Source organism: Muscardinus avellanarius, assembly GCF_963383645.1.
Source record: "Muscardinus avellanarius genome assembly, chromosome: 2".
NCBI classification, from domain to species: Eukaryota; Metazoa; Chordata; class Mammalia; order Rodentia; family Gliridae; genus Muscardinus; species Muscardinus avellanarius.
In genome coordinates, this window is record NC_137787.1 from 179,170,710 (window position 1) to 179,242,798 (window position 72,089).

Below are 72,089 nucleotides of genomic sequence, written 5' to 3' on the forward strand. Positions count from 1 at the left end.
TTGGTTATAGTGAATGAAATTGTTTTCTTTATTTCTTTCATTGTGGAGTCATTGTTGGCATAAAAAAAAGTGACTTATTTCTTTACATTGATTTTGTATCCTGCTACTTTGCTGAATTGATTAATCAGCTCCAGAAATCTTTTAGAAGTCTTTTATTTGTTTATTTATTTTCACCACCCTTATTTAATATAGTACTGGGAGTCTTAGCAATAGGAAAGAGAAAGAAATAAGGGAATCCAAACAGTAAAAGAACTTATCCATGTTTGTAGTTGACACAATTTTATGCATAGGAACCCCCAAATTCCACATTGAAAAACTTCAGAACTGATAAAGAAATCCAGTAAAGTTTCAGGATAATACAAATAAGTAACATTTTTTTTTTTTTTTGTGTGTGTGTGTGTGTGTGGTACTGGGGGTAGAACCCAGAGGCCTTTCTACCTCCGGGCTATACTCCCATACCTATTTGTTTTTTCTTGGTAGTACTGGGGTTCCTGGAAGCCCTTCTACCTCCGGGCTACACTCCTAGACCTATTTTTACATTTTTATTTGGAAACAGGGTCTCCTAAGCCAGCATGCACGGCTGGCTTCGAACCTGCACGATCCTCCTGTCTCTACCTCCCAAGCGTGGGGATTACAAGCGTGCGCCACCATGCCTGGCTTCCCCAGCCCTTTTTACTTCTTATTTTATTTTATTTTATTTTATTTTATTTGTACTTTTTTTTTTATTGGTGCACTGTATTCATACATCATAGTAGGATACATACTTTTGTAGACATACTTGGACACTTTTCCCAGTCAGCCCCCACCCAATCCCCACCCCATTCTCTCCCTATCCCTCCCTTCCATCCATGCTTGACTTAGCAGTTGACATCTAGTATTATGGCAATTTATCTAAAATTAAAAATGGTAATCTCACATAACAGTTTCATTTGTCTGATACCAAGCTTTTGATGACTTAAAGATGACATTTCAATATTTCTTTTTGCTTTCTTTCTTACCAGAGAATATGCTTTTTCTATTTTTTAGGTGAAACTATCATATATTTATATATTTATTTTTCAGAAAAAAATCTATCCTAATATGGAATATGGACTCTAGGTACCCAAAACGATCTTGAAAAAGAACAAAGCTAGAAGATATATATTTTCTGATTTCAAACCATATAAAGCTACAATAATTGAAACAGTGTAGTACTATTCTAAAGGCAGATATATAAACCATTGGAGTTAAATAAAAGCCTAGAGCTAAATTCTTCCCTATATTGTCAAGTTATTTTTGACAAGGTTTCCACAAACATTTGGTGGTGGAAATATTAATCTATTAACTAAATATTGTTAAAAAATAATAATTACATGGAAAAGAATAAAATTGGACTCTTACCTAATCCCATATACAAATATTAACTCAAAATAGATAATAGACCTAAATATAAATCTTAAGACTATAAACTTTTAGGAGAAAATCTGGGTCATTAAACCTCACAACATTGAAATTGGCAGTGATTTCTTGGTTATGATTTCAATGGCACAGGCAACAGAAGAGTATACAAACTCCCTAAATAAAATATTGTATATCCAAAGACAATGTAAACAGAGTTAACAGTTACTAATAGAATGGGATAAAATATTTCCAAATGCTATATCTGAAGGTATATTAACATTCCAACTAGAAATCTCAAAAATTAACAATAAAGGCAAACAATACCCTTTAGAGATAGGTAAAAGACTAACATAAATAATGAATCTCCACAGATAACCAATCTTAGTTGTCTGTTGGATGGAAAATCTTGTTTCTTTGGTTCTGGTGTGTGTTACCTATTTCTTCTTTGTAGTTAATCTCTTTGAGTATTTTCTCTAGCGCTGGTTTTGAAGACACAAATTCCTTCAGTTTCTGTTTGTCATGGAAGCTTCTTATTTCTCCATCTAATTTGATAGAAAGTTTTTCTGGGTAGGAAATTTTTGGCTGGAAGTTGTTTTCTTTCAGAATTGGGAATATGTTACTCCAACCCCTTCTGGCTCTCATAACTTGGTTTGGGAAGTCTGGAATGATTCTAATTGGTTTGCCTCTGAATGTCACTTGGCCCTTTGCTTTTGTTGCCTTTAAGATTCTCTGCTTGGCTTCCACATTGGTCATTTTGACAATTATGTGGCGTGGGGATCCTCTTCTCCGATCCTGTCTAAAGGGAGTTCTATAAGTTTCCTGGAACTGTGTATCAACCTCTTGCTCCATGTCTGGAAAATTTTCTGCTATTACTTCCTTGAAGAGATTGTTGATCCCTTTGGTTTCACTTTCTTTTCCCTCCTCTATTCCAATTATTCTTAGGTTAGCTCTCTTAAAATGGGCCCATATTTCTTCAATATCAGATTCCTGCTGTTGGATATTTTTTTCTAAATTAGAAACTATGCGTTCATTTTTGGAATGATCATCTTCTAAGAGTGAGATTCTGTTCTCCATGTGTTCTAATCGGTTGTTTGTGCTTTGAATTGAGGCCTTTACTTCATTAATTGCATCCTTTATCTCTTTTTGGCTCTCTCTGAGTTCTTTTCGAAGCACCTCTATTATTTCTACAGTTATTTTCCTGATTTGATCTTCTAGAAATCTCTGATTTTCTGTCTTATTGGGTTCTGATGTTGTGGGGTTGTGTGCATTCATTGCTCCAGTATTATTCCTCTTTCCCATGGTTTCGGATGTTTGTGCCTTCTCTGGGTTCTTCCTTTGGGTCACTATGACTTCACTTAAGGTGTTCTGGATCTCGAGTCAGTAGTATCTCAGACCCCACTACTCCTTTACTGGGTTGTATCACAGAGTCTCCGACCCAGAGAGTCGATAGAGGCTACTTTAGACTGTGGGGGGTGCCAGGTTGCACGTTCTCCTATGGTGTGATATCTCTGCCCCCGCCCCTCCCCCACTGGGTCAAGTCCCAGGGAGTACAGTACTGGAATTTCTCCTCTGTGGCCTGCAATTTGACTCACTGTTCTTGATTGCGCAGATGTAGCTGTACTGGCCTCGCTGAATTCGCTGCTGCTGCCGCCGGTGGCAATATGGCGCCGCTGCTACACCCTCGGCTATGGAGCTGGTGTTTTCTTCTTGGTTTTGATTTCGACTCTGAATCCCTGCAGCGTGTGCTGAGCTCAGCTACTGGGAGCTTTAGACGCTCTCTGCGTGGAGAAATCCCGCCTGGCTGTTCCACAGTGGCTCACCTCGGCTTGCTGTAGCCATCCCGTGAATTCGCCGGTGCCGCGGGCAGTATGGCGCTGTTGTCGCGTCTGCCGTGTCCTCGGGCGCGAGGCCGGCGTTTCTCCTCTGTGGCTCTGTTCTCAGTCCGCTTTCTCTCTGGAGCCTGGTGATTTTTTGTTTCACTGGTGATGGTGTTTTCTGGCTATGAAAGGCGCTGATTTTGTGGTAATGGAGATTTGTTGTTAGCGGGGCTCTTAAGTCCCGCTTTTCTCGGTCGCCATGTTCCCGGAAGTCTACCTTTTAGAAGTCTTTTGATTGAGTTTTTTGGGTCTTCTAGATAAAAGATTATGTCATCTGCAAATATAGTTTTTTTGGTCTTCCTGTTGATTTCTACTTTCATTCCATTATGGTCTGAAAAGATGGCAGGAATTATATTACATTTTTTGAATTTTCTGGTGCTTGCTTTGTAGCCCGGGATGTGATCTATTTTTGAAAATTTTACATGGGCTGCTGAGAAGAATGTATATTCTTTTGTTCCTCGTTGATATATTCTGTATATGTCTATTAGGTCCATTTGGTTTATAGTTTTCTTTAGTTCTGAAGAGTCTTTACTCATCTTTTGCCTTGAAGATTGATTTAGTGGTGTGAACAGTGTGTTGAAGTCTCCCAATATTATTGTAGTTGGATCTATTTGAGATTTGATGTCCTGGAAGGTTTGTTTTACAAATGTGGCTGCACCTACATTTGGGACTAGGATTCATATATTTATTTGGTAGTATGGAATGTTTACAATGAGATTATTTTTTTGCATTTTGATACAAATATTTAGGACAAAATAGAATAATTTCTTCATTGAAGCTTTTGATTTCTTACAAATTGTTTCAAGGTGGAATGAGTGTTCATCTTTCTTACCTTGTTCTTATTTGACTGTGAACTAGTAAAAATTAAATTTATTAAATTTGTCATTGAAAAGTGATGGGGTGTGTCCATACAGTGCCTAAGGAGATGCAGCCTTCCTTTGCCTGAGCAGCCTACAGCCTAAGGCAAAACTTTAAGTAAAGTGATTCAGCAGAAAAGGGTCAAAGATGGGGCCTGGAGGAAGCTATGAAGGCGTGGTTTCCCCATTCACTATGGGTGGGGAGACTGAGCGGTTTTTCCCTTTCTACCTTTAAAGGAGCTTTCCGCACACATGAATGGCTCATGTACTGGCCTGGGATTGGCTGTAAACTACGTGCTAGTGATCTTTATCCCGGATAGGCTTGGCTATTTCTCATGGAAATTCCCCTCGTGGCTTGGTGCTATATATAGGACTGCTTGGAGAGAAATAAATGAGATCTCGCTTGACTTGACTCCCGGCTCGTGGGTTTGTGTTTGAGTCGTCGGTACTCATCATCTCTCCAAGCCCCGCCAGCTGTCTGGCCGGATTCCCGACAGAAAAGTTAATTTATCTATCTTTCAATGTGAAACATAAAGAGTGGGATTAAGTTTAAAAAACATATTAGACAGTATGTAAATGTGTGTTCCTCAGAAATGATGTTCTTTCCTTATATTTTTAGGTATCCAAAACTGTCCAACTTTTTTGTCATGTTTCATAATACACCAAAGGCAAAGAAAAAAATTGTCTTTGGCATTTGGGGAGATTGTTAGGTAACACTGATGAAAGAAAAATGTGGGATATAAGTAAAGTAAATATGCCTGTTTTATGAAAGCAAATATTTCAGATGTATTCGCTAGTACCCCCTGGGGTGCCATAAGCAAAGCTGCATTTTGTTTCCTGGAGGTTTTTCTCCTTGTTGTTTGCAGTGAATCAGAAACATTTGATGTTTCCTGCTGATTATTAGATTTCATTAGAGATTCCCTTCTGCTGTTGTAGGGAATTACATGAGTGAATTCTTCAACTTTTTGGACAATTGTTAGAACTATAATTCATGTCATGTGTATTAAACCATGTGCCTTAACTAAACTAATGAGTCTGCAAATATGGAGTTGGGTTTTGTGATCATTTCCATTCAGGAGCATTATTCTAGAGAAAGAATGTTTACTTTGACCCAAAGTCACTCATGGATGTACAAGATTTATGTTATTGTTGTCTTGACAACTGACATTATTTCTAAAATTAAATACATTTCTATTTTCAAAGTTCATATTCTAACACAAAATTTTCATAGAATGCATGGTTGGAAAAAAGTAAAAAGAAAAGAAAAGATAACCTATTTCAAGAAAAAAATTGTGTTTACAATATTTTAACAAATTTACTAGCAATAAATGTAAAAAATAAGTATCATTATATATGTTATATATGTATATTATTAATATAATATATACACATATATAGTTATATAGTTATATATGTGTGTGTGTGTGTGTGTGTGTGTGTGTGTGTTTATATATTTAAATTTATACATACTTTGTGAAGTCTATTTTTTTTTTTTGAGGTACTGAGGATGGAACCCAGGACCATTCTACCTCTGAGCTACATCCCCAGACCTATTTTTTTATTCCTTATTTTGAAACAGGGCCTCATTAAGTTGCAGAGGGCCACAATATGTAGTTGAACTTGTCTGTGAGTTCAGGATCCTCTCATCTTAGCCTCCCAATTACTGGGATTACAAGTGGGCAGATCATGGCCATCTGATGTCTATCCTTAAAACAAGCAAACACACAAAACAAAATCAAGATAAAATATACCTGTCTTTTACTAAGTTGAGATATCCATTTTGTTTATAAAATTTTCAGTATCTTAATATTTGCATATACATATAGAGTATATATTTTATGCCCATCAAAGACATACTATAAATCTTGAAATAGGAGCGAAAGCTAGGCACCAAGCTAAACACACATAAAGACATAAACGCCAGTGTTTCTATTTTCTTAGGAAACTGAAAATCAATCTAAATCATACTGTGAGGTTATCACTTATAAAATTCTCAGTCATCATATAATTTGTTGCCATTCTTTCATCATTTATTTGGCATATATACTGGTTCCCATTTGCAACATAATATAACCACAGAGACTGTTAGGTTGGGTTGAAGCCTTCCATGATTATTGACTTTCATTATCAGACATTCTTTGAAATTTATTTTAGTTATTTGCTGAACAATTTTGAACAATGTACAATAATCCATAATTTATAATACTATAAATTGTATACTGGTACAGATTTACCTTTCAAAATTTTTTATTTGACTCTTAGAATTTTACAAATTCTTATGCACTTTGATATGATACCTTATGTTTTATGTCATTAGCTAAAATGTAGTTCAAAATATTTCTGAATATACTTCTGAATAACTTCTCACTAAATACACACCTGCCAACTTCCTTTTGAAATTCAATACCAAAAAGAAAATTGCTTTACCGGTGAAAAGTGTTCTACTCATTGATATATAATGGGATATTTGAGAAAATATCAGCCCCAAATGCATATTTAAAATTCTAACATCCAAGATGATAGTATGAGAAAATGAGGCTTTTTAGGGTTATTAGGTCATAAGAATGTAGACCACACATAATTTGTGATCTTATGAAAAATATTCTAGAGATTGTCTTTCTTTTCTACCATACAAAAATACAAAAAAAAAGTTTCTATAAATGAACCAAAAAAATGTCCTCACTAGACATCCAATCTGCTAGTGCTTTTATGTTGAATTTTATTTTATCATCTTCTCTAGTTTGACTCTTTCAAGAAATAGTAACTACATATAATCTGCTCAACTGGAGCACCCATTGAGTAAGAAACATGACATTAAAAAAAAAAAAATTGTGCCGGGCGTGGGGGTGCATGCTTGTAATCCCTGCACTTGGGAGGCAGAGACAGGAGGATAACACTGGTTTGAAGCCAGCCTTGCTTGCTTAAGACACCCTGTTTCCAAATAAAAAAGTATAAAAATAGGTCTGGGAGTGTAGCCCAAAGGTAAAAGAGTTTCCAGGAACCCCAGTATCACAAAAAAAATTAATTAATTAATTAATTAAAAAATAAATAAAAATAAATTGTTTCAACTGTGGCCAGCCACTTTAAATTTACTTTTCATTTTAGCAGATTTAAATTGTTGTATCTCTCTTGGTTCCCTTGGATTGAATCATCACATAAGCATTAATGCATCAATTTGTTTTATAATTTTTATGAGAAGAAATTTAATATCAGTGATGCCCACATGAAAAGAGAAGTATCAAAATAAAATTGTAAAGTTAATATTTTTTCTTGCTTGGAAGAATGGAAGCATTGGGGTTTTATTGTTAATGGTCTACAGCAAGCACTGGAACAGCATATGACTATGATGTGCTGTGACTACATAAAAGCATCACTACCAATCTCACTAACACTTCCAGGGAGGAGGTATAGGAGGGTATGTTTCTAGAGGGAAACATTCCAAAGACTATGTGCATGCATGTCTACATCACGTTAAACCTCATTATGATATATAATTACAAGGCACCAATAAAAGTTTTAAAAAGTGCTCAGGCAACTAAGAGATAATTTATACTGTAAAAGCCAGAAGATTTCTATGACTTCATTAAAAGATACTAAATTGAAATTCTATACTAAAATTTAAGGTTAAAAGTGTGAAATTTTTTGATGGGAACAAAAAAAAAAGCAAACAATACAAATTATACAATCTCATTGGGTATCCTGATTCAATCTGAGTTCAAACAGAATACAAATTAGGCACATAAAAATTGGAGCAAATGATAATAATTTTCAATTATTTAATATCTATGATATATTTCTAGTGTATTTGGAAACAAGTATACTTGTCATCTGTATCTTGAAGATTATAAGATAATATGTAAAAGCCATATAAGCCTAAAAAATAAGTATCTATTAATCTGGGGATTTTCACCGGTGACTTAAAAGTCAGTGTTTTGGTAAGAACATTTATAGCTAGCATTTTAAGATAGCTAGCCTGAAAGACAGCTACTTAAAGAGCGAAAAAAAAAAAATGTGCGTCATAGTATAGTAAAAGTTATTTGCCATGGATTTAGTAAAGGAATAAAAATTTTAAGAAGATCAGAATGTTGGAAAGAATCTACCTGAGAAACCGCAGAATATTTTTAGTTACCTGGGTGGGCTCAAAGGGCCTACTGGTCATTTACCTACATGTTAAACCTTTATGAATGTGGCACCAATACTTTTTCAAATTTTGATGAAGACTGAATTAGCAGGAGAATTCTGCATGGTACTCAGCCCCCACATTGACACGACTAAAGTTTATGAAACTATAGAATGGCAATGCATATTTGAAGCATCCAATTCAGAAGTAAGCTGAGGTTAATTAATGTGGTATGCAGCAATTCTGGAACTGTCAGACTGTCAAAACCACAGTGATGGTTTGTAAAATCTCAGATCCCTGCCAGTCTATTTCCTTGTCGTAAAAGTCCCTGTGGCTGTGCAGGGTGGTTTTTCTGCTGGGAAAGCTTGTTAAGCACCACTCCAGATCCCTGCCAGAAAATATTCAAAATCACTAGAAATTCTGATGCTTCATATAAGTCAAAATTTAGTACAATTTCTTTATGTTCAAAGTATTCTCAGCTTATTGCAGCGAGATCATTCATTATTTATTCATATTTTTTCTTTTATCATACAACAAACCCTTGATTAGTTATATTAGTTGAGAATAAAAATAAAAACTATCTTATTTTATACATTTACAAGATAACTCAATATCATATTAAATAATTTTTAATAATCAACTGAAAATATTGAGATTTTAATAATGATAGTTTTATATAATATTGTTTTAAACCCCATAGGTGAGTAAAATGTAGTGGTAAAATTTTCAGTCCAAAGCCCTGGGTTTTGATCTGTATTTTCTCCAATGCAACTGACCCTAAGCAAGTAAAGCTTTCACCCAGGTAGTTATATTTTTAATTTAAAGCTTTAAAAATCTTGTAAAATGCTATACAATGAATCATGATGATGCAATAATAATTTTATACCTGCATTAACTAGAATTTATCATTTCATTATCAAGATAGCATTTTATCAATAAATATGTATTCATAAATTCTGAACACAAGTGTCATGTTTAGTTTACTTAATTCTACGAGACTATTGTTGTGAGAAAAATTGATGCCAATAAAATTCCAATGCAACATGTTCATGAAGGACAGAAAAAGTCGTTTATAAAGCAGATGGTCGCAAGAAATCCATCAAAAATGTGTTGAACTGAAATTTGAATCAATATGATAAAGTTGTCAATATCAATGACACTCAGACTTATGTACCTGTTCAGCAGAGTGTGAAGGGGCATCTCAGAGTAAAATACTCTTAGGTGGCAAAAAGGCAGAATTATCAGTAATAAATTGTCCAAGTGGCAACCAGTCATTAAGCCTAAAATGAGCTACGCAGATAATCAATGATGTGGATATTCCAGTTTATTTATTAGGCCATTTGATTCAGTGGACCATGTTTTTTCATTAATAATAGTTTGGCACTGTTGAAATATGTATCATTTACTCACTATTTTAAAAAAATAAAGTAATTGGATGTTTCCAATTCCTTGAAAGCAGTAAGAGAATATTTTATTTTATTGTTTTAAATTAAATTCAACATATATAAAAAACTTTAAAGTTATTGAATGTTTTAATAAAATGAAATAAACATTTCTGAAATTACTCATTTCTTCAACAATATTTCCTAAGAAATCAAGAACTTCCATATTATGGAAAATTAATGAACAAGAAAGATATGAAGCATCCTATTATTCTACTAAAGATAGCAAAAAAGTACAGATATTATTACTATGATGTATATAAGTACCATGTCAATGAAAATATGGGACCAATATCAGAAAATTATATTATTTTCTATATAGTTTATAAAAAAGATTTATCAGTAAAAATCCAAAAATTGAATGAATATCGAGTTTTTACTAGATATCCATCAGTAGACCTAAGGTGAAAACACACACACACACACACACACACACACACACACACATACACACACACACACACACACACAATTAAATAAATAAATAAAATATATGAACTGTTGATATTCATCAGTCAAAGACCTTCAGGAGCACATATGTATTGAAATAAAGTTTTTTATAGTAGCATATAACAGATCAAACATATCTTCTACTATTTCAGGTTAAAGTGTTTTTTTTTTCTTTAAAACTATACTTTAAAAGATACTAAAATAAATAAAGATAGATTTAAAGATGTTTATCTGAAGTGGAAGAGAGACCTTAATTTTTTTTTGGGGGGGAGGGTCTAGTGAAGATAAGATACTATTGACCATTTTGATATTTTTTGGTGTATTATCCTTTTAAGCATGCTGTTTCTTAATCTATTGGAGTGATGGTATTTTTATTATTGATGTGTACAAGTTTCTTTGTATATTTTATGTTGGGTCCTTCCTCATATATGTATATTGAAAGTCTTGTCTTCTATATTGTGACTTGACTTTTTGATGTCTTACTATTGTCTAATAATGATCAGAAAATACAAAATTAAATGTAGTTAAAACCATCATTTTAATTTAAGGTTAACTTCTTCTTTAAGTTCATAATAGTATTCTACAAGCTCGGCATTAAAATAAACATTAACTTTTCACATAAATCTAAATATTATTCAATTTATTTGTATATTTTATTAGGAGGGAACTATATTTATTTACTTGTGTGTATCAACTTGACTATGCAACTTTTATTTCAGTACACAATATAAAGTAACTATATAGTTGTATATCTTGTTCCCATGCCCTCTATTGATTATACTTTTATATGATTTTGCAAATAGCAAAATATGATACTAGGTAGAGCTTTACTGTACAGCCTACAACCTTTAATATAAGTCCATTATCATTCTACTACTTTTTCTGGATTGTAATTTCTGTTCTTAGTCTTTTATATTTCCAAATACATGTCAGAAATAGTTTATGTTTTATATAAAACCTAGTATAATTTATTGGGATTTTTATAAGTTGTAGATAATGCAGAAAGAAGCTATAACTTTTTGTTTGTTTTAATTTTATTTTATTGGTACACTACAGTATCACATCGTGATGTGGATCGTGTGGACAATGGCATATATTTGCACAATAGTTAGTGCCTCTTCCCTACTCCTCCTTTTTGCTCCCTCCCAATACTGAGTGTCTAGGTTATATATGTTATATTTACATGTATACACATATACAAATGTAGCTTTTCCATTAATTAACTTCAACCTTTTTCCTTCCATACCCTTTTTTTTCTGGCTTTGCTGAGAGTTCTCTTCCATAATCTGAAGTCTCTCTACTATCACTAATACTCCCTAGCTTTAACATATTAGAGAAAACATATGTCTCTTCTGTGCTTGCCTAATCTCACTTAACTTAAAGTTCTCCAGGATTTTTTCATCTTCTTGCAAATCACATGATTTTGTTGTTTTTTCTGAGTAGACTCTTATTCTGTGTATTTCCCATAATTTTGCAATTTATTAATCTATTGGTAAATAATAATGTGTCATACATTTCAAAAATTATGAGTAAATTTTAAATGTTCTCAGTGAAAAATGATAATCATTTGGGTAATGGATCTTAACTAGCTTGGTTCAATTTAACCACATGGTATTCATGAATCACAACATTGCTTTATTATTTTTGGAATTAGAACTTAAAACAAATGCTATTCTATCACTAATGTACAACCCCAGGCCTATTTTATTTTTTAATTTTAAAACAGCATCTAATTAAGTTGTTAAAGGACTTGCTAAAGTGTTGAGGCTGGCTTTGAACCTATGATCCTTCTATTCAGCCTCCCAAGTATTAAGATACATGTACGTAATCCCAAGTATTGGGATTATCGTGCCCGATGATATTATTTTTACCCCATAGACATAACTATAATTCATCAGCTTACAATTAAGTTAAACATTTTAAGTTAAAAGAAAAAAATGTTATTTTCATAGGAACTTTTATTCATTCCTAGAATGGGGGAAATTTTTTTCTCTATTTCATCTGTTTGCATATGGTATTTGTCATACTATTTTATTCCATTCTATTTTTGTCATAATATTTGTCATGCTAAGGGAGAAAAACTTTACTCTGACTTTATTAAAAATAATCTAAAAACAATTATTCCAACCTGCTACAAACATTTCTGGTGAGATTACTGATCCATTTATGCAAAGCACAGTACTATGGTCTGTTATTTTGTTTCCCTCCTCACAAATTTGTATGTTAAAATTCTTTACCTCAATATGATAGTATTGAGGGTGGATCTTCATGAGATAATTAGGTCATTATGGCAAAGGTCTCACAAATGGGTTTAATTCTCCTATAAAACAGACTGTAAGTCACCCCCTATCCCTACTATCATGTGAAAATACAGAGAAAATACTGCTAACCCTGAACCAGTAAGCCAGGACATAAAATCTGCTAGTGCCATGAGTGGTCCTTATCTTTCTTCCTCTAGTACTATAGGAAATAAACTTCTTTTCTTTAAAAGACACTGTGGTATTTTATAGTAGCAATCTAAATAGACTGCTACACAAATGATGGGTTACCCTGGCACCAATTAAATTTAAAGAAACTTACCTTGCTTTAAGATAAACTGGATTGAGGTTACTATTTTTAGAGTTGAGGGAATTATGGAGAAGTATCTGTTGCTATAAAATCCAAAGTTACTTTTAATCCAGTGTCAAATAGTGCTCTCCAAATCTGATTATTTTTTATTATCTCAATATAACTCATTCTAGTAAGTGATGGCATGACCCTTTGGCTATACCATTGGAATCATTGCACAAAATCATGAGGGGAATTCACAGTCTCCTATACTCATGGAACGATAATTGTGTGAAATGATGCTATTATAAGTGACTCAATAAAACTCAACCACAGTATAATCATAACTAAGCAGATCATGTGACATATGGTAAAAACTCTATAAATAAATCTTGACAATGATAACTTGGGCATTAGTTTTTGAACATGATAATTTCATAATAAATTAGACCAACTAAGCCTAGAATCTCTAAAACTAAGCCTTTGTATAAATATTATTAAAGCACTTTTGAATATGGCAATCTAATAAGAAAGCATACTAAAAATATAAAATTAATGCATAGTGATGTGTCACCATGGGTGGCATTGCTACTCAATAAAAGAAAGCCAGTGCTTAAGCATCCGTACTTCTGTCTGTATAGAACCACTGTGTTTCTGAACAATCTGATGCAAGAAAGAAGGTAGAACTTATCTCTCTTTTCTGTTTTTTTTTTTGATAAAATGTGCTAATTATCCAGTACTTCATGGTTATTTTTACTGAGATCTCTGGACTTGGATATCCATATTGCTCCCTGAGATGGGGTATGTATTCTCATCCCAGGAGTAATAGGAATTTGTGTCTAACTGAACCCTAGCACCATGACTTCTGAAGCACTAAATGTTTCAATGGACAAGCCACATAATAGAGGTGGCTACTCACCCAGAATACTTTAATAGCTCTAATAACAAGCCAGAAAATAAGTCCTGGTGGTAAAAGAAGATGATTTTTATTGAGTATGATCGGGAGGCTTCAGGGGTCAAATTATTCAGGGGGGAATCACAAATTGAGTCCAATGCAGCTATCACTAGTAATATTCAGGTCATCTAATAACCTCATATGACATTTGACTGTCTTCAGTCAATATTCAGATCATGTAATAACCGCATATGATATTTGACTGTCTTATAATAATATGAGGATAACATAAACTCAGGATTTTTATGATATCATAAGTGGTCAATTTCAGTATCTTAAAATATTTTAAGTGGATTAACATACCAAGTTACAGGCAGCAGCTGAAGGTGATCTTAAGGTGATGATTAATATTCATAATTTCTCTATTCTATCATACATTTAAATATTCTTTACACTCAGATAATATTTCAAATGCTGCCATTTTTTTTATCTGTGGAGACTCAGCCTTTGAAGCTATACTTAATGTTCTCAGTCAATGAAAGTTGAGAATGCTTAGTAGTGAGTGCAATTCTCTATTCATAATTAGATCTTAACAAAATAATCAGGACTTACTCCAGTGAATTGCATCAGTTTGACACATTATCTCATTCTGTCTATTGTATGAGAGCTATTCTAGTTCTTCATAAAAATAGAAGTCCATCTTCCTGGCTAGCACACACTGATGTATCCACCAGCATGAGGAAGTCAATCTTGCCAGTTTAGCATCAAGGCCTCAGTTCCTATTCAATAAATCTTGACATTTTCTATGGACCAAAAAACAAAGCAATACATTCCTCAAGAGACAAAGAAATATTACCGGGCAAAATCTGAGTTTGCTAAGATATAAAAGCAAAAATCACACAAATAAAGGCTAAAACGGTTTTTGCTAATGCTTTGATTACTTGATTTTATATATTGTATCTACAGGGACTCAACACTATATTGAGTAATGGTAAAAAAAAAAAAAAACTTACAATGGAATTTGTAGGGTAGTGTCTGAGTTTCTCAAGGTATTTCCTTTTTAATGGGCCATTATACAGGCCCTTAATAGGCTCATTGCTTCTCAGTTATGTGGTACATTATAATATGGTATATGATAAGATAAATGAACCACAGAACTTTCATCTCCCTACTGATAATCCTGATGGTAAAATGTGTCTTTTTATCTGAATAAATCATTTTATAAGCTTTCAGACTGTATTGTTTTGTAAAGCATTCTAAAATATCTCTCTTTAAAATAATATTCTCAGGACTCAGGAGTAGTACTGCCTGTAAATTGGCAGTAAAACTTAGCCTGAATTAAGACAATGTGTTGCCAATATGACTTTTACTTCAAAAACCCAATCAGGTACATAAAGATTTTATTTCTTTGTTGTATTAGTCAATTTCTTGGGAGGAGAAAGAGTTTGTTTTAAAAAGGGTATCCTAGGTGATCCAATATCAGGTAGTCCTTTACTCTTTAATAGACCTCAAGCTAACACAATGTCACCAACAGAAGACAAGCTTAAAGTTATGCAGAGTGTTTGCATATTCAAGAAACCTAGAATCTTTATTACATCCAAAAGCAGAAGAGTAAACACAACCCTTGGCAGATACCAACAATGCAGTACCAAATTTGCTTTGCAAAGATCAAATGCTTTTGATCTTCCTGATAACAGGCATTAAGAAAATAAAAGCATTTCCCAAATTAAGAGCTGCATAAAATACAAGTGGCTATATTGATCTACTCCAAAAATATATAAAATTTGGCAGAACATTTTAGTCTATTCAATAATTAATACTATGACACTCTTCTGCTTCCTTAGAGTTCAGAAATAAAATAAAGAAGTGATAAATCCAGTGCTGTCTACAAATTTAATGTTTGTAGCCATTTCTTATAATCTTTCTGTATTTTGTTTTATCTTTTGATGTACTAGTGTTACCTAAGGTTTGGTAAGAGTTTCCTTCTAGGGTATTTTCATACATAGGTCCAATGTAGGAACCAATATGAGGCTTCCTCGCTGTGCTAAGTATATCTCCACATAGATACTTGAGAACTGGAGAATAATCAGAGAGTTGCTTGCATAAAAATGAAATATCTTGTGACATCAACTTACATCAAAATTATTTGTTATTTGGCATGCATGTACTAGTTAATCCAAATAATTATATTAGCATTTCTTGTAAAGATTTCAGGAGCTACGCAGATTTTATATTTGGAAATAATAAACACATTTGTAAGTCTTGTTGCAGTAAAGCTTTGCATATTTGAAAACATAATTCTTTAATTATTGTAAACTTATTTGCATATTGTGGAAAAAAGAGGATAGAGTTGAGGAAAAAGGCAAAGTGATGTAATTGTGCTTATAATGTCTTTACAAAACTTTATTTAAATCATATATTTCATTATATATATATATATTTTAGTGGTACTGGGAATGGAACCCAGGGGCCTTCTACCTCTGGGCTACACTCCCAGATGTATTTTATATTTTATTTGGAAACAGAGTCTTTTAAACCAGCTGAGGCTGGCTTCGAACCTGCATGATCCTTCTGTCTCAGCCTCCCAAGCATGGGGATTACAAGTGTGCACCACCACTCCCGGCTTTCATGATAATTGTTTTATTTCTTAAGTATAAGCCTCTCTGTATACTAGGACAAAGTATTAATAGGTAATGCATTTGTGTGACTGTGTGTATCATTGTGTGTATGTCTGTGTGACTGTGATGTTGATGGTGCTATTTTTATTACCGCTGTTCTTACAGGTTTCTTTCAAACAGTTGAAAATCATCTTGATACATTTGTGACTGTTGTGTCTGAAAATTATATAATTTACAGAGGGTATGTATACTTCAGGAAAAGTGTGTTCTATCAATTTTTGTTAAACACTGAAGTATAAAATTTGTCAATGTACTAAAATAGAATAATATGATTGGAATTACAGAAGTCATTGATTTTACAAACTTATGAACTGCAAGTAGATTCAAATTAAATCTCATCCAGTATTTTAGTTTTTCACACTCTCATATATTTTTATGAGTAACAGCTTTCTACTAGATTATCTCACCTTTAAAAATATTTCCAATTGTTAGTAAAATGTGTATGAAAGTATGTAACTTTCACTGAGCCCATTCACCAGTGAGTTATCAATAATAACAGAGAAACATGAATACGGTGGCTCATATTTAGAAACCATTTAACATTGTAATTCTTGGCAAACATGTATGTGCACTTAGTAAAAATCTTAGAGATAATTTTTGGTTCTTAACCTGCTTTAACTTTGTCAAAAACAGTGATCACAGACATCACTAAATAATTACTTTAAAATTCTGCCACTACTTACTCCCCCATCTCAAACACAAACATAGATGCCAAATATAATGACAAAACTATGTTTTACTTGATTTCTTTGAGTAAAAATCTAACTTTATATTTTAAATTATTCTCAAACCTGTTTCAGTATTTCCACTAATTAATGTATGTTTTATGATACATAATAAGATAGCACTCCAACGATGTCAATGCTTAAGTCAATGATGGAAATTACGGCATTGATTATAAAACAGATATTTTTAAACTTTAAGTTAGTTTTATTTTTGCTAAATATGCAAAATTGTTAATAAAGGAAAGGTAGTATTATAAATTGCAGTCATCATATGTGGAGTATATATTTGCTGACTCCTTTACACTCAATCAACAATTCTAATAGTATGTTAAAGGTAGATGGATACTCAATCAGGTTTTATGATTTAGCCTCTAACATAGGATTTAAAAATGTTACTCTTGGTAATTAGCATAAAATTAAAATAAGAATTACACACAAATCACTTCCTGTATTGGTTTCTTTTAAAAATACTTTTCAAACATTAGTTTTTTTTTTTCTCACAAATACCAAATAGTATTAATCTCCATTTTGTAGATGGGAAATTAGGGAAGAGCATGTAAGAAGTATGTTGTGCTTGGTACTGAATGCTGTCTTGCCATCTCTTAGTGAGAACATGAAAGCTAGTAAAAATTAAAAACTGAAAATCTCTGAGGATAGATTTTAAATATTCCAACTGCAAAATAATATAAATATATGGGTTAAAGACACATTGGCTATTTTTATTTAGACATTACACAATGTTGACATGTTTCAAAGTACTATGTGGTTTTTCTCCTTTTTTCTCTCTCTATATCTCTCTGTCTCTATCTTTCTCTCTCTCTCTCTCTCTCTCTCTCTCTCTCTCTCTATATATATATATATATATATATATATATATATATATATATACTTAAATATAGATGTGTACATATGCACATAAATAATATGCATATAATTAATTAATATAAATACTGCATCTTAGGTAATACCTACTACTTCTTCTTAACTTTAATGAAGACCTTTTCATAGAATTGCTCCAATCATTAATTCCAAGATTTCTAAACCCCCAAATTATATGACAATAAATAATCCTAATTCTTTAAGCAATTATGTTTAAAGTCTAGTGATTTTCAGCAGTATATCTTTAATATTTTATATTTTTTCTTTTTCATCTTTCTTCCAAAACTTTATAAAATTAAGACATATTACAAGTGTGTTTTTATTGAACCATAAAGATGAGCCGCTTATAAACAAGCTTTCCTAGAATTTTTCCCTCCTAGTAACACATTTCACTACTCTTAGTAATGTATTATTCTCTCCAAATCGACTAAAACTCTATGAATTTCTATTGGAAAGCACCAGTTCTAACCACTTTATCTGACTTGCATTAACTTAAGCTGTAAAATGTAACAAAAATGATGCTTGTGTTATGTGAACAATATTGCATTAGCTTTTCAGAAGTCATACAAAAGATAACAGCTACCTATGAGTATCAAGAGGTTTTGAAATGTAATTGGAAATTCAAGGGTTGAAAATCCAAAATACATAAAAGAAAGAAAATATCAAGAAATTGAAACCTATGTGTATATTTCTTTTGTCTGTAATAAAAGAGAAGAATTTTGCCACACATATGCTATTTCTGCCTAAATTTAATTATTTGCTTATATAATTTTTTATTTATTTTTATGGTTCTAATATATTAATAACATTTTAAAAGTATGTAGAAAAAATGTAACAAGTAATGGATTAGGATGCTATCGAAATAAGACAAAAAAGATATTTTTGAGTAATCAGGCTGTTCCACTTAATCAAAGCATGCTTAATTAGGGAGCCCTTTTAATTGGGACTTTCCCAACTTATCAAATTGAGCCTAATAACACTCAACTGTAAAGACAGGTGCTTAATTGGGATGGTAATTCTAGATAATTGGGGTGCCTGCAGGCGATCAAGAGTAGCTTATATCAATTTGATTTCAAGATATTATGTCTTTGTAGGTATCTCCTGCTGTGCTTGTTTATTTGCTAAGAATGACCTCTCCACTGTTAACAGAGCAAATACCCATTTACAACTAGTGGCTGCAATTTTCAGTTCCATCTTGATTTTTAATCATTATAATTCTTAAATTTTCTTTCTTTTTGAGTACTGGGAATTAAGCTTAGAGACATTTTACATCCAAGCTGCACCCCCAGCTCTATTCTATTTTTTAAATTGATGTATTATAATCATACATTATAATGAAGTTCCAAGTGATAGTAATAGAGACACATACAGCACTTGGTAAAGTTTCTCCTTTCCCACCTCTCTATGCAGGACATTTATAAATTTGTGCATTTACATCATATCCACCGAAGTGTTTTTCTCTTTAAGTTTTTCTCCTCTCTCCAACTTCCCTCGGTTCAGTTTTCTCCCTTACTCTGCTAAGATTTCTTCTCCTTTGTCTTGATTCCCTTCTGTGCCCCAATTTCTCAGTAGCTTCCACATATAAAGAAAAACATCTGACCTTTCACTTTTTGTGAATGACTAACCCCACTTAGGGTAATATTTTCCAGTTCCATCCATTTTTCTACAAATGGCTTAATTTTGTTCTTTATGGTGAGTAGAATTTCATTTTGTTTATAGCCCATAATTTTGTAATCCATTCATTTGTTGATGGACATCTAGTTGGTTCTATAGTTTGGCAATTATAAATTTGTGCTGCTCTAAACATAGATATGTATGCACTATTATGGTGGTTTGGTTTCCATTCTTTAAGGTAGATACCCAGGAGTGGTATAGCTGGGTCATATGGTAGGTTCATTTCCATTCTTCTGAGGACCCTTCACATTGTTTTTTGACATAGTTGAACTAATTTTCAATCCCTTCAACAATGCATCAGAGTTTCTATTTTACACATTCACACCAGCATTTGGTACTATGTGTGTTTTTAATATTTGGCATTCTAATTGGGTTTAGGTGAAATATCATAATAGTTTTTGAGTTATTTGTATATTCTAGACATTTGTCCTCAATTGGAGGAATTCATGGTACTGTCCCCTCAGGGCTATTTTTTTTTTAAATAATGTTTTAATAATTGGCTGTGGGTATTGTTAAATTGATGAGACTGGCCTCAAACCTATAATACTCCTGACCAGGTTTCCAAATACTGGAATTATAGGCAAGCATCTCTATGCCTGGCTTGAATTTTTATACTATGAAGTAATTATATATTTAAAAAATAAATTTATTAGTTAGAATTTTCAATTAACTTCTAGAGTAAATGATTCACACATATGAATCTACAAACTGAAATATAACAGATTAAATATGTTCTAAGGTATCAAAATACAAGATATATTAATTAAAATTTCTGAATCTTCATGATGTGTTGGTTATTTCACTTAAAATTTTTATATTTTTATGAATTAACACTTAAAAAGTCTAATTTCTACTATTATTGCTATTAATCTGATATCTGGAAAATAAGTGTATAGCTATTAAAATGATAATTCCCATTCTTCCAAAATAACAAATCTTCAAAAATTAAATTCATTTAAATATACACAAATTTATTGTATTACTTAAATCATTTGAGCAGTCCATTAATAAAATTGCATCTTGTTTTGCCGGTAGGAAATCTTAGAAACTTGTCAAATGAGGTCATTTGTCTATAAATGTACTTCTACTTCGAAAAGATATACTTCTTTATTTTGACAATTTGGGATACATTATTTAGTAAGAGTGATATTGGCATCCAGCTTCTTCCTTTCAGTTCTTGAGAAATATAAATGCTGAACAAAGTAGTAGCAAATCAAATTGAACAGCACATTCCAAGATACTTTACCTTAATACTTGAAATTAATCCCAGGGATACAAGAAAGGTACAACATAAGCAAATCAATTTGTGTTACATACCATATTAACAAAAAATAAGGGCAAGAACAAAATGATCATCTCAATACTTACAGAAAAAGTATTTCATAAAATTTATTTATTTTTTTACAAAATTCCCAACAAAATCAGCATATAAAAATGTTCCTTCTTACAACAAAGGCCATATATAGTACATTAATATCAACAGATTTTTTTTCCTTTCAGATCAGGAACCACATACGGATGCTCATTCTCTATTCAACATAATACTAGAAATTCTAGCCCAATCAATTGGACAAGAAAAAAAGCATAATCATCCAAGTATTAAAGGAGGAAGCAAAAATATTTCTGTTTGCTGATGACATCTTATTTATAGAAAGCCCTAAAGCCCTCACCAAAAATGGTACAAATAAATAAATGGTACAAATAAAAAAATACAGTAAAATTTCAGGGTACAAAAAGAACATACAAAAGCCAATCGATTTTTTTATACTAAGTAAATAAAATTAAATTAATAAAATATTCTAGTTCATAATAGTATTACAGAAGCCAAGTAGTTGGGTGTACAGAAGGTAAATTTTCAGCATACTGCTGACTATAAAATATGGGTAAGAAAAATTAAAGAAGAAACAACTGAAAAGATATCCTATTAATACATTGAAAGTCTACATTCAAAGTTTATAGAACCCAAGTGATTTATATATTCAGTGCAACCTGATAAAAATTTCAATGCTACTTTTTTTTACAAAAGTATAAAATGTTTTAAAATTATATTAAACACAAAAAGATGTCATTATCCAAAGCAATACTGTGCAAAAGAACAAAGCTGGAGATATGATACTAGTTAACTATAAAATTCAGTACAAAGGTATAGTAATATAAAAAGCATGATATAGATATAAAATCAGACACTTTGACCAAGTGAACAGGATAGAGAGTCCAGAAATGGACCGTGCATTTATGTGCAATTGATTTTTCTCAAAGGTGCCAAAAATATACAATGGATAAAGAACAAGATCTTCAATAAATAGTATAAGGTAAAAAAGTAAAAGAATAAGATTGAATGTTTATCTCACACTACATCTAAAATTTATTTCAGAATGGATTAGAAACTTAACCATATACTTGAAATTTAGAAGGCTACTAGAAAAGAACATAAGCAGAAAATTTCATGCCATTGGTCTTGGCAGTGATTTCTTGGATATAACCCTAGAAGCACAGGCAGAAATAAATAAGATTGCAACAAACTCAATTTTTTTTTACAAGCAATGGAATGAACTAACTAAGCTATGATTTAATCAATAAATATGGGGGAATGTAGTGTTTGTAAACCTACATCTGATAAAGGGATAACATCCAAAATATATAAGCAATTCAAACAACTCAATAGCAAAAAGATTAGTAACCAAACTAAAAAAATAGCTGAAAGACCTAAACAGATCTAAAAAAAATAAGACTTACAAAAAGCATATAAATAGATGAGTTTTCAGCATTACTTATCATCAGAAAAATGCAATTAAAATTACAATGAGCTATGGCTTCAGATATACTAGATTGTCCAGATTTCAGCTAACACCAATTAGCATGGCAATTATTAAAAACAGAAACAATAATAAATGCTGGCAAAGATGTGGAAATTTTGGAACTCTGATACACTATTGGTTGAAAATTAGTGATACCACCTTGGAAAATGGTGTGGAAGATCCTCAGAAAAATGGTAATGAGCATTTTATAGGACCCAGCTATATCACTCCTAGGATTCTACCTTAAAGAACTGAAACCTGACTACCACAGTAGTGTGTACATTTCTATGTTTAAAGCTACACAACTCATAATTTCCAAACTATAGAACCAGCTAGGATGTACATCAACAGATGAATGGATTCAAAGTTATGGTATATAGACACAATGAAATTCTACTCAGCCATAAAGAAAAGAAAACTTACGACATCTGCAGGGAAATGAATAGAACTGGAAAATACTCTCTTAAGTGAGATTAGTTAATCACAAAAAGTGAAGGTTCGGACATTCTTCCTCATTTGCAGATGCTAGAGGAAAATGTGGACACAGGAGGGACTCCAGATAAAAGAGGAGAAACCTTAGTGGAATGAAAGAGGACAAAATAAAGAATAAAAATTAGGGCAGGGGGTATAGTTCAGGAATAGAATGCTCCTGTGCTCCATACCCAGAGGGTATATATATAGTTCAGGGATAGAATGTCCCTGTGTTCTATACCCAGTAACACACACACACACACACACACACACACACACACACACACACACACATTTAGGGCAGGGTGTGGAAAAAAGAATACTGTTTCAGTCAGCTTTCCCATAGCTGTGCCAAAATATCCAAATATAAAAACTTAGAAAAATAAAGATTTATTTGGCTTATGTTTTCATACTTTTCAGTCCACAGAGACATCTCTAAAGAATAAACTGGCAGTAGTGGTTTCAGAGAGAGTGGCAAAGGGACATGGCTCTCATATCATGAGGCCCCTGGAAAGATACAGTCCCCAAGACCACACCGCCTTTGGGGCTGGCTTCCTCCAGCCTTTCCCCACATCCTAACCTCTCTACATCATTTGGGCATTTGGGACATGCTTTTTTTTTTTTTTTTTTTTTTTTTTTGGTGGTACTGGGGTTCCTGGAAGCCCTTCTACCTCCAGGCTACACTCCCAGACCTATTTTTACATTTTATTTGGAAACAGGGTCTCCTAAGCCAGCGCGCGTGGCTGGCTTCGAACCTGCGCGATCCTCCTGTCTCCACCTCCCAAGCGCGGGGATTACAAGCGTGCGCCACCATGCCCAGCTACACAACTATTTTTTACCAAACAATAAAATTTAAAAATGCTTTGATCATCAGGGTATTCAGAAGAAAGTAAGAATATCTGGCACACAAAGGATTTTTATGCTGGCAAACTTTTCTATATGATACTAAAATGATTGACCAAAATCTGCATTCCCTAAGATCCATAAAGCTGTATAACAAAATAGTGAATTATAAAGTAAACTATGGACTTTATTTGCTAATAATATATCAATATTTGTTACTTTATTGTAGATGTACCATCATGGAGAAAAATGGGGGCAGACAGTTGAGACTTACATAGGAGTTCTTGGTATTGTCTGCTCAATTTTTTGTAAATTTAAAGGTTTACATTATGTTCATAATGTATATTTGAAGACCACAAATGCTCTGTGGAGGGAGAGTGTGAAAAAGAGGGGAAAATAAAAAGATCAGTTACTTGTCGGCTGTCACTGTGATGATCATTGTATCTCTGTCCTAGATATCTGAATGACAAAGACATCTTGAACATCAGGCTCAGTTCTGCCCTCAGGGGACTGTAGCTGCAGCTGATACTGAGCTACAGAAGTAAGAGTCATTCCAAGAGAAAACTGACCAACTGTGAATAGACAGTTGTCTAAGCTACTACATCCTGTGACAATTTGTCACATGGCACTAGACATGTAGAAAAATCTGTAAAGTCATGCCTGAGGTTAGATCACTGTAAATAAGACTTGACTCGTTCAGACAAACTTTTATAAATATCTTTGGTAGTAATGAACAAAGAAAAGACAAAAGTAAGCTATACCCTACATGCCAACTTTACCCAAGAAAATCTCCTGAGAATAATACTTAAAAAGAAATTTTACACACGGTTAAGGTACTAAACATTTTCACTGAGAGCCATTCATTTTGTTACTCAGTGTAATTAGGTAATTGAAATGCACACAACATATTTGAAATATATGATACTTATGAATTAAAATAATACTAGATCATTTTAAACTAAAGAAATAAATATACTCATATTTTTCATGGTGTTTTCTGCTCGAAATATTGCGTGTTTGCTTAGATATTCAAGCTAAATGCAAATTTTTGGTTACTATCATGCATTCTTCATGGCTTATGCATTTCTAATATTCAATTTTTGAATATTAGAAGTGATAATTTGGAATCATAAAATATTTTATTTATAAAGAATAATAAAGTCATAAATAAAATATATAGACATTAAAATAAATCTTGAGGTATTTATTTATATTCAAGATATTTAATAATATACTTAAATATCAAATGCTTATTATTTAATATTTATAGTTAATATATTTTTAAAATATTGGAATGTTATATTTTTGAAATTATGGTGAAATCATTTTGAGAATATATTGTCTACACCAGCAAATATTTTATAAGATGTGATTTTAAAATTGTTATAGTTTTATATTAACAGATTTTAAATATTTTAATTCTTGAAAATATATTTAAGATTTTCACATGCATATTCAGATATATTTTATTTTTTTTTTTTTTTTTTTTTTTTTTTTTTTTTTTTTTTTACTTTATTTTTATTTTTATTATGATTACTATTTCATTGTACAAATTAATGGGATTCACTGTGATATTTCCATATATTATATCTGGATTGATACATTCATCCACCCTTTATATATTTTCGGGCCTCATCCCTTCCCAGTCCCTAGTAATCTCTCTGTTTTTATCAGGTCAACATTTTTTTTCTTTCCATCTTATTTTTTTTTTTAGTTTCCACATATGTGAGAAAACATGTAATTCTTGTCTCTCTGTGATTGGCATATTTTGCTTGGCATGATGCTCTCCATTTCTATTAGTTTTGCTGTAAATGACAGGATTTTCTTTGTGTTTGAATAATACTCCAGTGTGTGTATATATCTATGTATGTATGCATGTATGTACAAGATTTTTGTTTGTGTATGGTAATACAGATTGAATATAGGGGCATTTTCTCCCTGAGATAAACACACATATTTTTTTTCATTAGTGTTGAAACAGGGTCTTAATAGGTTGCTAAAAGTCTCACTAGGTTACTGAGGTTGGTCCTGAACCTGCAATCCTCCTGTTGAACCTCCCAAGTACTGGTATTATACGCATGCTCCACCATGCCTGGTTTAAATACAGTGTTTTTAATCCATTCATCCATTACAGGCATCTAACCCGAATTCATATCTTAGCTATTTTGAATAGTGCCTTAAAAATATGGTTATAAAAATATCTGTTTTGTATGTTGACCTTATTTCCTGAAGAGAGATACTCAGGAGTGTAAAACTGAATCATGAGGTAGCTCTATTTTTAATTTTTTTGAGGAGCTTCCATACAGGTTTCCATAGTGGTTATACTAATTTATATTCCCAATAACAGTATGTGTTTGTTTTCTTCTATATCTTCTCCAGCATTTGTTTTTGTTGTAGTTATTGTTGTTGTTAATAATAATATTGAAGCCGGGTGTGGTGGCACATACTTGCAATCCCAGGATTCGGGAGGCTGAGACTGAAGGATCGTGGTTTGTGAACAGCCTCAGCTACCTAGTGAGGACCTTTGCAACTCAGTGAAACCCGGTTTCAAAATAAAGAATAAAAAATAGGGCTGGGGGTGCAGCTCGGAGGTAGAAGGCCCCTGGGTTCCATCCCCAGTACCGCCAAAAAATAAATATAATAATCATCATTCTAAATCAGCTGGGATAATATTTCATTTAGTTTTGATTTGCATTTTTATGATTTCCTAAGACACTAAATATAAGAGTTATTGTTCATTTGTATTTCTCCATGTGAGAAGTGTATATTCAGATTTTGCCAATTTTTAATTGAATTCCTTGGGTTCTTGTTAAACTTTTTAAAAATTTCTTTTTTTTTTTTTTTTTTTTTTTTTTTTTTAACAATTTTTTTTATTGAACATAAATAGTATACATTTACACTATATTTGGTGCCCTCTTCCCCCCCCTGCCCCCATTTTCCCTTCCCCCCTCCCACCAATGGTTGTCCAGGTTAACCATATCTTATTCATAATTTTACACATGTTCAAGTGTAGACCCTTATTAATCAAGACCGGCCTTCCTCCTCTCCTATCTTACCATCTAAACTTAGCTAATATTTCCCCTTCAATATCTGGAGACCCACTGGTATTCTTTGTGTTTCCTAGTTTGGGCATATTAGAGGAAACATATGTATCTTCTTCTTCTGTGCTTGGCTGATCTCACTTAACATAATGTTCTCCAGGGCTTTCCATCTTCTTTCAAATGATATAATTTTGTTCTTCTTTATGGCTGAATAGAATTCCATTGTGTGTATTTCCCACAGTTTTGCTATCCATTCATCTGTTGATGGTGATCTGGGTTGGTTCCATATTTTGGCTATTACAAATTGTGCTGCTATGAACATAGGTATGCATATGTTGCTGTAGTTCTCTGAATTCAACCCCTTTGGAAAGATACCCAAGAGTGGTATAGCTGGGTCATATGGTGGATCTATTCCCACCTTTCTTAGGAATCTCCACACAGATCTCCATAGTGGTTGAACTAGTTTGCATTCCCACCAACAGTGTAAAAGAGTTCCTCTTTCCCCACATCCTCGCCAGCATTTGTTGTTATTTGATTTCTTTATGCTTGCTACTCTGACTGGGGTTAGATGGAATCTCAGTGTAGTTTTGATTTGCATCTCCCTGATGGCCAGTGATGAAGAACATCTTTTCATGTATCTATTAGCCCTTTGTATCTCTTCTTTTGTGAAGTGTCTATTTAGTTCATTTGTCCATTTCTTGATTGGGTTGTTTGTTTTGCTAGTGTAGAGTCTTTTGAGCTCTTTGTATACTCTGGATATTAGCCCCCTATCAGAATGGTGGCTGGTAAAGATCCTTTCCCATTCTGTAGGCTTCCTCTTTAGGTTATTGATAGTTTCCTTTGATGAGAAGAAACTTTTTAGTTTGATGTTATCCCACTTGTTTATTCTTGCTTTAATTTCCTGAGCTTTGGAGGTTTTGTTGAGAAAGTTACTGCCTGTGCCAATATGTTGTAGTGTTGAACCTATGCTCTCCTCTACTAGCTTCACAGTCTCAGGTCTAATTTCTAAGTCTTTGATCCATCTTGAGTTGATTCCTGTGTTTGGTGAGATATAGGGGTTTAGATTCATCTTTTTACAAATGGTTAGCCAGTTCTCCCAACACCACTTGTTGAAAAGGCTGTCTTTTCTCCAGCGTATGTGTTTGGCCCCTTTGTCAAAGATTAATTGACTAAAGATGTGTGGGTTTGTTTCTGTGTCTTCTATTCTAATCCACTGGTCAGTATATCTGTTTTTGTGCCAGTACCATGCTGTTTTTACTACTATTGCTCTATAGTATAGTTTGAAGTCTGGGATTGTAATGCCTCCTGCGTGTTTCTTGTTATTGAGAATTGCTTTGGCTATTCTAGGTCTTTTCTTTCTCCATATGAAATTCATGATTGATTTTTCTAGGTCTCTGAAGAATGTCACTGGTATTTTAATGGGAATTGCATTGAACCTATAGATCAGTTTTGGCAGAATGGCCATTTTGATGATATTTATTCTGCCTATCCATGAGCACGGGAGATCTTTCCATCTTCCAAGGTCTTCCTCAATTTCTTTCTTTAATGTTTTATAGTTTTTGTTGTAGAGGTCTTTTACATCTTGGGTTAGGTTTATTCCTAGGTATTTTATTGGTTTTGAGGTTATAGTGAATGGAATTGTTGTTTTTATTTCTTTCATTGTGGATTCGTTGTTGGCATAAAGAAAAGCCACTGATTTCTTTAGGTTGATTTTGTAACCTGCGACTTTGCTGAATTTGTCAATCAGGTCCAGAAGTCTTTTGGTTGAGTTCTTTGGGTCTTCCAGATAGAGGATCATGTCATCTGCAAATAAGGATAATTTTAATTCCTCTCTTCCTATGTGAATTCCTTTGATTTCCTTCTCTTGTCTGATTGCTGCAGCAAGAGTCTCAAGGACTATGTTGAAAAGGAGTGGTGATAGTGGGCATCCTTGTCTTGTTCCTGACTGTAGCGGAAATTCTTGCAGTTTTTCCCCATTCAATATAATGTTGGCTTTGGGTTTGCAGTATATTGCCTTAATGATGTTGAAGTACTTTCCTTCTATCCCAATTTTTTGCAGTGTTTTTAACATAAATGGGTGTTGGATTTTGTCGAATGCTTTTTCAGCATCTATGGCTATGATGATGTGGTTTTTGTTCTTGATTCTATTTATGTGGTGAATAACATGTATTGATTTGCGTATGTTGAACCAGCCTTGTTTTTCTGGGATGAAACCGACTTGGTCATGATGTATTATTCTCTTGATATAGTTTTGAATGCGTATAGCTAGTATTTTGTTTAGAATTTTTGCATCTATGTTCATTAAGGATATTGGTCTGTAGTTTTCCTTTCTTGAGGTATCTTTATTTGGTTTGGGGATTAATGTGATACTGGCCTCATAGAAGGAATTTGGAAGAGTTCCATCTCTTTCAATTTCCCGGAACACGTTATGCAGTATTGGTATTAGTTGTTCACTGAAGGTTTTGTAGAATTCAGCTGGGAACCCATCTGGGCCTGGGCTTTTCTTTGGTGGAAGAATTTTTATTGCCATTTCTATTTCTTTGGTTGTTATTGGTTGGTTTAGGCTTGCTATGTCCTCTTGGCTAAGTGTAGGAAGGTTAACTGTGCTTAGAAATCTGTCAATTTCTTCCAGGTTTTCAAGTCTATTGGAGTATAAATTTTTAAAGTAGTTTCTGATAATATTTTGAATTTCTTCACTATCTGTGGTGATATCTCCTTTTTCATTTCTAATTTTGATAATTTGAGTTGATTCTCTTTTTCTTTTGGTTAGGTTGGCCAGGGGTTTATCAATTCTATTAATCTTTTCAAAGAACCAACTTTTTGTTTTATTGATTCTCTGTATTGTTTTTTTGTTCTCTATTTCATTTATTTCTGCTCTAATTTTGATGATTTCTTGCCTTCTGCTGGCTTTGGGAGTAGACTGTTGCAGAATTTCTAGATCCTTCAGTTGTGTCATTAGGTTCTTTACTTGGTGGTTCTCCGTCCTTTTTATGTGGGCACTCAATGCAATAAACTTTCCTCTTAGTACTGCCTTCATGGTGTCCCATAGGTTTTGGTAGGTTGTGTCTCTGTTTTCGTTTGTTTCCATAAATTTCTTTATTTCTTCCCTAATTTCTGCTCTTACCCATTCGTCATTCAATAGAGTATCATTCATTCTCCATGAATTTGGATACTTTCAAGTTTCCTGTTGTTGATTTCTACTTTTATTCCGTTGTGATCTGAAAAGATGCAAGGAATTATATTACATTTTTTGAATTTGCTGGTATTTTCTTTGTGTCCCAGGATGTGATCAATTTTGGAGAAGGTTCCATGGGCTGCTGAGAAGAAAGTGTATTCTGTAGTTCCTGGTTGAAATACTCTGAAAATGTCTATTAGGTCCATTTGGTTTATGGTTTCCTTTAGTTCTAAAACGTCTTTACTCAACTTTTGCCTTGAAGATCGGTCCAGTGGTGTGAGAGGCGTATTAAAGTCTCCCAGAATGATTGTATTTGGGTCTACTTGGGATCTTATGTCCAGAAGGGTCTGTTTTACAAATGTGGTTGCACCCATATTTGGGGCATAAATATTTACTATCATTATATCTTCTTGGTATATTGTTCCTTTTAGTAAAAGGAGGTGCCCTGATTTGTCTCTTTTGATGTGTTTTAGTTTAAAGTCTGTTTTGTTGGATATTAGGGTTGCTACCCCTGCTCTTTTTTGGTCACTGGTGGCATGGTATATCTTTTTCCATCCTTTCACCTTCAGCCTGTGAATGTCTTTGGCTGTGAGGTGTGTTTCTTGCAGACAGCATATATTTGGATTATGTTTCCTAATCCACATTGCCAGTCTATGTCTTTTGATTGGTGAGTTAAGTCCTTTGACATTAAGAGATATTATTGAAATATGATTTTTGTTTTCTGCCATTTTGTGTTCTGTCTACTCTTGGGTGGTGTGATCTTTCTTCTTTACTTAAGTGGCCCACTTATTAGCTTCCTCTCTTCTCTGATTCTGAAGTCTGCTTCTTTTTTCTTCCTTATGGTTTATTTCTTTAAGAATTTTCTCTAGTGTTGGCTTTGAATTCATGAATTTTTTGAGATTCTGTTTATCGTGAAAGACTTTGGATTCGCCATTGATCTTGAATAGTAGTTTTGCTGGATAGATTAGTCTGGGCTGGAAGTTATTTTCTTCCAGGGTCTGAATCACGTCGTACCAGTCTCTCCTAGCGTTCCTAACCTGGGTTGTATAGTCTGGGGTGATTCTTATTGTTTTGCCTCTATATGTTACCCGACCTTTTGTTCTCGCTGCTTTTAAGATTCCTTCCTTAGCCTCTATATTGGTCATTTTGGTTATTATGTGGCGTGGAGTGGTCATTCTTTGGTTTTGTCTCAGTGGAGTTCTGTATGCCTCCTGGACTTGAAGATCGAAGTCTCTTTCCATATTTGGAAAATTCTCTGAGATTATTTCCTTGAAGATATTACAGATGCCCTTGGTCTGTACCTCTATCCCTTCCTCAATGCCTATTATCCGTAAATTAGGGCGCTTCATATTATCCCATAATTGCTGGATGTTTAGGTTTTGTTGCTGTATAGCTTTCTGTATATCGCTGACTGTGTTTTCGGTTTGGGATGTACTGTCTTCTAATATTGATACTCTGTTTTCCATTTCATCTAATCTTCCAGAGTTTCTTTCAATTGCTGTCTTCATTTCACTTATTGCCTCTTTTATTTCATTCCAGACCTCTTTTTGATTCTTTTTTAGTGTTTCTAATTCACCTTTAACCTCCTCTATGCTAGTTTTAAATCCTCTCATCATATTGAACAACAAGATTCTGAACTCCCCTTCTTGCATTTCTAGTAGGTCAGTATTCGTGATTTCTGCTGTCTCTTCATAGTTCCTGGTTCTCATATTTGTAGCGTTCTCTGTCCTGTTTTTCTGGTTTCTACCCATCGTTTGTGAGTATTATGCTTAGTCAAATCTTAATATTAGGAGTTGGGGTATCGGCTAGTCAGCAGAGCCTTTCCAGTGTTGAGGGTGGGTGATGTGGGAGGAGCTGGGGTGATTGGTAAAGGAGTCGGATTAGGTAGAGGATATGTTTAGGTTGAGAAAGACTTTAAGTATGGTAAGGTGAAATCTTGCTAGAAATGAGAGAAAGTTAACTACTAGGACTCTTGTCGTTCGTGGAGTAATTATGGGTGTAAGAAATACGTAGGGTATTAGACCAGGAGGTATATTATGTGGAAAAGTTTTGGGGGAGAAAAGTATGTAGGGTTAGTGTGGGAAGGTTTGGAAATAGGGGTGATGGAAGGAGTAGACAGACATAAAAAAAAAAAAGAATAGAAAAAAAATCCACACAAGATACCAAGGCTATTATGTAATCCAAGAAGAAGGGAGGAAAACCAATCAAAGGAGGAGAATGAAAATAAAGGAAGGAAAGCGGAAGAAAGAGGAAAAAAGAACAAGAATAAAATAAAAGGAACTAGCAGCTGTGTGAATTACAAAAAATAAGGCAAACAATCCAATATATATATATATAAAATAACATGTGAAAGTAAGTGAAGTGTGGGTTAAAAGAAAAAAAATAATAAAACAGCAATAACCATACCAAAACAAAAGCACTGTAAAAGCAAAATAAAACAAAACATACACATTAAAAGTAAAATAAACAGTCCTCCTTATTTACGCATATGGGGTCAGGTCTATATAATATGTGCTATCTGATTGCTTTGGTAACTTTCAGAATACCATCCAATTTCTCTTAGTTTTCTTTGTACTCTATTTTTTATCTACTTAGGTCACTCTGGGTGTTTGGACACCTTGTCTCCTTTAGCTGCTTTAGGTTTATGTGTCCGGATATCTGGTTTCACTTTTGTTTGATTCTGTACAATTCACAGGTTCTGCGAAATTCTAACCTGTGGTCAGTACCTCTGCACTCACCACCCTAGGCTCCAACCTGTGCTTCCCTACAACATGGGTGGAGAATGACCAAGGTATAATTAGAACCTCCCCCTGAGGTCCTGTGCAGATATTGTGGCCCTCTGGAGTTTCCTGTGTCTCTGGAAATTCCAGCTGGGTTAGCCGGTGTGGTCCCAAGATGTACACTGGGCAAATGGATGCTGGTTCCTGGATGCCCACGCTTGCTGCCAGAGCTCTGCCTATTCCAAGAGTGCAGGCTGGGTGTGCTGCTTTTACTGGACCCAGGAGTGAGTGGATGCAGCTGTCTGTTGCTGCTGGTATGCTCTTCCAAGGTGTATTGAGCTGAGTTCTCGCTTAGAACTAAGCATCTGGCTACCAGGAGAGTAGGAACACCTAGCGGTGGGCCAGGAGTGCAGTATAGGTGCTCAAGGATCCAGTGCGTGGTGTCCAGTAATGGTCTCTGCCTCCCGCGGGATGTAGAAACTGGGGGTGGCCCAAAGAGATTTCCGGTTTACACAGGGCTTTCGCAGCCTGGAAGGCCGTCTCTGGTAAGGTGGCGGGGGCAGGGGGGGGGGGGTCGAGACACACAGGCAGGTTCCAATTTAGTGAGAGAGTGGCCCAGGCACTGACTGCTAGCAGGGGACCGGGTCGCAGACAAGGTGCGCAGAGGGGAGTGCTCGGGTCTGAGGCCGCAGAGGGGAGTGCTCGGGTCTGAGGCTTGGGCGAGCTGGGGGGGTCTGCACTTCCCTGGGCGCCCGCGGTACCTGTCTTCCTTGGTTCAGGATTCGTGGGAGTCTCAATGCTGTTGTGGTCCAGTCGCTGGCGAACACACAGAATTCTGACGTGGGTGCTGCTCGCTGTTTTCAGTCCTGGATTATCTTGCTGCGGGACTATCGGGACTATCGGGCAGGCAGCTCCGCGGGCCGGCGAAAGCAGCCCGCCGCTGATCAGCGTTCAGATCCGATTGTATCTGCAGCTGGTCCGGTGTCCGATCTATGTTCTTCTTCTTCAAGTTCGGAGTTCCCCCGAGGTACCAGGATTTGATTTGGTTCCTGGTATGTATTTATTTTGTTGATTAAGACACAGCTTTCTAAGTATTTGAACTTTATTTGCTTCAGCTACTGAGGAGTGCTGTGTCCCTCAGTCGCCATTTTGAAAAAAAAAAAAAAAAAATATTCAGATATATTTTAATAATCTACTAAGTTTAGTATTGGTGACTCTTTTCTATGACTAAATCAACTTTATTATATTCAGTCATGTGACTAGCAACATATCAAATTTTATTCTCACATTTTCATCAAATTAAATAGCAGCTGCTAACGATGCCTTAATAATTTATTTTGTAGGAGTTTAAAAATCATGCATGTAACATATATTTCACCATATTTGTTCATATTGACTTGAATAACTACTTGACTCGAATTTTTCTATTGATACTAATTGAGTCACATGAATATAAAAATTGATACCTTCAACAGTAGCAACTCTAACAAAAATAATTACATCTACCAAGAGAAGAAAACCTAATTTCTTGTTTTATTATTCAAATAAACATCTAATTATGATGCTTTTTAATCAGCTGAATTTTCTAATTTCAAAGTACTATAATTGATAAATTAATATATGAATTGCTGACTTAGAAGAAATACTTTTGGAAATAATTTCCATAAAGTTTCTATATTGAGAAGAAAAATATACCTTTATCTATACACAGCTTGTGTTAACACAAAACTTATTTTATGTAGAATCAAGTCATATTTATTCTTTTAAATAACCTCTTTCCTTGTATGTTACCATTTTCAGGAAAATCACTCACTAACTCTTCATATCTCTTCTTTACTCAAAGCTTCTTAGAATAATTCGTATAAATATTGATCTTTCCTTTTGTAATTGAAAGTTCTGATTAGCCACACAACATCCATAGTATTTTGTGAATGAGGAAATTTCTCTATCCAAACTATATAGAAGAACAAAAATGTTTACAAAGGTTTTTAACAAACATTTGAATAATTTTTAAATTCTATAAAATTTCACTAACATTAAAATTATCAAAATAAGTGAGCTACTTTCAAAGGCTTTTATTACTGTTTATATAAATTATTTTCAATATTAAATATAATTATAATTAATATTTGGTATGTGTTTAATCAAGATACTGAAGTATAATTATTATTTTATATCAATACTAATAATAAGATTAAAACTATAAAAGTAAAATAAACATTTTAATAATTTTATCATCTAAAGTCCAATGGGATTTTGGTATTACAGTTTGCAAAACATATATTGACATGTTGCTAGCTGATATTTATGATAAATGTAAACTTTTGATATTTAACTTTTTTTACTTTATAGCAACTTGGAGAATCCTTTACCAACTTAGTGTGACTGTGGTTCAATATAAATAATAAAAATGTATAAAGGTGCATCTTAGAGTTAGAATGACCGTAGGTTAATCTTCTGTATTTTCTCCCGTAAAATTAAAATAATTATGATGATTCTTATTCCAAAAGTTTAATCAATTTTATTTCATTATGTTCTGAAACAAACATGGTATGGTCTGCAATGAATGTTTATAATATGAATTTATTCTGGAGGATAATTATAAATAGTGTTCATTCAATTAACAAAATGCATTGAACACAGTCTAGAGTATATGCTCTTTTAAATTTAATGTTGGTGAAAACATAAGCTGGCTTTAAAACACATGAATTTCAGCAGCAGACATACCATAACTAATTGAGTATGTAGATGATGCAAACAATAGGAAAATAATTCCTATTTGAATAAATGCAATTGTGCTGTTGTATAGTGGCAGAAGGAAAGATCATGTTCCCTGGTTGAGGGGAAAAATGACTTTATAAGCTTGCCCTAATTTTAGATGGCAAAGGGAATTTTTCTTTCACTTTCATACTGATTTTTGTAAACGGGTGTTTTTTTTATAGCTACAATTTATTTCAATGCGCAACACCATTTACTTATTTTAATAGCTAACTTACTTATAATCCCAAAGATAATTACTGAGATCTTACTCTAGACCTGCCATAAGCTATTTACTGGTAAACAAAGTTTAAAATGTTAATATTTATATAACATATATTTATTTATTATTATTATTTATATATTTATTTTATTATTATGTTTGTGTGTGTGTGTGGTGGTACTGGGGATGGAACCCAGGGACCTTTTACCTCTGGGCTACACTCCCAGACCTATTTTATATTTTATTTGGAAACAGGGTCTCTTAAGTCAGCAGAGGGTTGCTTCGAACCTACACAATCCTCCTGTCTCAGCCTCCCAAGAGCGGGGATTACAAGCGTGTGCCACCACGCCCGGCTCTATCTATATATTTAAATAGCACTTTGAAATGCCTATTTCTTTGTATGCATCTGTAGGTACTTCTTTCTTTCAGTTACAAGTTAAAGAAAAGCTATTCAAAATGATTGAAGATATGAATTAAATTATCTATATTTCTTTCCTAATATGCAAACAAACATGTACACACAAAAAAGCTTCTTCAAAAATTCCTGCAAATCACTAATTATAGTAAAATTAATTATAATTTAAAAATGTGTAAGTTTTTGCAAAGAATATTTTTCTCTGTTTATTTTTCAACCTCATAATGATGGCTGCTGACATTAGTTTTCTAAAACGGCCAAAACAAATTATGACAAATGTGGCTGAAAACAGCAAATATTTATTTTTCTAGAGTTCTGGAGGCTAGAAGTCAAAATTCAAGTCAGCCAGGTCAGGCTCTCTCTTAGTCAGCATTTTGTTGTTGTCTGAAATACCTGACAAGAATAATGTAGAGAGTGAAAGGTTTGTTTTGGTTCATGGTTTCTGCAGCTCAGCCCATGGTTCATTTACACTAATTCAGCATAATTTCATTGTAATGTAATCAAAACTGCAAAAACCATCATTAATGTTAAGATCAGATTCACAGGCACAAGGCATTAGTTAGCACTTCAAAGTATGTTTTGGAGGAACATAATACAATCCACTAAAACTGCTACAGATGATGTGAATATGTGGGAAAATCAATGATAAAAATTTAAAATCACATAACAAAAAACTACAACTTTTATATATATTATGGTACTTATGTACAAATATTTTTATAATGCAAAACAGCATTCAAGCATAGGTCAGATGTTCTTTAAAAAGAAATCAAACAGCTATAAGTACTTCTGAATACTTTAGTGTTAAACATATTCTATATGTGAGATTAATACCCAACTTTCTAAAAACCACCATGGAAATTTAATGATTATAAAATACCATAATTTTATGGTTACTAAAAAATAGAGGAAACTGCATCATAGTGCATTTTTATGACAAAATTTATCCCACATGAAAGTTGTTAATAGCAACCTAAATTGAAAACTTAAGAATAGTCAGTACATAAAATCACACGTTTTGGTATATATTTTATGGAAAACATTAGATCATCTCTTGACTGAATATATTGCTGTAAATTGAGGTGTTTACAATAGGTAATGAGTCAAAATTATGATTTAACTGGGTCATTTTACCTCTTCTACGATTGTATTATAAAATATTTTCCCCTCATTGTTTGAAAGTAATCATGAAGCAAAATAATAGATAAATAGAATAGTTTCATTGTCGATATTCAATTTAAGGGAGAGATAAAACAAACCTTTGACATCAGCAATATGTGCAGTAGTGTGGGAGGAAGGTTTTGAAGCAAATCATTTTCATTATAAGGGAAAGAAAAGGTAGGGTAGAAAATAGGCTAATTTTATCTGCATACATGAATGCATCAGAATGACTCTATCATGCACAATTACAATGGAAAAATAAAATGAGTTGAATTGAAAAATACCAGTAGAGCAAAAGTTAGGAAAGTTTTAATAAATTTTTTTTCTAATCTATTATTTTGAAGATGATGTCAAATTTCCTTAAGTGCACACACTTTTGTGCTTGCACCTGACCATTATATTCAGTCTCACTCTTTACCATTCTCTTTATATCTAACACAAAATTATTTGTACTATCAAGATATCTAGACATAATAACGGAAGTAGCATTCTACACCTATAATTTGTGCAGCACACATGTGCTTAGAATTATATTTAGTGTCAATAACAATCATTTTAGAATAAAAATATTTTATTTTGGAAAGAATAGAGGCTAGATAAATCTCCCCATTTTCTATATTGAATATCTATTTTTGACTCTCTCTAGCAATTTTTTCATTTTTCTCAAGGCAGAATCACAAGTTTTAAAAAAATAAAATAAATAGCACTATTGAATTATACTTGCATACAATAGATGGCATATATTTAAATTTGGTAAGTTTTGACATGTGCATACACCCAGAAGACCATTATTGCAATCAAAAGTGTGAGCATTATCTGTCACAAAAAAGTCCCTGATAAAATTCTGTAAGTCTTTTTCCTTCCTCTCTTTTTCAATTTTCTTGAAACCTGAGATCAACTATTTTATCACTGTAGATTAGTTTGCATTTCCTAGAATTGTATATGATGTCATGCAATCATATACTTTATGCTGTTATTTTCTAGTGACTTCACCTAACATAGCTATTTATTTTGTTATTCATGCAGTTCTTACATATATCAATAATTTAAACATCTTTTATTTTTTATAAATTTTATTGGTATATTGTAGTCTAACATGTCTTTTAAGAACAATTACTTTTCTTTTGAATTCACTTTCCTATTTCATCTATAATGAGACGATAGGAGCTTCAAATTATTTAAGTAGGAATTCTCACCCACACTTGATCATCAAGGAAGTAGACAACAAAGGTACCATTCCTTAACGACTACTCTTGGCTATATTCAGAAATTTGTAGAAAGAGCCTGTCTGAAAACAGAAAGAACAGAAAGATTGAAAGGCAGAGTATTGTCAATATCTAAATAATTTTTTGATTGCTACAGAAGTGTCCACTGGCTTACTCTAATGTAAAGTCAAAAAGCATGAGAATTCCTTGAGACAATTCTTATAGTCAGTTTTCCAGTAAAGAGAGCAAGATGAAGAAAAGTAAAAGATGAATTATAGAAAAAAATTAAAACATCTAGCAACTATTTTTCTCTGGTTTCTTCATAAAATCTGCTTTTAGTTGTGGTAAACACATTTATCAGGAGCAGGATTCAGAACAAATCCATCATCATCCATTTTATCTTTGACAGATTTATGGAAATCAGGTTTACTCTAGTCTAAAATCTAAAATATTAGTCATTACCTGTGTAATTCAAATAAAATTGCAAAACAGATTATGGTGGTGGTGGCGGTGGTGGTGGTGAAGATAATTAGCTGATAAGTTAAAACACAGATGTTAGAGCATCCAACATTTATTTTTTTCACAATCTTATGCTGGTAATTATTACTGTCTTCTTCAATTAATTTCCTGCTATGTGTTAGCATGTTAGTTAGGTACCAGAGATAAATTCTACCCATTTATTGCCATAAAACTCAATGGTTTATTAATGTTGTCTTTATCATGTTGATATAGTTTTTATACTAAATTATAGAAATTAAAAGAAAACCAAATATCTATAATATGTAAATAATTTAAAAAACACTAAATAAGCTAAACAACCCAATAAAAATGGGCAACTAAATTGAATAGATACTTCTTAAAAATGAGATCTCAATAGTCAATAAATATATAAAACTGCACAGTGTTATTTATAGGGAAATACAAATCAAAAAATCTTTGCAATTTTGCTTAACTCCACTTATCATGGAAATCATCAAGAATAAAAACAGTAATAAATGAGAGCACATTTGTATGGAAATAGGAGCCCTTATACGTAGTTATTGAGACTGTAAATTAGCACAGTTACTATGGAGATCAGTGTGCAGATCTCACAAATACTGGAATTGGAAATACTGTGATACTCACTTATACCACTCATTGGTATCTTTCCAAAAAAATAAAGTCAAAATTTTATATGATGCATACATATCCATGTTGTTAGGAGCACAATTCACAATAGTCACATTATGCAAAAAACTTAAGTTTTCATTAACAAATGAATGCATGTTAAAATGTGGTATGTAAACACAATGGAATATTACTCAGCCATAAAGGAAATCAAAATCATGATATTTGCAAAACTAAAATATGTTATGCTAAGTTAGATAAGACAATCTCCAAAAGTGAAAGAATGTGTGTTTTCTCTCTTACATGAAAAGTAGAGAGAAAATAGGAAAATAAAGGTAATTGAGATTACCTTCAGATAATTGAGAAGAAATTAGAAGACTAATGGAGAGGGGTAAGTAGAGTGACATGAGAAGGGGAAAGGTATACTGGATAATTGAAACAGACCAAATATTATTTCTACATATGAAATTATTACTACTAATTTCACTAACATGTATATAGTGAGGAGATGGTATAAGTTGGGTGGGATGAGGAAGGAGGCATTCCTAGTTAGGTATACAGGTTTGCTTCTATCTCTTTGAACTCATTATAATGTATACTTTGGAAAACAGTATTCAGAAGAATGGGAATTAACTTACCATATGATCCAGCAATACCACTTCTTTGTATCTATCTACCCAAGAGTAAGGAAACCAAACTACCAAACCGATGCATGTGTATCTATGTTCATAGCTGCACAATCACCATTGTCAAACTATAGAAGCAGCCAAGATGTCCATCAACAGATGAACAGATTACAAAATTATGTGATGTGTACACAATGGAATTTTACTCAGCCATAAAGAAAAATACAATTACATCACCTATAGGGCAATGGATGGAACTGAAGGACATTTTACTAAGTGAGATTAGCCAGTCACAAAAACTAAGAAATTGAATATTCTCCCTAATATGAGAAAGCTAGGGCGGAAATGATTCAGAGGAGAAACTCTAGAGAAAAGAAGGAAATACTATAGATGAGTAAATACGGTTACCTAACTGAGAGGATGGGAGGGGGAAAGAGGGAAATTCTCTGATGCACTTGATGTGCTTTAACAAACATATCAATATCAGTCACCAAGCCAAACATGAGAAGGAGGAAGGGGGTAGGAATGGGGTATGAATTGGGTAAGGGCTAATTCGGTGATGTGTGCATGTATGTCTCCACCATCTAGTATCCCATTAAGATGTATGACTGAAATGCACCAATAAAAAATTTAAAAAACAAAGTTAATGTATATTTAAAGTGCACCAATAAGAGTATAAAAATCAAAACAATAAATAATAAAAATGTATGATTGTAAAACCTAAATACACTGTTTCCAAATATAGTGCTCGCTACTCAAATTATGAAGCCTATGGCAATATTATAGATAATTTTGAGTTTCAGGAGACATCTGTTTTCTTTATTCATTCAATTAATGAATAATGTGATGTTGAGCACTTATATTTCACTCTGTGCATGTATCTTTTAATAAGATATGAAGAAATTTTTACAATAGATGATGTCTCAGTCATCTTTCTTGATATTATGGATCCTATGAATGCATGTTTTTAGCTTTGTGTGTGTGTGTGTGTGTGTGTGTGCATGTGTCTGCGCGTGTGTGTGTGTTTATTCTGACCACTAACCAATCAACTTTTTTTCTATGTTCATCAATTATTTTGGAGAGGAGGGTCAGGTGAATGCATTTCATAGCTCTGATAGAATTAAATCAGCCACACATTTATTCTTGCATTAAAAATGTATATTATTTCATGTTCCTGACATTATCTAGACAGATTTTGAAACAATATTTAGTATACTAATACTAAAGAATAAAATGAGTAGCATTTGTAGTTCAGAGTGCATCTTTTGAAAATTTATCTTTTCCTCATAACTTTTATCCCCCCCCTTCATGCAAACACAAAACATGATTTCAATCATCCCTTCTAGAAGTATCAAGAATCAAAATGTAGTATGTTCGGCAGTGATACATTTGATTATATTATATCATAAATTATCCACGTGTAAATCTAGTGCTATTTATAGAACACAGAAATTTATAGTGTACCCATAATGCCAACTACTGTTTTATTGGTGCATTATAGTTATACATCTTAATTGCATACAAGACGATAGAGGCATACAAGTCACATCACTCAATTAGCCTTCACGATTCTCACTCCAGTCCCTTTCCCTCTCCCTCTGATGTTGGCTTAGTGATCGACATTGATATGTTTGTGAATGTACATTATGTATATTAGGCAATTTCCCTCTTCCCCCTTCCATCATCCCCAGTTAGGCCCACTTGTTTATCTATGGTTTCTCCTTCTACATCTAGAGTTCCTCCTATGACCCATTTTCTCCCTAGCTTTCACATATTAGAGAGAGCATCTGATTTCTATACTTTTTTTGACTGACTAATCTCACTTAGCAAAATGTTCTCCAGTTTCATCCATTTCCCTGTAAATGACATAATTTTGTTCTTCTTTATGGCTGAGTAAAATTCCTTGTGCACATATTCTATAGTTTTGTAATCTACTTTTACTTTTAGAAATAATCACAATTTAACCTGGTTCTAATCAATTCATTATTTATTTCTATAAGGAGCAATTATTAAAATAAACCTTAACTTGCTGAAAGGTAAACATATCTTTGAGATGGAAAAATAAGCTTACACTCTTTCCCACTGTACCCTCAAGTACTATAAAAGTAAGTGCTGAAATATGAATATTCAGTATGAGAATAGATACAAGTCAAATTATATATTTTCATAAATTTACAAAAATTTAAACTGATGGGATTTGGTTGACTGATGGAAGAAATCACAAGATGTATGACCCTAAATTTAGGCCGAAGATATATGTTGAAATTGAGAAAGGCACTTTTTCCATGTAAACCCCAGAATATTTTAGAATCAAATCTGGTGACAACACAGTCAGAAACAGGATATAGGCTAAAAAAAATCTTAATTGATTTGAACTGAAATAAGTTCAATTGAAGGTTTGTCACTGGAAAGATTATATGATTTCAGTCAAGTCTTTTACATACACTCTATTAGCAATCACAGTAATAGCAGCCTGAAATTATACACATGCAAAATATACATCATTTGATCTCTAAGGAAATTAAAACAACTAGTGCCATTATGATATAGTTTTAACATTTCAGCATAATTCCTAACTTGTTCTGGAATGGAAATAAATAAATGGGGGGGATATAAGTGAGGTGGCTAATGAAAGCCAATAATGCTTCCCCCAAGATAGAGAAAACAACAAATAACTATATTTTGTTTAAGATTAATGAATGAAATATATTGCTGGTTAATAAAATAATTTTATTTTTAGTTTTTGAGCCATATTTACACTGAGTTCCATAGCAGCTGCACCCCTTTGCATTTAACTAACAGTGCACAGGCATACCAACCTCTTCAACTTCTCACCAACACTCATTATTGTCTTCATCTTTGATTATGACCCTCCCAATGGATATAGGTTATTTGTTTTTAGTTTCTTCTCTTTTCTTCTTCTTCTTCTTCTTCTTCTTCTTCTTCTTCTTCTTCTTCTTCTTCTTCTTCTTCTTCTTCTTCTTCTTCTTCTTCGTAATAGTAGTAGTAGTAGGGATGGAACCCAGGAGCATTGTACCTCTGAGCTACACCCCCAGCTCTAGATTTTAGTCTTTTTGTTTTTGAAGCAGGGTTTCAGTGTGTTGCTAAGGGCCTCACTAAGTAGGTGAGGTTAACTCTAACCACGATCCTCAGGTCTCCACCTCCCAAATACTGGGATTACAAGCGTGGGACACCATGCCCAGCCCCCAGCTCTATTTTTTATTCTTTATTTTGAAACAGGCTCTTACTAAGTTGTGGAGGGCCTTAGAGGCTGGCTGCAAACCTCGATCCTTCCGTCTCTGCCTCCCGAATACTGGGATTACAAATGTGCACCACCATGCAGGCCATTATCCCTTCTATAGGTTGATTTATCACTCTATTCTTTGACATGCAGTTTTTTTTTTTTTTTCAGTACTGGAGATAGAACCCAGGGGCATTTTATCCCCAAGGTACATCCCCAGCCCTATTTTTTAGTCTTTTTATTTTTGGAACAGGGTCTCACTGAGTTGCAAAGTGCCTTGCAAGTAGCTGAGTGTGCCTGGGAACCGTGATCCTCCAGTCTCAGCCTCCTGAATACTGGGGTTATAAGCATGCACCACCTTGCCCACACTGACATGCAGTTTTTAAGACTGTGTCTGTGTTTTATTTTATGCTTTTGGTGTCATATAAAAGAAATCAATACCAAATTAATGTTTTATTTTATTCATTTCATAGTTTGAGGTCTTACTGATAGATCTTAAATCCACTGAAGTTGATTTTTGTATACAGTGTTAAGTAAGATTCCAACATTTTTCACACAAAATTAGGAATCCAGTCTTTTCATCAATAGGTGTTGGATACACTGAACTTTATAATCAGATAGTTTTGGTGATATTCTTCCAAACAACTGAGGTAGGTTCCTTATTGTTGCTTTAATCTCTTTCATTGCTATTGGTCAGCTTAAATGTTCTATATGTTCTTGACTCAGTTTAAAAAGATTTTATATATCTAGAAATTTGTCAATTTCTTCTACATTTTCCATTTTTAAAGTATAGTTTTTCAAAGTAGTTTCTGATAATCTTCTGAATTTCCATGCTGTCAGTGGTAATATTTCTCTTTTTATCCATTACTTTAGTAATTTCATTTGATTCTCTGTTTCTTTTGGTTAGATTACTAGTGGTCTATCTCATTTTTTATTTTTTATTTGAGAAACAAGTTTTTGGTTTTATTGATTTTTCTGTATTTTTATTTTTATTTTTTACTTCATTAATTTCTGCTCTGATTTTAAAACTTTTCTGTCTTCCATTGGCTTTGGGTTAGAATGTTCTTTTTTTCAAGGGCTTTGAGGTGTGTCCTTTGGTTATTTGGTGTATTTGGTGATAGTCTATTCTTATTTGGACAATCTGTGCTATGAATTTCCTCTTAAGATTGCCTTCAGGTTGCCCCAGAGGTTTTGATATGTTGTGTATCCATATTTCTTTCTAGTAATTTCCTTATTTTACCCCTTACTTCTTGTATGACCAATTCCTAGTTCATCAATGTAGTATTCAGTCTTCATGTGTTTCTGTGGTTATTCTGGGTTTTCTTATAGTTGATTTCTAGTTTTATTCCATTGTGAGAGGAGCAGTTTTCTGGCCTCTGTTCTGTCTCCTTGCTTTGTTTCTGCTAACATTTATTTATTTATTTATTTATTTATTTATTTATTTATTGCTTTTATCAATTTTTGACTTTTTTTATCTTGTCACCATGTTATTTTCACTGCAATAGAAATATGGTGTCAGCATGACTAAAATATCCTGCTTCCCTCAGCTACCATCTTTCCAGAAGTTCATGAAATTGTCTTTTCTTGACAATTTATTTGGTTTTGGTGAATACTGAATTCATAAAATGAGTTAGGAGAATCCTGTCTTTTTCTATTTTATGAAATAATTTCAGAACTATTGGACTTAGATCTTCTAAAAGGCTTTATATAATTAAGCTGGAATCCATCTGGACCTGTGTTAACCATGGTAGAATCTGTATTGCTGTTCAATCTCTTTGCTTGCTATGGGCTTATTTAAAATTTCTATATCATTTGATTCAATTTCAATATCATGTTTGATTCAATTTCAGAAGGTTGTATGTGTCTAGAAGCTGGTCAATTTCTTCTAGGTTTTGGATTTATAAGAATATAGCTTTTAAAAATAGTTTTTCACAATCATGTGAGTTTCCATGCTGCCTGTGGTATAGTCACTTTTTCTTCTCTTAGGGATTTAGATGAATTATTTATGTTTATAGACTGATTATGAAAGTCAGCAAAGTATCTTGATAAAAATCAATCTATAAAAAGCAATATCTTTTCTATATGCCAACCATGAATCCATTGAAAATGATATTCAGAAAATAAATTCAAAAAGTAACTAAAATAAGTTTTCTATAAATAAATATAAAAAGGAGGCTAAAGATCTCTGTAGTACAAACTATACCACCCTAAAGAGAGATATGAAAAAAATTAGAAGATGTATTTTTCATGCTTGGAAAGGCAAAATAAATATTATCACAATAATCATCTACTAAGAGTAATCTACAGAAATCAATACAATCCTTATTTTAAAATTTTTCACAAATGCAGAAAAGTCAGTTCTAAAAATTATAAGAAACCATAAAAGACCCATAATAGCCAAAAAAAAGTTCACAGCAACAAGAGACATTCAGGAATCATTATAATACCTGACTTTGAACTATCCTATAGAGTCATAATAGTAAAAACACTATGATACTAGTGAAAAACAGAAATATAGAACAGTAGAATAGAATAGAAGATTCAAAAACAAATTTACATACTTTGAACCATTTAATTTGTTACTAATGAGCAAAAAACATGATTAAAAAGAGATTCATTACATTTTCAAGAAATTGTGTGGGCAACATTGTTATTTGTACACAGAAAAATGAAAATAAATCCTCTCTTCTCACCTTGTAAAAGAGTCAATTCAAGATAGGTTAAAGATCTGGAAATTAGACCAGAAACTTTGTAGATAATAGAAGAGGTCATAGGACAAATGCTTCAACATACAGGCACTGGTAAAAACTTCCTCAATAAGATTCCTAAGCCACATAAAACTAAAATAAAGATTAATAAGTGAGTTGCATTAAACTGAAGAACTTCTGTGCAGCACAAATACCCATCAGTAACTTTGATGGGAAGCCAGACTTGGTGGCCCATGCTTGTAATCCCAGCATTTAGGAGGCTGAAACAGAAGGATTTCGGTTCATGAACAGCCTCAGCTACTTAATGAAGGAAGCCCTTTGTAATTCAGTGAGACCCTGTTTCAAAATAAAGAATAAAAAATAGGGCTGGGAATGTAGCTTGGAGGTAGAATGCCCCTGGATTCCATCACTGGTACCTCAAAAAACAAACAAACAAAAAAGAACTTTAATGGAGAGCAGACAGAATGGGAAGATTTTCCAGATGTTCCTTAGATAGAGGACTAATATTTAGAATATATAACACCAAAATAAATAAAACAAATAAATAAATAAAATAAAAAATGTGGGCAAGTGAACTAAATATACACTTCACAAAAAAAGAAGTACAGCTGGGTGTGGTGGCACAGGCTTGTAATCTCAGCATTTGGGAGACTGAGACAGGAGGATCACAGTTTATGGACAGCCTCAACTCCTTAGTGAAGACCTTCACAACTCAGTGAGACCATGTTTCAAAAATAAATGCCATAAAATAGAACTTTGGGTGTAGCTAAGAGGTATAATGCTCCTGGGTTCCATCTCCAGTATAAAAAAAAAAAAAAGAAGAAATAAAAATAGCCAGTAAATACATAAAAGTGTTGAACATTTTTAACAATAAGAGAAATTCAATCAAAATCACGCTGATTTCACCTAAGCCCAATTAGAATGACAATCATTAAAAACACAAATAATAATAAATGCTGGTGAAAATGTGAGGGAAATAGGAGCTCGGATACATTTTTGATGGAATTGAAAATTAGTGTAGCTACTTTGGAGATGAGTATGGAGGGTCTTCAGAAAAACGAGAATGAACCAACCTTATGGCCCAGGTAAAATACTTCTGGTTATCTACCCAAAGAAACTGAAATCTGACCATTTTAATAATGCATGCATATCTAGGTTTGTAGCAATACAATTCACAATAGCCAGTTTATGGAATCAGCCTATGTGTCCATCAACAGATTGGATTACAAAATTATGGGATATACACAAATGAAATTCTACCCAGCCATAAAGAGGAAAAAAATGTCATTTGCAATAAAATGTATGGAACTAGAAAATATTACTCTAAGTGAGATTAGTCAGTTACAAAATCTGTAGGGTTGTATATTTTCCCTCATATGTGGAACCTAGAGAGAAATTGGGATAAAAGAGGGACTCTAGACAAAGAAGGAAAAATCTTAGTGGAGTGATGGAGGGATTATAAGGAGCAGGGGGCTCACTGAATACTGTGTTCATGTATGTCTCTATCACAATAAATTACATTATGATGTGTGATCACAATGCACCAATAATAAAAGATATACCAATGCCAATCTCAATAATATGTATGGGAAAGGGGTGCTGAGGGGAGGGAGTTGGGGGAAAACACACCAAGGACTGTGTGAATATATACCATTACTGTTATGAACTACATTATGAGACTATAATGCATCAATAAAATTATTTTAAACTACAAAACTAAAATGGATAATCTACACCTTCAATAATGTTGAGCTACTAAAGCAATCAGATAAAACAAACAACATAAATCAGTGCATTAGAGAACTGATTACATGTTTCTGTTTGTTAAGCATATTGCCCCAGGGATTCACTCATCATTATTTTTTGACACATTAGTCATCTGGAATTGTTATGAGTTAGCAAACCAAAAATTCTCAGAGTTAATATTATAAGCCTCAGTAGTTTAGAAAGGCTTGTCATGTCACATTTTTTTACGATTTTAACTTTTATCACAGAATATAAGTGTTTATTCACTCTGGCAAAATAGAATTTTAGGAGAAATACAAAAGTTATGACCTGTAGAATTAAAAAATAATGTTCTGAAAAAATAGCCCTATGAATTTTACTTGTCCCCCAACCCACAATTTATTCTTTAATAGTCAACAATTGAAAATAGCCTGTATTTCTTTCTTTTTCCTTTCTTTCTTTCTTTCTTTCTTTCTTTCTTTCTTTCTTTCTTTCTTTCTTTCTTTCTTTCTTTCTTTCTCTTTTTTTTTTGTGGTACTGAGAATGGAACCCAGGGACATTCTACTTCCAAGCTACACCCCCAGGTCCATTTTTTTATTTTTATATTTTATTTTGAAACATGGTCTCACTGAGTTGCAAAGGGCCTATCTAATTAGCTGAGGTTGTCTACAAACTGTGATCCTCCTGTTTCAGCCTCCCAAATGCAGAGATTACAAGCATGTTCCACCACATCAGGCTGCCTGTACTTTTTAATAGTTACTATACTGAAAGAATACCAAAAATTATGAATTCATGAAACTAGTAAGATATAAAACAAATAAGTACAAAATGAAACCAGATATGTCTTCATTTACAAAAATATGAATCATATAAATAAATATAACTTCATGTAAGGTAATAGATTTTTGAATATATTTAAATTAGATTTTAAAAATAATTTTGCTAGAAAAGATGTTATTGGTATAAAATTATATCATATTTTTAACATATAGAAATAGAGACAATACTTTGGATGAATACTTTTTTGTATCTCACTATTTGTTTTTGTTTCTTCTTTCTCTCTTGGTTTGGCAATTTTAGCAAGATTCCTAATTGAGGTTTAGATTTTTATTTTAATTAATTTATTTGTGTGTGTGTGTGTGTGTGTGTGTGTGTGTGTGTGTGTGTGTATGTGTGGGGCTGGGGATTGAACATTCGAGCATTCTATTTCTGATCTACCCCAGCCATTTATTTATTCATTCATTCATTCATTCATGTGTTCATTTGTTTTGAAACAAGGTTTTGCTAGGTTGCTGGGAGTCTCCTTATATTGCTGAACTTTTCTTGAACCTGTACTTCTGCTTTGCCTTACAAGTATGAGGATTAAAGACATGTGACATCAAACTTGGTGAGATCATTATATTTATGGAAACTATGGATTTTATTGGGTGAGAAAATATGTTAAAAAGGTGATATAAAAAAAATAAAGAGCTGGGTGTGGTGGTGCATGCTTGTAATCCCTTCACTTGGGAGGCTGAGCAGGAGGATCGAACAGGTTGAAGCCAGCCTCAGCTACTTAGAGAGGCTCTCAGCAACTTAGTGAGACCCTGTTTCCAAATAAAATATAAAATATATAAAATAGGCCTGGAGTATAGTCTGGAGGTAGAAAGCCTCTGGGTTCCACCCCCAGTACCACCACCAAAGAAAAAAAATAGAATGCAAAGGTAAAATGAAACCAAGGTATTATCAAGAATAATGTGCAAATGTTAGGCAAGAAGAAAAAAATAACAAAAATAAAGTAAATAAAAGCAATAAATAAGATGAACTAAAACTTGTCAAATTAGAATTTTAAGAAGAATTTTAAGAAGAAAAATTAATTTAGAGAATAAAAATTATTAACATGGCAGAAGCCCCATATTTTTACAGTGAATTCATTATTTTTAAGTGTGTGTGTGACAGTTTGTCTGGGTATATATACTTAACACTGTGATTTTTACATTCCAACTAAAATTTACCATCAAATCCATCTAAACTACTGATTTTTTATTAGAAAATTTTATGTAAAATTTAACTCTTAAAAACCATGGGCTATTCTAATTACCTATGTTTCGCTGTGGAAACATGAATCATTTGGGTCTTTCAAGAAATTTGTCCATTTCACTGGAATTATTGAATATATATATAGTTTGAAGTGTTAGGAATCAAAGCCAGGGCCCGACACATAGCACATAGCAAATGTGCTATGACTGAGCCACATTTCTAGCTCAAGAAATATTATTTTATTGAGTAAAACTCATTTGACATAAGACATGACAGCTTTCTTTGTTATAAATTAAGCACACAGTATTATCACATATATGCACAATGTTGTACCACACGCTGCTAGAACTGCTTCATCTTTTAAGACTGAAACTTTATTATAAGGACTTCCCATTTCATCTTTTCTCTAGCCCTTGGTAACTAGAATTATATCATTCCTTATATAAATTTGACTCTTTTAAGAATCACATAAAGTGAAATCATATTGTACTTGACCTGTGAGTAGTTTACTTCACCTAACATAGTAATCTCAATGTTAATCCATGTTTTTACATATCATAGCATTTCCTTTTATGGTTGAACAATATTACATTATATTTACATATCATATTTTTTGTATTCATCCTTGATGTCATTTATGGTGTTTTATTCTCTTGACTATTGTCATCAATGCTGCTGTGAGCTTGGGAATATAAATGTCTATTGTAATCTCTGATTTCAACCTTTTTAAAAATAAATACTCAGCCAGGCATGGTAGCCCACATCTGTAATCTCAGTTCTTGTAAGGGTGAGATAGTAGAATCTCAGATTTGAGGCCATCTTAGAAACTTAGTGAGACTCTCAACAACCTAATGATAACCTCTTCAAAAAAAAATTTAAAAAACAAAGAACTGGGGGTGTACTTTAGAAATCGAAAGCCTCTGAATTCAGTCTCCATACCATAAATACATAAGTTAAATAAAATTTAAAAGTGATATTATTGGATCACATAACATTTTTCTCACAAACTCAATATTTTCCATAATGGCCATCTAATTTACATTTCCACTGATGATTTGCAGAACAACAATGATTCCCAGTTTTTTTTTTTTTATTTCCTTAAGAGTGATAGTTACCCAAACTACATAGTTCTCTAGTTCTCTTTCATAATCATTTGTGGAACTGTCATTAGTCACTTTGTCTTCATTTCAGTTTCTTCTGAACAGCATAAAACACTTATGAATGCCACATAGGTTTTATTAAATAAAGACTAACAAGCTTGATCAGTTACATGAGTCACAGTAAAGGTAATATGAAGATGGGCATTTGATATTTACAGAAAGGGTAAAATAGACTGAAAAATATATGTGCATGTATGCCTCTACCATTTTGTATCCCATTATAATGTATAACTACAATACAGCAATAAAAACAAAATAAGATAAGATACAAAAATTAACAATCTATATATTGTATAGCAACTAAATAATGGTTTCAACATCAGAATAATAGGTTCTATTAACAATAGTATGGATATAGTTGAAGTGCCTTTATGTAAGAAAAAAATGCAAAAAATAATATGGCTTCACAAGAAAGCAATGTGAATGTTCATTTTTCAAATACTGGAGATTGAATTTATAAATATAAATATAATAAAGTTATCATGTTTATGGTAATCTATGGCCATCAAAGCAACATAAATTACTAGGTGATGTGTTAAGATTCACATATAAATTAAAATGGGATACAAATGAACACATTCTGCTAAATATTTACCAGTACCATGAAATGAACACACTTAAAAGTAACATGATAATTTCAAATGTGTTAAATGCATATTTCACATAGGAAGGAAATACAACATACACACTAATTTTCTCACTATATTTTATAAACTTACAAAAATAAATATATTTATTTCTAATTTAAAATTAACTAACCATCATTTTTACCTTATTATCATTATGTAAAATTATATTTTGATACTTTTTCTTAATGAATTCAAGATTTGGAGGAGAAAAAAGATCTGTTATTATTTAATTGTGTACTTTAACGTCTCTGTAATGTCCTTACCATCTCTATCTCATCGTGATACTCATTTAATTATAAAATGCCTTTAACTGATTTAGACAATTTTGCATCAATATTTAATACAAGTGATATATTATAAAAAATTCTCATTTCCAGAAGAATGTGAAGAATTAGAAACCTGGTGAAATACACATAACACAATTTTTTCATCTTAGCCTGTTTAACTGCAAAATTCAGTAACAGCATGTACATTCATATTGCTATGCTATTTTACAAAACTAAAGCCATATCATTTAAACAATAACCAACAAGTCTCCCCTCTCTGAAGCCCTTAGCAAATAAAATTCAACCTTTTGTCTATATGGTTTGTGTACTCAGGGTACCTTCTGTAATTGAAATTATACAATGTTTTAATATTTTTGACTACATTATATCTTTTAGCATAATGTTCTCAAAGCTCTTTCATTTTGTTACATATGTTGGATTAACTCCCTTTTTAAGGTTGACTAACATTCCATTATATTTATAGACCACATTTTATTTATTCATTTTTATGTTGCTGCCCATTTTGATTGCTTCAACCATTTATTACAAAAATGATGCTGTATAAAAATTTGACACCTGATTTAAGTTATTTGAGAATTTAATCAGTCATTATAATTTTCTCATTAAATCTATCACTGTTTGAATGTTTTTATATAAATTGGCTAAATTTATAAAGTTTAATAAACTAACCTTAGGTTACTGTCATCTACTAAGATAGATTATAGATAAATATGTCATACACGACAGATTCTTCAATGAGCTTTTTCAGTTTTCATTTAATTCTCTAGTAAGTAAATACAGGAAATTGTACAATCTCTTCAACCAAGTGAAACTGTACCCATAAACTCATCTGAATCTATTTTTGTTTCTTCACCTGCATCTAAACCATACAAAGCTGGTTATCTATAAAATGAGAACACTTAATTTTATAGGCCAACTTGTTCTTTTAACATCACACAGATGGGTATTCTAAATGTTTCCTAAAGATCATTGTATAATGCAAAATTAAATATAAATACTACTGCATTTTTACTTTCACTTTACTCTTAAATGCTAGGCCTTATTTAAAGACTATTGTCAGTTTTAGTCCTTGAGGGTGAAATTGTCTTACACCCAAAACTTGGCCCCAATTAAGAAACAAGGAAATTTGCTCAATAAAGTTGGCACTAAACTAGCAAAAATCATTTAGTAGTTATTTTCCTAACTCTTTAATCAAGATAAATACCAATGCACTTTGAAAATTGTTAACCAATGAATTTTAGTCTTTAGAAATAGAAATATTTATTGGTAAAAAACACATTTCTATACCTTTTTAAGTAAAAAGTTATACTAGATTGTTTGATTGTTTTTATTTTCTTCGATATTTCTACCTCCAGTATACGTATGACAAAATAATTATCCAATTTTCAATATCTCACCTAGTTCTTGCCAAAATACAATCTGTGAGGATTCAGATTTAATTTAGTTTAGCATTGTGACAGTTGTTAACACAACATTTAGTTTAGAAGCAATTTGGGAAGTTAGTAGGAAGCAGAATATGGAAAACACCTGCCAATTTTGGCTTGTGAGAATAAACCATGTAACCATTATATTATAAAGACTATGATAATTTAAAACAAACTTCACTCTATTGAATTAATCTGAAATACACTAAAACAGCATTTTTCACATTGAGGAAAACTTTAATGATAGTCACTCATATGATGCATTTTAACTTTGAAAATATAGGAGGCTGAGACTAGATAAACACAGGTTCGCAGCCACCCTCAGCTACTTAGGTCCTCTGCAACTTAGTGAGACCCTGTTTCAGAATAAAGAATTTTAAAAAATAGGTCTGGGGTGTAGCTCAAAGGTAAAATATCCCTGGGTTCAATCCTCAGTACTGCAAAAAATTAAAATAAATATAAATTGTTTCTAAATTGTGTTTTTATGAATTACATGTGCGCAGTTTTAAAGTAATATACATACAGTATTTGGCTACTAAAAAAGAAAAGTAATGTGCAAATTATACTCAAGATAAAAACAATCTCAATTTTCAGTTAAAATTGCATTAGTTATAATATTTAAGTTAGATGCATCAATATTGACAAAAAAATAGTACAAGCTGGGTGTGGTAGCACATTCCTGTAATCCCAGTACTTTGAGGCTGAGACAGGAGGATCATAAGTATAAGGCCAGGCTCAATAACTTAGTGATACCCTGTTTGAAATTAAAAGTGATTAGGGATATAGTTCAGAAAGCTTCTCAGATCAAACCTCATTTCACAAAAGGAAAAACAGAAAGGAGTGAAAAAAGAAAGAAATGAAAAGGAAATAAAAATAAAAAAAGTAGAACATAGGTTTAAAAAGGACTGCCTTCTCAAAAATGTTAGTAGTAGTAATATGATTTTATATGATAGAAAAAGAATTATGCTAAAATATATTAAAACCAATAAAACTGGATATGATGAGATATACTTTTAATCCCAGTACTTGGGAGACTGAGACAGAAGGATCACAGGTTCAAGGACAGCCTCAGCAAATAATGAGACTCTCTTTAACCTAGTAAGACCTTGTTTCAAAATAAAAATAAAAATAGGGCTGGGGTATAGATTGGAGGGAAAATGCTCCTAAGTTCAGTCCCCAATACCTCCCTCAAAAAAAAAAATAACTAGTAAAAGAAATTAAGTATAGTGCTATGTATAAGGAAATGCATAAAAAAGGAAAATGGAAATTATAATAAAAATATGTAACCCAAAATAACAAATCAAATTATTATATAACAAAACACATATACATAATTTCTTTTAAAAAATACATTGGAGCCAGGCGTGGTGGCTCACACTTGTAATCACAGTGCTTGGGAGGCTGAGGCAGGAGGCTCGCACAGGTTCAAAGCCAGCCTCGGCTACTTAGTGAGGCTCTCAGCAACTTAGTGAGACACTATTTTCAAATAAAGTATAAAGAAAGTAGGTCTTGGAGAATAGCCTGGAGGTAGAAAGCCTCTGGGTTCCACCCCCAGTACCACAAAAAAAAAAAAAAAACTTAGAATAGGCAGGGTGTGGTGGCATGTGCTTGTAGATCCAGTACTTAGGAGTCAGAGACAGGAAGTTCAAGGGCAGCATCCTCAATGTAAAAAGAATCTCAGCAAAAAATAAGAGATGGATAGTATAGCTCAGAAATAAAATAACCCTAGTTTCAATCCCCAGTATCACAAACACAAAGAAATATATGTATCCAAAAATTAGTATTGAAAGAAATACAGATAAATTAAGTAAAAGAATAAATATAGCATTTATGGTAATATATACTTTTACAAAATTTGGTGCTGTTGTATTGTTATAATGTTGGTGCATGAACAGTAGCTACCACATATATTCAATTCCAACTATTTGTTTAGTAATTATCCTCAATTTATTTTTAGGATTAGTGTGTCTAGAGAAAAAAATCACCAATATTACCCACTTTGCATCAAAGACAGACAGCTCATCCCAGGGTTTTGGGAGGGAAGAATTTACTTTCTCAATAACTGATGACAGTCTATCTATCTATCTATAATTTTCTTTTTCTCTCAGAAAAAAAAATTAGGTGAAACAGAAAAAATGGGCTAAAAATAACATTTTTACTGATGGAGTAAATAAGAGTCCTCAAGGGTCTCGATGGTATTCTGAAAGCTGGAAAAAGAGGGCTAAGCGATTTTCTTGTAGAGCTGGCAGAAAGGCCTGTATGTTTGAAAATCTCTATTGTACATACTTTTATTGGTGTATTATAGTTTCACATCATAATATAGTTTGTACTTATAGTGACATACACTTACATAGCACTTGGTGAGCTTTTCCCTGTCTTCCACCCTCTATACTCCCGTTTTCCCTAACAGATAGTCCCTATTACATATTGAGATTGGCATTAATATTATTATATATGCACATGCCAGTGAAAGTGTTTCCTTCATTAATTCTTTCCTTTTTTTTTTTTTTTTTGGTGGTACTGGGGGTGGAACGCAAGGGCTTTCTACCTCCAGGCTATTCTCCCAGACCTATTTTATATTTATTTTTATTTGGAAACAAGGTCTCACTATGTTGCTGAGAGCCTCACTAAGTAGCTGAGGCTGGCTTCGAACCTGTTAGATCCTCCTGTCTCAGCCTCCCAAGTGCAGGGATTACAAGTGTGTGCCACCACGCCCGGCTCCAATTCTCCCTCTTTTTATGGCCCCCTTCTCTAAGACTCCCTCACCAGCTTTACTGGAGTTTCTCTTCCATTACCTGAAATCCCTCTTATATCACAGTAACTCCATAGCTTCCACATATAAGAGGAAATATATGACCCTTCACTTGCTGTGATTGGTTAATCTCATTTAACATGATGTTATTCACAGAACCTTTATTTTTAGTAAGTGAGCAACATTAGAATTCTGACACAAATAACTTTATGATAAATCTATGTTTTAAGCCTCACACCATCAAGGTGAGAAGCAAGAAGATAATCAAGGTTATTCAAAGACACAAGCACAGTTACTCAACACCAAACCCCAAAAGACCCACCTCCTTGATCCACACACCTATCCACCTAGGTTACCACCCAGTAAATCCATTGCAACTCTAAGGACTTAATTAAATTAACTCCAAACATTAACACATGAGCTCCTGAGGGAATATTCTACATCTAACCATAACATTCTAATAATTAAAATAACTGGAAAAACACACTAACCTACTCTAGCAAGACTTCTAATGTTAAAAACCTTTAAAAATTATCTGTCCATTTCATTGGGTAAATATACATAAGCAGCAGAGATATTGCTGAAAGTGAAAGAATAAAGAAATAGGTGATAAAAAATTACTTATAAACACCAGGTGTGACAATATGACCAGTCACAGAAACTAGGTCTCTAATTATCATGAGTTCTTTTTTGTTCCATTACGAATTTTAATATATATGAAAATTTTATATATACCTATGATATATAAAATTAGTATATAACACTGTTTCAATTATTGTAGCTTTATAAGGTTTGAAATCAGAAAAAATGTACACCTTCTAGCTTTGTTCTTTTTCAAGATTGTTTTGGATATTTACAGTTTATATTTCATGTTAGGATAGATTTTTTCTGAAAAAAAAATGTATGATAGTTTCACCTTAAAAAAAAAAAAGAAAAAATATCCTTTGGTAAGAAAGATAGCAAAAAGAAATATTGAAATGTTATCTCTAAGTGATCAAAAGTTTGATTTCAGACAAATGAATCTGTCATGTGAGATTATCATTGTTAATTTTGGATAAATTGCTATAATATTAGTTGTCAACCACTAAGCCAAGCATGGGAATGGGGGATGGGGAGGGAATGGGGTGGGGATTGGGTAGGGGCTAACTGGGTGATGTGTGCATGTATGTCCACTCAAGTTTTTTATCCCATTATGATGTATGAATACAGTGCACCAATAAAAAATTAAAACAAATTAGATTAATATATAAATACTATTTAATATGTTATATATTAAGCAAATCATGTAACATAATATGTTTTGACTTTTAGTATAAATATTACTAGTATTTCTTCATAGTATTTATATTTTGGGGATATCAGAATAAGAGTAAACATCACTTGAGTAAACATCATTTTCTTGTTGGGAAGGTTTTGGTGCAAATTTTGTTGTACTCAGTGTAGTTCTATCACATTAATTAGAATGATGACATTATTATTATTATTATTATTATTATTATTATTATTATTTGTACTTGGAGAGTAAAGATGATTTAAGGATATGTATACGGGTATTAATTTTGCAAGAGATGAACTTGTAGTTTTACATCATCTTAACTTCATAAAGCTTTTCCAGAGAGTTGGCAAAATATTACTTCTGAATGTGTTTGTGCAGGTGTTTCCAGAAGATATTAGCATTAGCATTGGAGTGAGAAAAGATCACCCTCAGTGATGTCATAGGCACCACTCATGCTACTGTGAGCCAGAATAAATGAATAGGCAGAGAAAGGGTAAATTTATTATCTCTGTTTAAAGTCAGACATCTGTTTTCTCTTGTCTTTGTACTACATTGTTCCTGGTTTTCAGGCTTTCTAATTCAGACCAGAATTTTGTTTCTCTGGCTCTGAGAAATTTGGTTTTGGATAAAACTGCACCTTTGGCTTTCCCAGAAACCTACCTTGCATAAGGCAGACCATGAGACTTCCCAGCTTTCAGAGAGCCATGAACCAATCATATATAGTAAGTTGTTTTATATAGGTCTGTATTTCTATCCTACTGGTTAGGGCTCTCTGTTGAAGCCTAATATATCTTCCAAGGGCCACTATTCATAAAAAGTCTCTTGAAAAATGTCTCAGTTTCAAATATGAGGTAAATCTGGTGTAAGAATGTTGGATGTAATATCCTTCCTTTGTTTTTTTCTCTTTCTCTTTATACTTCCCTTGATTCCAAAATTCTTTATTTCTTTTCTAACATTTTTAACACATATACTTTTACTTTTTGCTACTTGACAGTACACTAGTCACATATACTACACCAAACCAAGTAAATAATATGTTATAGTAGAAATAATTAATGTTAAAAATGTTTTGTAAAGCCAAATAAATAATTTTTAACAAATTCTTTTTAGTCTTTCAAACATACAATTTATTGCTCAAAATTTGAGTTGATTATGGAAAATTATTTCTTGATTTGTACACACTCTATTGTCATAAAAAGAATGAAAAATGTCTAGTCTTTTTTCCAATATCCTGCTTAGAGAGATTTACTCAGTCTGGTTGCCATTGTAAATTTGAGTATAACAGTAGAATATTAGATCATAATAAAATATATTGGAATTGACTGTTAGTTCAAGTTCTCCAGTGTACAGATGTCAAGACATGATTAAATGATCAATGGCTCTATTAGAGGGCTTATCTGTGGTAGAAAATTGAAAGGATTCCAGAAAGAGTTACAGAGACCTCACTGAGCCTGGGAGAAGAACAATCTGGACCAGGGAGAAGAAAAAACAAATAAGGTTTTGCAGAAGAGTTCTCAATTGTTGTGCAGTCAAAAGAAGGTTTTAAAGGGTGTTTTTAAGTCTTTTAGACAAGATTAATTCTCTGAGGAGTCTCATATCCTGAAGGATTTGGTCCTATTTTGAAACAGTGCTCAGGCTATGTGGAATAGAAAATCTGACTTCAAGAAATAGGTTCTTAAAATTATACTGTCCAATAGATCACATATTTTTATTAAATTGTATTATTTATTTGGATTGCTATATCAAAATGCCTTAACCTTGATAATATATAATCAACAGAACTGTATTGCTCAGTTGTGGAAGCTGGAGGTCTAAATTTTAGACATCAGCAGATCTGGGCTCTGGTAAGGGCTTGGTCTCTGCTTCATAGAAAGTGCCCTATGCTGCATCATGAACTGATTAAAAGGAGGAACAAGCCCCCTTGAGCCGTATTATAAAGGAATTAGTCCCATTCATAGAAGTGGTTCTTTCATAACCTAATGACCTCCTAATGACTCCATTTTTTACTAACACTAAGTTGGGAACTTATCATCAATATTCAAATTTTTATAGAGGAGAGAAAGAAATGTTCAAATGATAGCACTAATATACTTCCTTAATCATTTTGTAAAAAAGCTGACAACAATCTTTAATCTGTAAATGCCAACAAAGTTATTTGCTTTTTTATCATTCATATGATCACGATACTCTCTAATATTATTTGTCTCATAAAATAATTTGTTTCTTGTTTCACAGACTTTTCCAAGGACAACTATTCTAATCTTTATTATGCTCTAAATGTTTCCTAATTTACATATACTGAGTTTATGTTTGGGTGCTTTTTTTCTTCAAAACTTTTTGCAACAATTCTTAACTCTAAGATAATTATAGTTCATAAATGGTCAGTAGATAACCAGATTTTATTTTTTCTAAATGTGCCTTTATTTCTCTTTTTCTTTTTTTTGCCTTTTTTTTTTATTGGTGCACTGTATTCATACATCATAGTGGGATACAAACTTTTATAGACATACATGCACACATCGCCCAGTCAGCCCCAACCCGATCCCCACCCCATTCTCTCCCCATCCCTCCCTCCCATGCTTGGCTTAGTGGTTGACATCTAGTATTATAGCAATTTATCCAAAATTAAAAATGATAATCTCACATAATAGTTTCATTTGTCTGATACCAAGGTTTTGATGACTTAAAGATAACATTTCAATATTTCTTTTACTTTCTTTCTTTTTTTTTTTTTTATTACATTGACAACACCTCTGAGCTCAGTCATCTGTGAGTCACTGTATGCTGTCAGTTTTACCTCCTAAGGAATTCACCAACTTGTCCTAGGAGCTCTTGCCTCAGTATTAACCTTCAAGTGCGCATACTCATATGGTACAACAATGGTTGCATATTGCTTTGCAGAGTGACTTCAATCACTTCTCAAAACCTTTGTTCAGAAAGTTATCACATTTTTCATGGCTGCCTTACAGAAAGATGTGTTTTTAGGGTCTCACAGCCATTTATTTTTCAAGGGAACTCTGCACATGTATTTATAAAATATACTTGAAATAATTCATTTGAATTTATAAAGGTAATTTGTTCTCATCAGCTTGACATCCAATAGCATATTTGAGACCATAAAAGTATCTCTTATGTGCATTCATTGTACCACACTCAATGGTCAGAAATGTGGGCTGGGTTCTAGACAAAACTGTGATTTATTAACTATGGGACCTTGTATAACATACTCAATCTTCTAGTTTACTTATCTGAAATATATGAAGATAATAAGAGATCCTGCCTCATGTGGTTGTTGTGGGATGTGAGTTAATACAGGTGAAATGCTTAGAACACTGCAATGCATATTAAGAATGTAAAAAAATAGTCATTGGCAATTGTTGTAAAGCACAGGTTTTGTCATGCCAGAGAGTTTTATTTAGATAAATATTATATTTAGACTGACAAGTTACTATATTCAAGGATTCATTCTTCTGTCTTCACATTATATTTTTTTCATATTTATTTTTAATTGGTGCACTGTATTCATACATCATAGTGGGATACATACTTTTGTAGACATACATGCACACATTGCCCAGTCAGCCCCCACCCGATCCCCACCCCATTCTCTCCCTATCCCCCCCTCCTATACTTGGCTTAGTAGTTGACATCTAGTATTATAGCAATTTATCCAAAATTAAAAATGATAATCTCTCATAACAGTTTCATTTGTCTGATACCAAGCTTTTGATGACTTAAAGATAACATTTCAATATTTCTTTTTGCTTTCTTTCTTACCAGAGAATCTATTTTTTTCTATTTTTTAGGTGAAACTATCATATATTTATATATTTATTTTTCAGAAAAAAAAATCTATCCTAATATGGAATATGGACTCTAGGTACCCACATCGATCTTGAAAAAGAACAAAGCTAGAAGATATATATTTTCTGATTTCAAACCATATAAAGCTACAATAATTGAAACAGTGTAGTACTATTCTAAAGGCAGATATATAAACCATTGGAGTTAAATAAAAGCCTAGAGCTAAATTCTTCCCTATATTGTCAAGTTATTTTTGACAAGGTTTCCACGAACATTTGGTGATGGAAATAATAATCTTTTAACTAAATATTGTTGAAACATAATAATTACATGGAAAAGAATAAAATTGGACCCTTACCTAATCCCATATACAAGTATTAACTCAAAATAGATAAAAGACCTAAATATAAATCTTAAGACTATAAACTTTTAGGAGAAAATCTGGGTCATAAAACCTCACAACATTGAAATTGGCAGTGATTTCTTGGTTATGATTTCAATGGCACAGGCAACAGAAGAGTATACAAACTCCCTAAAAAATAAAAAAAACATATTGTATATCCAAAGACAATGTAACCAGAGTTAAGAGTTACTAATAGAATGGGATAAAATATTTCCAAATGCTATATCTGAAGGTATATTAATATTCCAACTAGAAATCCTAAAAATTAACAACAATAAAGGCAAACAATATCCTTTAGAGATAGGTAACAGACTAACATAAAAAATGAATCTCCACAGATAACCAATCTTAGTTGTCTGTTAGATGGAAAATCTTGTTTCTCTAGTTCTGATGTGTGTTACCTATTTCTTCTTTGTAGTTAATCTCTTTGAGTATTTTCTCTAGTGCTGGTTTTGAAGACATAAATTCCTTCAGTTTCTGTTTGTCATGGAAGCTTCTTATTTCTCCATCTAATCCCTAAAAAAAAAAAAAAAAAAATGACCTGGCCACCTCACTCCTCTATGCTGTGCTGCGGACTGTGATGTGCTCAGAACAGCAGATCCTGCTCTACGTGGTGAAGGCCTCCGCTCTTGGAGGTGAGATAAAATTCATTGCTGCTGAGTGTTCGATCTCACAACCTCTTCAAAACACATACTGACTTCTTTTATTAAAAAATATTGGAGGGGGTCAAGATGGCGGCAGCGGCAGCCAGTATTTAGGAGATGGAGACAAATCCTATCTAATCCACCTTGAACTTTTGGAAAAAAATCTCCACGAAGGTAGACTGCTCCTGCCACACTTGCTTAGGAATTCTGGACATCATATCATGTAAGGAAGGTGCTCAGGGGATAACCAGGAGGATGGTGTCAGCAGTGGCAGTGGTGGCGGCCAGTGATTGGGAGAGGCAGAGACCTGATCCAATCCACCTTGAACTTTTGAAGAAATCTCCCCAAAGGTAGGCTGCTACCGCCACGCATCCTCAGGAACTTCAGACAACATGCTGTGTGAGAAAAGTGTTTGGGAAAGAACTGAGATGGTGATGATAGTGGTGGCAGCAGCGGTAGGTGGCAGCGGTGGTGGTTATGATGGCAGCAGCCACAGCCGCAGCCAGTAATTGGGAGAGGCAAAGATCTGATCCAATCCATCTTGATCTTTTGAGGAAATCTCCCCAGAGGTAGACTTCTACTGCTGCGTATGCTCAGGAATTCTGGACAACATGCTGTGTGGGAAAAGTGTTTGGAAGAGAACTAAGATGGTAGTGGCAGTGGCCAGTATTTGGGAGAGACAAAGATCTGATCCAATCCACCTGGATCTTTTGAAGAAATCTCCCCAAAGGTAGAATGCTACTCCCGCACATGCCCGCACTTATAATACATGCTGTGTGGGAAAGGTGATCAGGAGAGAACGGAGATTGCAGTGGTGGTGGCGGTGGCAACAGCAGTGACCAGTTTTTGGAGGGACAGACAGATCCAGTCCAATTCACCTTGATTGGACTTATGAGCAAATCTCCCTCAAGTAGGCTGCTCCTGCCCCACATGCTTGGGAATTCTGGAAAACATGCTAAGTGCTAAAATTGTTTGGGGTATATCAGAGGAAGCCCCATAAAGCCAGGTGGGGCCACCATGCTGTGTGTTCTAGGAGACATCAGCCCTCATGGCCACCATGCTCCTCTGCACAGTGCAGGAGGCCAGGGTGCACATGGAGAAGCAGAGCCTGCTCTCTGTAGTGAAGATGTGGACTTCAGCCTTTGGAGGGAAGACAAAATTCATTGCCACCAGGTATTCGGGCTCCCAGATTTTGCAAAAGACATGTACTGCTTTCTCATATTAAAAAATATGGAAGAAAAAAGGGAACATCTGTAGATGACCTGCTCACAGTGACAGAGACCAGCACCCATTGGACAGCGACTCTGGTGCTGGGGCCTCTGAGGCCAGGATAGGAGCCTGCCAGGAGGCAAGGCTGGTTTCGGAGCCAGCAAGGCTGGGATCGGATCCCCTTTCATTTTCTATACACTTGCTTTGAGGCCTTTCATCATATTGAAGATTAGGATTAGGAATTTCTCATCTACATAGCAAAGGTAATAATTTTAAGTTCCTAACAATTTGTAATATTATTATTTATAATAATATATTAAAATATATTATTTTTTCTTTAAAAAGTAAACTATTTAAGAATAGGTGACTTCCTTCCAGTCTCCGCCTCCCAAGTGCAGGGATTACAAGCTTGTGCCACCATACCCAGCTATACTTCATTTTCAAACAACCAAAATCCAGACAAATAAAAAGATCAACATATTTGGGAGGATTATGAGAGAATTGAGGTAACATGTTTATCATCATTTCAAAATTTACATAGGTGAAACTAGAAAGTCATAGCTGAGATCTGTTCACCTAAAAAAAAAAATTCTAGAATGAAAAATTGGAGAAAACAACTACATGGCAATTTTGACCAAATGCTGCATGGTAATTGTGGACAATGGTGAAAGTGAGAATCTCCTGGGGCAGGTCATCTTAGGAAGGCTCCCACAATGTTGACAGTTTACCTCTTGATAACCCATCAGTATTTTACACTGAAGAACCAAGAAAATGTCATCCTGCTTCTAGTGGGTTGGGAATAAAAGTAATAATTGTGAAATACCACCAGAGAATTTTAATAAATGGCCTATTGTTGTTGGTTGTGGTAGTCCATGCCTTAGGAATATTAGGCAGAATAATAGCAAGTTCAAGGGTAGCCTCAGCAACTTAGTGAGCCATAGGGTCAAAGGATATATCTCAGTAGTATAGTGACATACTGTCTCTAGGTAAGTCCCACTCCAAAAAAAAGACTATTTTTTTTAGGAAAAAAGCTATTATTAAAACACTTGAGGTAGAAATTGCTCACAGTCTAGGTCCTCTAACTCACGGCATAAGAAGAATCAAAATTCATTATGTAGTACTTTGCCTCTTACCATCTTATTACCTCACCAACAGAGCACTAGTATTAGTGAACTAGAGAAGAGCTGCAAGATATAGATACAGCATAATTCAGGAAGCCCTAAGCCAGTAAAGACAGAAAAATAATTTGAGTATGAATATTTGAAGCCTTTGTCATCTACAGTAAACATTAAATACAGTACGACTCCCAGTAAAAGCACCTAAACTTTCAGTTTACTGAAGTTCCCATTGCTTATCATATTTTTAACTTTCAACAATAATATCAATTGAAATGCCAATTATCCATCATGATAAAGGGGAAGGAAAAACATAGTTTGAAGAAACAAGGCAAGTATTAGAATGAGACCAAGAAATGACACAGATATTTTTATACTTTCATTGGTACATTTTAGTCTCACATCATATTGTGGCTCATCATAATTGTGACAGACATACACACAGCACTTGGTGGACTTTTTTCCACGTCATTCTCCATTTCCCCCCTTTCCCTACACAAGGTATTCAAATTGAAATTGATGTTCTCCCATATGTACCTAATGTGATTCTTTCATTGATGCTTTCTTCTGCCCCTCTTCCCCTAGGCCACCTTTCTGGCTGCACTAAAATGTATCCTCTATTACCTGGAGTCTCTCTAGTACCTTGGTTACTCCCTAGTTTCCTCATATGAGATCAAATATATGACCCTTCACTTTCTGTGACTGGCTAACCTTACTTAATATAATGTTCTCCAGGCCCATCCATTTTCTTACAAATGACATGAGAGTCTTCAGAATGGCAGAAGACCTTTGCCAGTTATTTTTCTGATAAAGGAGTAATATCTAGAATACCCAAATAACTTAAAGGACTCAATCAAGAAATGGATAGTTGAAGTGATTAAACTCTTCACAAAAATGAAAGTACATATGGCTAGTGATACATGAAGAAATGTTTAACATAATTAGTAATCAGAGAGATGCAAATTTAAACTACAGGAAGATTCCATCCAACTCCAATCAAAATGATGATCATGAAGATGTCAAACAATAAATACTGGTGAGGATGTAGAGAAAAAGGAATTCTTGTACATTGCTGGGGAGTATAAAGGTGAGTACAGCTGCTATGGAGATCAGTATGGAGATTCCACAGAAAATTGAAAATGGAGCTGGATATAGTCGTGAGAAACTGTATACCTAACACTTGGGAGGCTGAGATAGGAGAATCACAGATTTGAAGACAGCCTCAGCAATTTAGTGAGACTGTCAGCAACTTAGATCCAGCTGTTAACTAAAAACTAAAATAGGGCTAGGGGTGTGATTCATAAGGTAGAAAGCCTTTGGTTTCAATCTTCAGTACCACAAAATAAAAAGAAGTGGGAATGGACTCATCATATGATCCAGTTATCACAACTTATTATCTTTACAATGAAACTGAAATCAGAATATTATAGTAATATTTGCATACCTATATTTATGGCAGCACAATTCACAATAGCCAAATTATGGAAAAAACCTAGGTGTCTATCAACAAATGAGTGAATTAAAAATTATGAGATATACATATAATGGAATTCTACTCCACAATAAAGAACAAAATAATGTCATTTGTAGTAAAATGGGAGGACCTAGAGAACACTATGCTCAGTGAGATTAGCCAGTCACAGAAAGTGATGTATCATATATTTTGTCTTTTATGCAGAATCTAGAAAATAAGCAGGATATTGGAATTTTGATGAGAAAATTAAAGTAACTATGATTAATATATCAATGACTAAAGTGGAAAAAAATTAGATAGCATAAATGACCAAATGGTTAAGGTTTACTAACAAAGAGACATAAACCTATAAGAACAAATCAAAGAGGGATGTTAGAAATTTAAAAGCACTGTGAAAGAAATGAATAAATAATCCCTTCAATGGGGTCATCAAGGGATTGGATCAAGTCAAGGAAAAAAAAAATAAGGCAGATTGGAGAATGGCCAAGAGAAACTTTTCAGGTTGAGATACAAAATGGAAAAAATGGTGAAGATAAAACTTAAAACAATTAGAGTAGAATGTCAACAAACTGTTAAAATGTTTTAAAATTTGCAACATGTGCAAAATGGCAATATTAAATAAGAGGAAAACACATAAGAAATATTAAATAATAATTGCAAAAAATCCCCCCAAATTAATGACAGCACATATCAGGAAGACAAAGAAACCCAAGAGAAACAATTGTCAAGAAACTCATGCCTAATGCATTTCATATTGAGATATAAAAACACAAAAAACATTTAATCAAAACCAGATTTGAGGAATGAAAAATTGAATATAGAGTGAATTTCTTCTGACTGAAGACAATGCAACCACAAAAAGAATGGGGTAGAATACCTTGTGTTATATTCCATATCCACTGAAATTAGCTTCAAAAGTTAAGCAGAAATTAAGAATTTCTCAGTCAAATAAAATTCTAGGGAATCTGGTTTCATCTGACTTTCCTTTGTTTGAAAAACATCTGATGCAACCACTTTGGAAGACAGCTTGACAATTACTTATCAAAGTAAGCATAGCCTTATCATGTGACCTAACTTATTTTCCTAAATGTTTAACTAGCTAATTTGAAATTTATGTCCATATAAAGCATCCCTGGATATTTATAGTCACTTTACTGATAAATATAAAAAATATATAACAAGATTCTTTTCAATAGATGGAACAATGTATAAACTGTTTGGTGTCCATACTATAGAATATTACTCAGCATTAGGAATTAAGAAGTCACAAAATTACTGAGGAATACTAAATTCATATTGGTAAGTGGACAAAGTAAATATGTAAAAAGCCAGTACTGCATACTATATGATTTGAACTATATGACTTTGGAAAGAGCAAAAAGATAGTGAGAACAAACAGAACAGTTTTTGCCAATGTTTTACACAGAGTGAAAAATGTTGACTAGGTGAAACAGCAGATGAATAAAATACTGTATGTCACTGGGTATGTGATGTAGTAATAATGGATAAATGACATTATTCACAAATAAAGACCTATTGAGGTTTTATGGCACAAAGATTGAATTTTATTATATGTAAATTAAAAATAGAAAATTGAGGTAAAGTCACCAATGAACCAAAACTAAGAAAGGAAAATATACCTATATTACCAATGCAAGAGACAATTTTAGTGATGTAGTGGTTTGAGAGTGGAGTAAGAAATTTATTGATATATGAAATTTGGAAAGAAGTGGACTCTATAAATTTAAAAGAAAAAGAATGGCATATAAATCTTATAATAAAAATGCTATAGACAGATACTCATCATGAAGTTATAAGCCAACAGTTCTACCGATACTATACATGCATGCTGGAAATGAACACTTTGATAAATGGGTATCAGTTGGTAGAAGCCAACACTCATGTTGTTGACATTAGAATTCACACAAAAAACAAGTAATGAAGTATAGAATAATTCTTTAACGATGGGTCAAAATTTGATGCATCAATATGAGTTCATCATTAGGTTAATAGTGATATAAATGTTTATGCAAATTAAATTGATACAACACACATTAGATCACGTGATCCACTGCTCGGTCAGTTGAAATCAAGAAACAATAGGGGTCCAATAGGGGCACACCTACAACTCATGTACTGGGTTTTAACAGTATTTGCAATTGTTTAAAAAAGGAAACAGTACTAGATTATAAGCTTTAATGCCATTATCCATTAAGCTAAATGAAAGAGCTCACAGAAAACCTTGAATAATTTGAACATTAAAAATTTAAAAAGCATCAAATTACATCAAAAGCATAAAATCAACATCATGTAATGAATAATAAAATTTTAGGTGCATGCCTCCTATTCAATGTTTAAATGTATGTTTTAGAGTAAACAGACATAATTTAACACAATTAAAATTAACACTGATTACAAATGTAAATAGCACTACCAGTAAAGGGAAAACATAATAATTAGTCAAAATAGCTCACGTTTCTCTGAGTAGATTAATATTATTTTAAAATTACTTCTAATGAACCTTTGATATAAAACTTATTCTCACAGTTTATTTCAGATTGTATGTAATATATCTGCTGACATTGAGTCCTTTTGACTATCATAAAAATTATACTAAATGTTTAGAAAACATGCCCCTCCAGATGTCATATAAAACTTTAAATCCATGAGGGAAAAGATTTACAGAATAATTATTAGATTGCTGAAAAGTTGGAAAAGAAAGAGTGTATACAGGGCATTTTCTCATTCAGCATAGCGATCAGTGTTACATTTAATTTAAAGTATTTGAGAAGATTTTATGTAAATAAAATACAAATTTGAAGTTCAGTTTGGCTTTAAAAGTTCTAGCATACTTTTTGATAGGATTAAATATTGAAGATGAGAGGCTTGCCACATGTAATGTTCTTGAAAAAAACTGTGTTTCAGAAAACTTTTTATTGCTGAATATCTATTCAAGTACAACAGATAGATCATGTTGAAAATTGTAAGAAATATTGAAAGCTCACAAACACTTTAGTTTCAGGCAACAAAGTATCACAAAGAAAACAGAATTTATACCTGTCTGAGATTCAATACTTCATGTAATACCAAAGATTTATACCTAAGAAAATAACACAACAAGAACAAAATAATATCTGTAAATATTTTAGAGAAGAGAAATTGTATCATCCAGCAAATCTCTACTTTCATTTCCAACTGGGTAAAGGTCTTGTTTTTTTATTTACAAATGTGACAGAGTATTAAATTTTTCTACATAACTTGATATTTTTTAAGATCAAGTATAGTAAAAGAAGAAATTAAACAAGATGAAATAAAGTCTAGAAAAGAGGAATAATTTCATGTCCAATTTATATAATTCATTATGACTTACAAAATAACAATTTCTAGTTTCTAAGTAGATTTGTTACCATGTAGATTTGTTTCTAAGTAGACTAAAACCATGAAACGAAGTAAATGTTAGCATACTATGTCTTTGACTTAGTGGATTGAACTGTCTCATGCCTATAGTTTCACTAAAAGATATATGCATTGTACAACTATTGATTGCTGTTCATTAGCATATTTATCTCTGTAAAAAGATATAAATTCATTGAAATATGTAAAGTGTATATAAATTATATCAATAATTTTTAAAGTTTATTTTTCTTTCTCTTGATCAATTTAATATTAAACATTTTAAATATTTACATTAATTTATATTGTTCAAGAATCAAGAAAGCTCCATATCTATAACATGTCAGAACAGCTAAAGGTGATTTCTTTGTTGATAATGTAAGTATTCAATAAAGAATTTTTAAGGAATTCTCTGAAATGACTGAGAAAAAATTATATTTTTATCATCTTTCTTTTATGCACACTAAAAAAGTGTTTAAAAAAATTGAAGAAAAGATTTGTAATGACTGTTTACAAATGTGTTGTAATTATTACCAGAACTCAACTCAATGAATAAACAGAAAAGAGTAAAAGAAAAAAATTAAAATTTCATAAAATACCAGTCCAATATAGATGAACCCAAATACCTTTCTCTCTCTATATATATATATATATATATATATATATATATATATATATATATATATATATATAGTGTGTGTGTGTGTGTGTGTGTATGTATATATAATATATAAAATATAATTATATAATATACAAACAGACATAGATATCCATATATAGATATAGATATATGGATATCTATGTCTGTTTAGTGGACCAAAATATAATGTAATAGTCATCAGGAAATTGTAAATTAAATAATTTGTCATTGTAAGAATATAATCATTTAAATGAAGATTTCAAGAAGGCTTAAAAGGTTTGGAATGCATAAAATACTTTAACATCAAGCCAATTTTTACATAAAAAACACAGTGAAGGATATTTATGAGAGAAAAATACTGCTTCAGAAGAGTTGTTTTATGGAAGCCCAGATTAATTCACTGTTAGACGAATATCAGAATGATTTGAGTAGAAAAATTTATTTGGGAATATAACATGTTGTTTTTGATATTATGAATAATGACTCAGATTTTTCCCATAAAGTGAACTTATTTCAAAGTATGATATGTTTATTTAATGAAAGCTATAGAGCAATAAAAACAAGCAGTAAATGTATGCAAATTAAAAAAAATCCATCTCCATACAGTGTTTATTAACTGCTGAATAGGATTCCCATAAAACACTTAATAGGAGAACAATACTAAAATTATTAAAATAAATAAAATTATTTATTTATTTGTTTGTTTATTGTACTGGGGATTGACCTCAGGGGCATTCTACCTCTAAGATACACACTCAGCCCTATTTTTATACTCTTTATTTTGAAGCAGGTTCTCACTAATATTGTCCAGAGCTTCACTTAGCAGCTTATGCTGGAGTCAGATCTGAAACCCTTTTTTCTTAGCTTCCAAGTACTGGGATTTGAAGCTTGCAACATCATGTCCGACTTAATGTATGCATTTTAAACACAGAATAATATCCCAAACATGTCAAGCCCTAAGAAAGAATATTAAGCACATATTTACAACATTTCAACAAATCAACTTCCAATACATTGTTTTTGAGTAAGGAATACAATCTTAAAGATGTTTCCAGAAAGTGAAAATGGATCTTCAAAATAATAGGAAATCATGGTTTCAAGTACACAGCGTTCGCCGGGTGTGGTGGCGCACACTTGTAATCCCAGCATTCGGGAGGCTGAGACTGGAGGATCGCAATTCGTGGACAGCCTCAGCTATTTAGTGAGGCACTCCACAACTTAGTGAAACCCTGTTACAAAGTAAGAATAAAAAATAAGGCAGGTGGTGTAGCTCGGAGGTCAAATGCCCCTGGGTTCCATCCCCAGACCCGCCAAAAACCAAACCAAAACAAAACAAACAACAACAACAACAACAACAACAACAACAACAAACACAGCGTTCGCACAGAGGGAGAAAAATCCTTCCAGAATTTTCGTGCTATATGTTACAAAGTAAAATCAGAATATATTATATAACTCAACCTATAATATGACTAAAAAGTTGGAATTCATAATTAGTGTGTTTATGAAGCTTAGTGGAGGCTAAAAGTAAACTTAGGGAGAAATATAATGGCACAGATATAAAATGAACTGTGAATATAACTTAAATTTTTTGCAAATAAGAAAAAGGCATTTGATATTTATGCTTCAATTTTCTCCTTTGCAAGATTTATCTCATTGTACTATTTTATTTATGAATTTAGTAAAGTCAGCAAGTTTTTTGCACTCCCATAAACAAAATAATGCAATCGCTTTTTATATTTCTCTCAGTGTTTATAATTGACATAAAATAAAACAGAGAAGAATTATACTATTTTCAAAGTACTAATATAGCCAGGCATGGTGGCGCAAGTTTGTAATCCCCGCACTTGGGAGGCGGAGACAGGAGGATCGCGCAAGTTCGAAGCCAGCCGCGCTGGTTTAAGAGACCCTGTTTCCAAATAAAAATATTAAAAAATAGGTCTGGGAGTGCAGACCAGAAGTAGAAGGGTTTCCAGGAACCCCAGTACCACCACAAAATATAAAAATAAAAATAAATGTGCTAATATAAATTAATGAAATTGATGTCACAGCTGATGATATTTGTAAATGTGGAAAATAAAAAAAAAGGATGGAAGCAAAGAAAAACATTTTCAAATAAT